The 72089-nt window shown below is 45.3% G+C and overlaps 1 protein-coding gene across 1 annotated transcript; it reads left to right on the top strand.

Annotated features, from left to right (window-relative positions):
• The first annotated feature begins 48999 nt into the window (after window positions 1-48999).
• tent5ba (terminal nucleotidyltransferase 5ba) lies at window positions 49000-67005 on the top strand. Its single transcript, XM_084307266.1, has 2 exons — window positions 49000-49451; window positions 65290-67005. Exons 1-2 carry the CDS (start codon window positions 49284-49286, stop codon window positions 66319-66321), a joined length of 1200 nt encoding a protein of 399 aa, XP_084163392.1. The 5' UTR covers window positions 49000-49283; the 3' UTR covers window positions 66322-67005.
• The last annotated feature ends 5084 nt before the right edge of the window (window positions 67006-72089 follow it).

The following is a 72089-nucleotide window of genomic DNA, read 5'->3' as shown; positions in this document are numbered from 1 at the left end:
AGAGAGTGGCGGAGAGAGCTGAGAGATGATAAAGGGAGGAGTGCAGCGGAAGTCGTTCTCTTCGGCCCGGCCGTGAACTTGACAACGAGAGGACACAGCTAACGGGAGCTCTAGACAGCCCCGTTGCTGACGTTTATGCCGGAGTGCCCCGGGAGAGGACAACGGGTGATAGGAAGTACTGGCTAGTGGATACGATATCCTAGCAGTACCAGTGTTATGATATGAACAATAAGTGCAGAGTCAGGCACTAACAGTCGAGTTATACCTAGTTACAGTGAGCGGTATAGGTAGCGTGCGGCTAAGGATCACAGTAGCATTGCTCGTGTTATACCTAGTTACAGTGACGGTATAGTCTGCGTGCCAGAGACGTGCGGGACCTCCAAGCAGTCTGCCCGGGCGTCCACAGCTGTTTGCACCGGAGAGCAGCAGCACACCTGCTCCAGGCTGCCTGCAGGACACGGGGAGTTCTTTACCACCAGCAGAGGTCGTCATCGCCGGCACCAGCTCAGCCAGCGCTGTCTCTCTGCTAGCTCCGCCTGCTGACATCCTAGCGAGAGCGTTCGACGCCATCTTGCTTCCCGGACAACAGTGGAGTGGCGAGGCGGCCATTTCGGATGAGTACAAACGAGCATTGATGCTCCCGACTCCATATACAGTATACAGTGTGGTGCTGCCCGCGGGCGAAGTTAACGTTGTTAACCACAGTTCAATAGGGGTACCCCAGACAATATATACCGGTATTAGCATAGGACTTTTGCAAGGTATTTTGTGGGCTCACTCTTTTATTTTATTCCTTTTCTTTGAGCGTGATAAGGCGTGTATTTCCTAAATAATTCCCGTTCTGTGAATCCCTTTATTCTCTTCCCTATGCTTCCCCCTTCCTTCCCCATATTCTCAACCGGGGACAGTAAGAGTGTAATTCCTTAAAGAAGGTGAATACTGTGGTCCGCCCAGACGTGGGCAGCGTTTAGTCTGGGTACCTGAGAGCACTTGGTGCCTGTGTGTGATACTGTAATTGACTTATGCTAATAATTCATGTCAGTAATTATTGTATGGATACCCATGGTGCAGTAATCACCAGCCGTAGCTTTGTTGTAACTAGGCTGAGTTACAATACAGTCATCCAGAACGGGAGCACTGTGTGTGTCTTTCATTATTTCTAACCCTAACCCTAACCCTTTGCTACGGGTAATATATGTAATCGTAACCCCTTGCTATTCTACCTTTTCCATTTCCATTGTAAGGGTTCTGGTGTCACTAAGGGAGGGTACTGCTTGCGGGGGGAACCAAGTTATTTCTCTACCATCCGGTCATTAGGTGTGGGAGGGAAAAAGGGGCAACTGTGGAGGGTGAGGGTGTGTTGGGGAGTACTGCTGACTGCTCCAGAGAGAGGGAGGAAGACCAGAGTACCGGACCAGGTTTGTAAACCCTGGGCCTCATCCACCCCCACTGCCAGCCTCCAGTTGACGCTCCGGACCCCAAAGACGGAGGTGCAGCTGGCCAGAGTGCTACTGTGTCTCGCTACCTATTGACCGCACCCCACAGTTCCCACGAAGCAGGGATAATCCACCCTGCTACATTTGGCGTCACGAACAGGATCAACATCCTACTCCACTCCCTTGTAAGTGACGACCCAGAGACCTGAGATGTCGGACAACGACACCCCGAAGCCCGAGGCCAAAGCCGGGCCGTCCCGGGTGACGCAAGGAGGTGACTCGCCGGCCCCGCTCAAAGAGGAAGGGAGGGAAGCCGAGACGGTGCGGACCTTGACGGCCGAAATGGAGTTCCTAAAGGGTCAACTCCAAGACCAGGCGGAAGCCCTAGACCACCAACACGAACAACTGGAGCAGGCCAGGCACCGAGAGTCGCTTGCCTTGGCCCAGGCCATGATCCAACAGCTTCCCCCAGCGCCCCTCCCGGTGGTGTACGTCCAACGAGAGCGGAAGTGCAGCGAATTTGGAGGTGAACAGGAGAGGGGGGAACTGCCTGTAGAGGACTGGATCCAGGCAATGAGGGCCCATCTCCGTGCCAGTCGAGTGCCCGCGGAGGAACAAGCGGAGGTCGTACAGCTCCACCTCAAAGGCGAGGCGAAGCAGACGGTACGCTTCCTGACGGAGGGAACCGTCCCCGACACGGAAGCCTTGTTCAAGATACTCGAAGAAACCTATGGGGACAAGGTCCCGGTCAGCGTCCGCCTGGGGGAGTTCTTCGACCGAAGACAGGCCGCCGGAGAGACCGTACGCCAGTTCGCCTACGACCTGCAGGAGAGGATCCGTCGCCTACGACGTCGGGCGCCCGCGCTGGTCGCCGACGCCACCGCCCTGCTGCAGGAGCGGTTTGTGGTGGGCCTCAGGGACGATGCCCTGAGGAGAGAAATGCGGAAGTACATGAGGGAGGACGGGACGCGGCCATTTCCCCAGGTACTGCAGGCGGCGATCGATTGGACGGAGGACGAGCTAGTCCACCCCGCCGACAAGGGTCCCCCCCGGGGTTTAGTCCACGCCGCGGCTGGAGAGGGACGGGAGACCCCGCCGAGCGTTGACTCACTGCGGGAGACTATTCGGCAGATCCAGGCGGGAATGGAGCAACTAGGCGCGCGCCAGGAACAACTGGCTCAGACCTTCTCACGGGAGTGGGACGCGCCCCCGAGAGGCGCCACCGGACGGCGACGCCGAGACGACGCGACGCGAGAACCCCGCCGAGACGAAGACGGCCGGCTGATCTGCTATGCCTGCAATCAGCCGGGCCACATCAGCAGAGAATGCCCCCGCTCGGCCGGCGAGCCACGCCCCGCCTCTACTCCCAACCCCGAAGCTCCGGGCTCGTCAGGGTACCGACCCGGAGCACGAAGGACAGTCGACGCCGTCGTAACCGGAGTCGCCGGCTCGGCCGCGGAGGGCACCGAGACGCAAGACGCGCAAGGGGAATGCCTCACACTAGACGTCCAGATCGACGGGGTCGAGACCCGCTGCCTCTTCGACACCGGCGCCGAAGTCACCACCATGTACGAGAGCCACTTTCGAAGACACTTCCCGAAGTCGAAGTTGACCCCCGCCAACTGGATCACTCTCATCGCCGCCAACGGGTTGGAGATCCCAGTGGTGGGGTGTCTCTACGCCGAAGTGAAGTGCCTAGATATAACATTCACGGGGAAATGCATATTCATACTAAAAGACGACCCAGGCCGAGGGGACCTAGGAGACGCTGTCCAGGGACTGCTGGGCATGAACGTGCTCGGCGGGGTAGACGGCCTGTTCGCAGGGATCAAGGGGATGCGGCCGGTGAACCGAAGACGTGTCGAAGCTAGAAGCATCGCCATCCGCCGTGTGGTCGCCGTCCTGGCCCAAGAAGGCCGAGAGTGTACCGCCCCGGGAAAGATGGGGTACGTCAAGGTGGCCGGCAGAGAGTCTGTGGTCATTCCCCCGCACAGCAAAATGGTCGTCTCAGGCCGTTGCGCGACGACAGCGGGGATGCGGCGTCCCGTGATGCTGGAGAACACGCCGAGTGCCAACCTGCCTCCCGGACTATTGGTGGCGAACGTGGTGACCTACGCCCGACAGGGGACAGTGCCTGTGCGGGTGTTGAACCCGACCGACGTCGAGATTGTGCTCCGACCCCGGTCCAGACTGGCAGAGATTCACTGCCCCCGTCAGGTACGGCCCCAGGAGAGGGTGACCGTAGAGGAAGTAGACGGAGGCGTCCGAGTGACGGCGATTGAGACTGGAGCCAGCCCGCCAGAGGCAGAGCCGGACGGGAAGACCCACAGGCTCGCCGTGGACGTACAGGCGAACCTGCAGGATCTCACACCGGCCCAAGTGAGCCGGCTGAATCAAGTATTGGAGAAACACAAGGCGGTGTTCTCCGTTGACGACGGGGACTATGGTTACACAACCACGGTCACACACTACGTCCCCACTGGTGACGCACACCCGGTCAAGCAACGGCACCGCCGAATACCGCCCCACGTGTTCCAAGAAGTAAAGAGACACGTGCAAGATCTGGTGAACCTGGGTGTCCTGGTAGAGAGCTGCAGTCCGTGGGCGTCACCAGCCGTGATCGTCATAAAGAAAGACGGCTCCGTGCGGTTCTGCTGCGATTACCGCCGCCTAAATAACGTGACACACCGGGATGCCTACCCCCTACCTCGTATCGAGGAGTCCCTAGACGCCTTGGGGCAAGCCAAGATCTTCTCCTCGCTCGATCTCACCGCCGGCTACTTCCAGGTGGCGGTGAAAGAGGAAGACCAAGAGAAGACGGCTGTCACGACGCCCTTCGGCCTCTACCAGTGGACTCATATGCCCTTCGGACTGTGTAACGCACCAGCGACGTTCCAGCGGTTGATGACCGCCGTGCTGGGGGACCTGGCCTTCGACGTCCTACTCGTCTACCTAGACGACGTCTTGGTGTTCGCCAGCGACTTCGAGAGCCACTGTCAGAAGCTGGACCTGGTGTTTGGACGGCTTCGGGAGCATGGACTCAAGCTCAAGCCCCGGAAGTGCTTCCTTCTGAAGACCGAAGTCAAGTTCCTGGGACACGTTGTCTCCGCGGCCGGCATACAGGTCGACACCGACAAAGTGAAGGCGTTGGAGGACTGGCCGGCGCCACGCTCAGCGAAGGAAGTGAGGCAGGTGATCGGGTTCCTGTCCTATTATCGGCGGTTCGTGCCCCACTTCGCCCAGGTGGCCCAGCCACTGCACGCCCTGATGGGGAAAGAAAAAAAGGGGTTCGCCAGAGGCCGGCCCGAGGCCTTCAAGTGGACGCCGCAGTGTCAGACGGCCTTCGACCATCTGCGGCAGTGCCTCTTGACACCCCCGGTGCTGGCCTACCCCGACCTCCAGCTCCCCTTCATAGTGACCACCGACGGGAGTTACTTGTGACTGGGAGCGGTACTCAGTCAGAAACAGGAGGGCGTAGAGCGAGTCATCGCCTTTGCGAGCCGAGGCCTGCGTGGGTCCGAAAGGAATGACCAAAATTATAGTGCGTTCAAGCTGGAACTCCTCGCCCTGAAGTGGGCGGTAACCGAGAAGTTCAGAGACCTCTTGATGTACGCCCAGTTCACCGTGATCACCGACCACAACCCGTTGAGACACCTCGGCACGGCCAACCTGGGAGCAGTGGAGCAGCGGTGGAACGCTCAGCTCGCGGAGTATGACTTCGTGGTGCACTACAAACCTGGTCGACTCAACCAGAACGCAGACGCTCTGTCTCGCATGCCGATGCGATCAGAACCTGAAGTGGAAGACACTGAGAAAGACTTCCTAATGATAGCCGCGGCTGGCACCCACACCCGTCAGGGTCTCCAGGAACGGGCCGCTCCATTGTCCGTCCCCGCCCCAGTCGCCCGCGAGGGCTACGTCATGGTCCCAGCGGAGGAAGTGCGGGCCCTGCTATGCCCTGGGAGACCGACAGAGACGCGGGAGGTCTCGAGTGTCGGCGCACGACGGATAGCGGCACAGAAGGGGAACAGCGGATATGACTGGGCGGAAATGCGGCAGCTCCAGGCGGACGATCCCGAGTTGGGTCCGGTGTGGCGGGCGGTGACACAGGGGGTCCCCCCCACTAAGGTACAGCTGAAGGAAGGAGACCCGAAACTCCGCAAGTTATACGGGCAGTGGGAACGACTCCGTCTGCATCAGCAAGTGCTGTTTCGGCGCGTAAGCGATCCCCGGGATGGAGAGGAGGTTCTCCAGCTGGTGGTGCCCACAGCCCTGCGAAGGAGGATCTACGAGACCCAGCACGAAGACGCGGGACACTACGGGGGACAAGGGACGGTGGTCCTGATGAGGCGAGGTTACTACTGGATCGGAATGGCAGAAGAGGTGAAGCAATGGGTGAAGCGATGCAAGCGATGTGCATTAGCCCGCGACGTGTTCCCTAAAGCCCAGGCCCAGATGACCTGCACTAACGTGACGGCACCCATGGAGGTCCTGGCCATGGACTTCACCGTGTTGGAGAGGTCGGTGGGTGGCTACGAGAACGTACTGGTGCTGACCGATATGTTTACCAGATTCACTATTGCCGTACCGACCAAAGACCAGACTGCGAAGACCACCGCCGCTGCCATCATCAAGTACTGGTTCGTGTACTACGGTTGCCCTGCCCGACTCCATGCCGATCAAGGGCGAAATTTCGAGTCGAGCGTCATCAAGGAGCTCTGCCGACTGTATGGGATTTCAAAGAGCCGCACCACGCCCTACCATCCCCAGGGGAATGGGCAGTGCGAGAGATTCAATCGGACAATGCACGACATGCTGCGTAGTCTGCCCGCAGAGAAGAAGCGGGACTGGAAGGAGCACCTACCCGAGTTGGTACTTACATACAATTGCCACGAGCACTCCTCCACTGGATACTCTCCCTTCTACCTGCTCTTCGGGAGGGACGCTAGGATGCCCCGAGATGTCCTAGGGGGCAGAGACGTCATTGAGGAGGGGGCGGCGGACCTAGATGAGTGGGTGCAGAGTCACCACGAGCGACTAAAGGCCGCTGAGGCCACGGCGAAGCAGGCATCCCATCGACGCAAGAGAATTTACGACAGGAAGAGCAGAGGTGCACTCCTGCGGGCCGGAGACCGGGTCCTGATACGCGACCACCGAATCCGGGGCCGTAATAAGATACAAGACAAGTGGGAGCCTACGTCATATGTGGTGGTTAAGCAGAGCCACGAAGGGACGCCCGTGTTCACGGTCAGGCCCGAAGCAGGGCCTGACCGTGCTTCTGACCCGGAAGTGCGGGGGAGGGCCCCTCGACAGATCCCGGTGGCACCGCGGAGCTCGTCCGAATCAGACATCGGAGGTGCTTTCGGGCACCGGCGGGAACCGCATCCTAGGGCGTGTAACCACCCCGGTCCCCTGCGGGACGCCCCTGAGGAGGCCGTAAGCGCCGAGTCAGAGGTGGAGTCGACCCCTTCAGGAGAGGAGGGGGAAGGCGGCGGAGACGGAGTCGAAGAGGAGGCCGCGGGCGGTCCACCGATGGCCCCGGAGGGTGAGGCCGTGGTCCGTGACCCGCCGACGGACACTGAGGAATCCGACACGGAGTCGGAGGCGGGGGAGGTGGAACCCCCCAAAGTGGAGGCCGCTCGGCCCCAGAGGAGCACCAGAGGTCGGCTACCCGCTCTGTATCGCCAGGACTACGTGCTCAAGAGCGTGTTCGCGGAACAGTGTGTCCAACTCCTGAGGGAGTGTGTAAAACTGTTGGCATAATGTGTAATTGTCGACCGATGTGTGAAACTGTTGGTCTCAGGACCGTTGTCATACATGCGTGGTTTTGTTGTTAACTTGCAGAGGACTTAGCAAGTTCAAAGTGGGGGGAAATGTAGCAGTCTGGAAAATATGGTATATTATTCAGAACTGCTGACTGTGTTTATATCCCTTTTTGTACACAAAGACATTCTAACTAGTGTCATTGATTCACACGAACAATGACACAAACGTCCCCGTCCAAAGAGCATGTGAATACGGATCATAAATGACAGTATTGATTCATATTTTACAGTGCGTCTCCCCGTGTGACTGGCAGGCGGGACCAGCAGGGGGCAGTAGCAGGCAGAGAGTGGCGGAGAGAGCTGAGAGATGATAAAGGGAGGAGTGCAGCGGAAGTCGTTCTCTTCGGCCGTGAACTTGACAACGAGAGGACACAGCTAACGGGAGCTCTAGACAGCCCCGTTGCTGACGTTTATGCCGGAGTGCCCCGGGAGAGGACAACGGGTGATAGGAAGTACTGGCTAGTGGATACGATATCCTAGCAGTACCAGTGTTATGATATGAACAATAAGTGCAGAGTCAGGCACTAACAGTCGAGTTATACCTAGTTACAGTGAGCGGTATAGGTAGCGTGCGGCTAAGGATCACAGTAGCATTGCTCGTGTTATACCTAGTTACAGTGACGGTATAGTCTGCGTGCCAGAGACGTGCAGGACCTCCAAGCAGTCTGCCCGGGCGTCCACAGCTGTTTGCACCGGAGAGCAGCAGCACACCTGCTCCAGGCTGCCTGCAGGACACGGGGAGTTCTTTACCACCAGCAGAGGTCGTCATCGCCGGCACCAGCTCAGCCAGCGCTGTCTCTCTGCTAGCTCCGCCTGCTGACATCCTAGCGAGAGCGTTCGACGCCATCTTGCTTCCCGGACAACAGTGGAGTGGCGAGGCGGCCATTTCGGATGAGTACAAACGAGCATTGATGCTCCCGACTCCATATACAGTATACAGTGTGGTGCTGCCCGCGGGCGAAGTTAACGTTGTTAACCACAGTTCAATAGGGGTACCCCAGACAATATATACCGGTATTAGCATAGGACTTTTGCAAGGTATTTTGTGGGCTCACTCTTTTATTTTATTCCTTTTCTTTGAGCGTGATAAGGCGTGTATTTCCTAAATAATTCCCGTTCTGTGAATCCCTTTATTCTCTTCCCTATGCTTCCCCCTTCCTTCCCCATATTCTCAACCGGGGACAGTAAGAGTGTAATTCCTTAAAGAAGGTGAATACTGTGGTCCGCCCAGACGTGGGCAGCGTTTAGTCTGGGTACCTGAGAGCACTTGGTGCCTGTGTGTGATACTGTAATTGACTTATGCTAATAATTCATGTCAGTAATTATTGTATGGATACCCATGGTGCAGTAATCACCAGCCGTAGCTTTGTTGTAACTAGGCTGAGTTACAATACAGTCATCCAGAACGGGAGCACTGTGTGTGTCTTTCATTATTTCTAACCCTAACCCTAACCCTTTGCTATGGGTAATATATGTAATCGTAACCCCTTGCTATTCTACCTTTTCCATTTCCATTGTAAGGGTTCTGGTGTCACTAAGGGAGGGTACTGCTTGCGGGGGGAACCAAGTTATTTCTCTACCATCCGGTCATTAGGTGTGGGAGGGAAAAAGGGGCAACTGTGGAGGGTGAGGGTGTGTTGGGGAGTACTGCTGACTGCTCCAGAGAGAGGGAGGAAGACCAGAGTACCGGACCAGGTTTGTAAACCCTGGGCCTCATCCACCCCCACTGCCAGCCTCCAGTTGACGCTCCGGACCCCAAAGACGGAGGTGCAGCTGGCCAGAGTGCTACTGTGTCTCGCTACCTATTGACCGCACCCCACAGTTCCCACGAAGCAGGGATAATCCACCCTGCTACAAGATGCTTGCTTGCCATACCTGGACACATTCAGCCTGGTCTGCCTCATCCTTTAAAGTTTTCTCATGTTTGGTCTCAAAATGACGTTTAACACTCAATGTTCGACAAACAACAACAGACTGACCCTTCTGATTGGCTCTGACCCTGAAATATCACTGGTATATCAGTCAAACTACCATAAATAACAGGCTGTGCAGCCGCCAATGGCTGTGAAAGAGGTTATTATTCTGCATCATGGGGATGAGAGGACACTTCAACATATCCAAAAAGGTTCCTCTCCTACACACTTGCTAGTGTGCCATTGGTTAAGATACCGCGTGCCAATGGTGGCACTCGTGCCTAAGGTTGCTGACCGCTGGTTTATATGTTTCCAGATAAATTAACCATAAAGTTTGCTGATTGTCTGAAAATGTCTGATTGTGCTGTGGGGGGTGCTTAATGTCTGATTAAGCACCCCCCACAGCCCAAATGGAAGGATAAAAACTGCCAGTCGACCATCGACAAATTTTGGCCAATCAAAGTCGACTAAACATCATAAACGGCCCTCATTGCGGTCACAGAGGCACTTCACTTAGCAAAAGCGAAAGGCCTCTCCTCTGTCCTGATTCTCCTAGACCTATCTGCAGCCTTCGACACAGTCAACCATCAGATCATCCTCGCATCCCTTGCAGGAATGGGAGTGGCTGGGTCTGCGCTGACATGGCTGACATCATACCTCAATGACCGCTCCTACCAAGTGTCATGCTGAGGGACCCTGTCGGCCACCCGCCCCCTGCGGACGGGTGTCCCCCAGGGCTCGGTCCTAGGACCCCTTCTCTTCTCCCTCTACACGAAATCTCTGGGTAACATTATCACGTCTCATGCCTTCTCGTATCATTGCTATGCCGATGATACTCAACTCTTCCTCTCCTTCCCTCCCTCAGATATCCACGTCTCTGAGCGAATCTCGGCCTGTCTGTCCGACATCTCCGCCTGGATGATGACCAACCACCTCAAACTGAACCTAAGCAAATCAGAATGGCTCCACCTGCCGGCCAAATCCTCCCCCCTGACCGACCTTTCCATCACAGTCGAGAATGCAGCTGTGACCACGTCCCCGTCCGCCAAGAACTTTGGTGTTGTCCTCGACGACCAGTTGAACTTCTCCGCTCACATCGCAGCGACAACCAGAACCTGCAGATTCCTCCTGAGCAACGTCAGAAGGATCCGCCCCTTCCTGACAAAAGAAGCCACCCAACTCCTCGTCCAATCAACAGTCATCTCCCGCCTTGACTACAGCAATGCACTGCTTGCTGGCCTTCCGACCACTGCCACCAAGCCTCTTCAACTCATTCAGAACGCAGCCGCCCGTCTGATTTCAAACCTACCGAAGTCAGCCCATGTCACCCCACTTCTTAGGGACCTGCACTGGCTCCCCATTACTACACGAATCCGCTTCAAGGCCCTCGACCTGGCATACCGTGCGGCAAAGGGAACCGCTCCCCCCTACCTCCGGTCAATGGTCTCTCAAGACCCCTACGCTCTGCATCTTCTAGCCGTCTCAGACCCACTCCTATCCGAGCTCTGGGAGGGTCATCAAGGAGAAGCCGCCTTTTCTCAGTACTTGCCCCACAAGGGTGGAACGAACTGCCCACCACCACAGTTAGGACAGCCGAACCCGTCCAATCTTTCGCCGTCGACTAAAGACGCACTTCTTCAACCATTATCTGAAAAAATTTATAATAATAAATAAAATAAATCTAACACTAACTAACCTTACTCTCATGCACTTGTCTTAATATACTAACCTACACTGTAGCACTCAATACTTTTATGAACATTGTTACTCAGCTGATAGAGTTGTGCCCTTCCTGATGACTTGTCGTACAGAATTTGTACAGTAAGTCACTTTGGATAAAACGTCAGCTAAATTACTAAATGTAAATGTAACAAATCCTTAGTCAGGGACAGGCCTAGTACAGATATAGATATAGTATCTACTTATTGTGTAAAAGTGCTATGTGCAGGTGCAGACAGTTGTAGGTTAGGCATATATGCTGTGAGAATAAATATATATATATTAGGGATGTCCGATATTATCGGCCGATATTGGCATAAAAATGTGATATCGGAAAATATCTGTATCGGTTAAAAAAAAAATATATAATAACCTTTATTTACCCAGGCAAGCAAGTAAGAACAAATTATTATTTTATTTATTGTCAAAGTATGCATAATGTTGTGTTAATTACACGACAAGAGATATGTAATGTTAATTACCTGAAATGATTCCGTTTTTGGGGGGGGGGGACCCTGCATATATCGGTATCGGTTGATATCGGTATCGGAAATTAAGAGTTGGACAATATCGGTATATCGGTATCGGTAAAAAAGCCAATATCAAACATCCCTAATATATATATATGGTATATACAGCCTTATTGTACATTATTGTGCATGCTATCATACAGATATACTGTAGCAAATAGCAATAAAAGTGTGGATAGTGATGGCATCCCAATCGAGTTTTACCAAACATTTTATAAAAACTAATATATAAAAAAGAATGATTGTAGTATTGTAACGTCTTTGGTTCTCAGGCGACCAAAGTCTATCATTATAAGTCTTCAACTTGTGCAGAACTGAACACAGCTGCCAGGATCGTGACCAAAACCAGAATGTTCCATCACTGCGCCCATTCTGTCCTCCCTGCGTTGGCTCCTGATGCAGGCCAGATCTGACTTTAAAGTGCTTGCTGATCACATGAAATATTGCATGGGTTTTGCACCCCTGTAATTTAGAAGACCTCATCACACGATATTCCCCGGTACGCATCCTCCACTCACAAGAGGCTGATTACCTACCTAGGGTTAAAAAGAAATCAGTGGGCCAAGAGAACCTTCTACTACTCCCCTCTCTGTGGAATAAGCTTCCTGCTGTAATCAGGGAGGCAAACTCCTTAGATGTTGACTCTTCTACCGATCTATTCTCCCTCTCTCTCTCTCTCTTTCTATCTATCTCTCTCTCCCCATCCCTCCCTCTCTCTCTCCCCCTCCCTCTCTCTCTCTCTCTCTCCCCCTCTCTTTCTCTCTCTCTCTCGTGGTCCTAGCCCCGCTGAGTCTGGTATAAACCTTTTAGAGGAGGTTTAGTTGATGTGTTGTTAGTTTAGGGCTGAGCTGATGGGAACACGGTTTAGGGTTGTTCTTGCCTTTCCTGTGAGTGGGTGTGTTTCTGTGAGTGAGTTGTGTTTTTTTTCCTTGTGTGTCTGGTGGTGTGTCTGTAAATGGACTGCATTTATATAGCAGCTTTTATCCAAAGCACTTTACAATTGTGTTCCTCACATTCACCCATTCACACACCGACGGCGGAGCAAGGTGCTGAGAGGCTCATCGGGAGCAGTTGGGGGTTAAGTGTTTTTGCTCACGGACACTTCGACACGCTGCCCGGGAGGAGCAGGACTCAAACCGGGAACCTTCCGATCACCAGACAACCGTTGTACCTCCAGTCCTGAGCCCTGGTGTCTGTGTTTTGGTAGCCTCGTGTAGCCACACCCTCTCTCCACACCAGTGGTTCAGTGTGGGGTGCGGGTGTACTGCAAAGGTGCCAAATTATTAGGCTAATTGTTATTATTTTAATGAAAATAAATCTCCTATCCTACTGTAGGCCTACAACTATTTCTAATTAGGCCTAATTATTTCACAGTGGCACAGGATAATTTGCCATGCTTTTTTTAATTTTCAAATAAATTATAAAACTATAATTGTGTCTTTGTGTCTTGTTATGTTAATCTTGTTTCGTTAGTAGTAGTAGTAGTAGTAGTAGTAGTAGTAGTAGTAGTAGTAGTAGTAGTAGTAGTAGTAGTAGTAGTAGTAGTAGTAGTAGTAGAAGAGGAAATGGCATGTTTGTTGCCTAAAATGTATTCTAGCCTACATCTAGGTGGGGACCAGGTTAGGTGGGGCTCGAAAATATTTTCAACTACCCAAGTAGGGCCTGATTGAAACATCAAATCAAATCAAATTAATTTGTAAAGCCCGAAATCACAAGTTAATGTCCTCATGGGCCAGACAAGTGAAGGATGGGAGATACTACTGCCACGAGGAGAGGAGAAGCAATTAGGCAGCTGATTAGGACTGATAGAACACACATGTGCACCATTAGATCAACCACATCCCACACGCACACACACCAGACACACATAACATAAAACTCTAGGACAGATAGAGAATTGTGGAGAGGAGGTGAAGTAGGAGCGAAGTACGGAGAGAGAGAGATTGTTGGTGATGACGTTTTGTAAGGTGAGAGGTAGTGAGAGGAGAGGTGAAGGCGAGAAGGTGTTCATTGTGTACTGACCCTGGACTGGCTGAGAAACCCCCCTGTGTACTGACCCTGGACCGGAAGACAACTCGGAGTATTGAACAATCCCTTCTTTTGTACGAGAGCCTGATACGTGTTTTGACCCTGGACTGTTATTGGATTACCTTATTGCCCATTGGACTTGTGCTGTTAAACAATAAATATCATTTATTTATTGAAATTGTGCTTGTGTGGACAATAGTTTGTTTTGGTCCGTGTCGAGCTTGAACAACACCAGACTCGTCACAGTATGTACATATACGTGTAATAAAACACAAATATGTACGTGCAATAGCAACTGGGGTACATACGAAATAATTTTGGGAACAAATAACAAAGAACAAAGTTTGGGAACCACTGCTCCACACTATGTTAGCGCTGTGCCAGCGCAGTAGAGAGGTCCGGCTGAACCTATCATCATTCCCCTATAGGGGGAAAGAAAGGCTCTGGCTCTTTTGTGTTTCTTTAAACCAATCACAATCGGCGGCGACGGAGCCCTTGCAAAATAGTGTTTCAGATAGAGGGAAGGGAGGAGAATCCCGTCAGAAGTAGTCGGCCAATGGCGCGCTTATACCCACGCAGTATAACCCAACAACTCTCGGGTTGTTTGAGGTGGTGCCCTGCCCCATGCCCTGCACTCTCTCATGGTCTTGAATAAAAGTCCAATAAACTGGTCCGTTCATCTTCTCCCACATTGACTATGGCAACACTTTACTTCCTGCCAAATCCATCAGCAACTGGTATTGCAACTGGTAAGGCCCTTACTGGTAAGCTACCTCCTTATACTAAAGGTGATCGGTGACTTGAGAAAAGTTATGCTATATTATGAGTTAAAGTCATATAAAGATCTTTTATCTGTTTTGTTCTTATGGACTGATTATGGAATATGTATTTTATCGTTGGAAAATTGTGATATCTGACTTATGAATATTGAGTGAGCTTTGATTTTGTTTGTTTGTTGTGATGTTTTCTTGTGAGTACTTCAATGTTTGTGGTTTTATATTTTAATTTTACTTTTTTTTGTGTTTGTATTTTAAATGTTTGGACCCCAGGAAGAGTAGTCTCACTTTGGTGTAGACTAATGGGGATCCACAATAAAACAATAAAACAATACTACAACATTATTGGTAAGCTACCTCCTTATACTACATCATTATTGGTAAGCTACCTCCTACTACATCATTATTGGTAAGCTACCTCCTTATACTACATCATTATTGGTAAGCTACCTCATTATACTACATCATTATTGGTAAGCTACCTCCGTATACTACATCATTATTGGTAAGCTACCTCCGTATACTACATCATTATTGGTAAGCTACCTCCTTATACTACATCATTATTGGTAAGCTACCTCCTTATACTACATCATTATTGGTAAGCTACCTCCTACTACATCATTATTGGTAAGCTACCTCCTTATACTACATCATTATTGGTAAGCTACCTCCTTATACTACATCATTATTGGTAAGCTACCTCCTTATACTACATCATTATTTGTAAGCTACCTCCGTATACTACATCATTATTGGTAAGCTACCTCCTTATACTACATCATTATTGGTAAGCTACCTCCGTATACTACATCATTATTGGTAAGCTACCTCCGTATACTACATCATTATTGGTAAGCTACCTCCTTATACTACATCATTATTGGTAAGCTACCTCCGTATACTACATCATTATTGGTAAGCTACCTCCTTATACTACATCATTATTGGTAAGCTACCTCCGTATACTACATCATTATTGGTAAGCTACCTCCTTATACTACATCATTATTGGTAAGCTACCTCCGTATACTACATCATTATTGGTAAGCTACCTCCTTATACTACATCATTATTGGTAAGCTACCTCCGTATACTACATCATTATTGGTAAGCTACCTCCGTATACTACATCATTATTGGTAAGCTACCTCCGTATACTACATCATTATTGGTAAGCTACCTCCTTATACTGCATCATTATTGGTAAGCTATCTCCTACTACATCATTATTGGTAAGCTATCTCCTACTACATCATTATTGGTAAGCTACCTCCTTATACTACATCATTATTGGTAAGCTACCTCCTTATACTACATCATTATTGGTAAGCTACCTCCTTATACTACATCATTATTGGTAAGCTACCTCCTTATACTACATCATTATTGGTAAGCTACCTCCTACTACATCATTATTGGTAAGCTATCTCCTACTACATCATTATTGGTAAGCTACCTCCTTATACTACATCATTATTGGTAAGCTACCTCCTTATACTACATCATTATTGGTAAGCTACCTCCTTATACTACATCATTATTGGTAAGCTACCTCCTTATACTACATCATTATTGGTAAGCTACCTCCTTATACTACATCATTATTGGTAAGCTACCTCCTTATACTACATCATTATTGGTAAGCTACCTCCTTATACTACATCATTATTGGTAAGCTACCTCCGTATACTACATCATTATTGGTAAGCTACCTCCGTATACTACATCATTATTGGTAAGCTACCTCCTTATACTACATCATTATTGGTAAGCTACCTCCGTATACTACATCATTATTGGTAAGCTACCTCCGTATACTACATCATTATTGGTAAGCTACCTCCGTATACTACATCATTATTGGTAAGCTACCTCCTTATACTGCATCATTATTGGTAAGCTATCTCCTACTACATCATTATTGGTAAGCTATCTCCTACTACATCATTATTGGTAAGCTACCTCCTTATACTACATCATTATTGGTAAGCTACCTCCTTATACTACATCATTATTGGTAAGCTACCTCCTTATACTACATCATTATTGGTAAGCTACCTCCTTATACTACATCATTATTGGTAAGCTACCTCCTACTACATCATTATTGGTAAGCTATCTCCTACTACATCATTATTGGTAAGCTACCTCCTTATACTACATCATTATTGGTAAGCTACCTCCTTATACTACATCATTATTGGTAAGCTACCTCCTTATACTACATCATTATTGGTAAGCTACCTCCTTATACTACATCATTATTGGTAAGCTACCTCCTTATACTACATCATTATTGGTAAGCTACCTCCTTATACTACATCATTATTGGTAAGCTACCTCCTTATACTACATCATTATTGGTAAGCTACCTCCGTATACTACATCATTATTGGTAAGCTACCTCCGTATACTACATCATTATTGGTAAGCTACCTCCTTATACTACATCATTATTGGTAAGCTACCTCCGTATACTACATCATTATTGGTTAGCTACCTCCGTATACTACATCATTATTGGTAAGCTACCTCCTTATACTACATCATTATTGGTAAGCTACCTCCGTATACTACATCATTATTGGTAAGCTACCTCCGTATACTACATCATTATTGGTAAGCTACCTCCGTATACTGCATCATTATTGGAATGGAACTTTAGAGTCTATGGACCCCGTTCTAGTGACTGGCTGGTCCTTAACACATTCCCTGCCACGCACTTTCAGCATCTTATACCATTCTCTGCCAGCACTGTAAGTCTATGGAGATGTTCACCTTCTTTGCAGGGCTATAACTTTTTAAATTGTATTGCTAAATTGACATTACTATGGCCCATTCAACATCGATTATCTATCATTCAGGATGTAGGAACGTTTAACTTTTTCATTCACACATTCACGAAAATACCGTCTAGAATATAAATATGTTTTTATCGTTTTCTGCAGTAATTCCTAGAACGTGAGATATAGGCATAAATGCATATATAGATTATCAAATGCCGTTTGTTGCTGATCCACGCTATATTAAAAATGTCAACTGTACATGGTCCTAAACGTTATGACTGATCATGCGCGGATGAACGGAGTGGGGGGGGGGGGGGTAATTTATAATTCCGTGATCGTCGTTAAATGCTTTATGCTTTATGTAGTATGGGTGATATATAGATCAGAGCAGTTTGCATGGATAATAATAAACAAACAGGCTGAAAGTCACGGCAGCCTCCTCTTACCGTTGGGCGATGAGACTGGAGCAAAAAGATCCCAGTTATTTGATGGGGATCGAGTCGATCCATTTCCCCAAATCATGTTGATTATTGAGTTATGGCAGCGATCCATGTGTGGCTAGAGTCCCGCGACGATATGCGAGTGGCCGGACGCATTTAGGAGACGCACCGATATCCAACCGGCCATTTCCGGTTTGGCAACTCGCCGATCATCCACCAGGGGGCAGTATTGAAGCGTTGCAGAGTTGTGCCGGCTCACACAGCATCAGACAAGGCTCCGTGAGGGAAATATGAATAACATGGCGAAAAAAATATGAAATATGATCTCAATAACGTCGTACGCCGTGGATTGGCAGAATTCGCATGAACGTGAAACAACGTGATTGGCGGGGAGTTTGCTCTGAACAGGGTAAATCTGCATTTTGCTATGATGCCCCTCTAGCTCATGGAATGAACTCCAACAGTCCTTAAAGCTGGAGATTCTCCCCTCTGTTGCAGAGTTTAAAACCTTGATCTCCAACCTTTGTCGATCAAATTCTACATGTTTTAATTAGGGATGTCCGATATTATCGGCCGATATTGGCATTAAAATGTGATATCGGTATCGATTTAATTATTTTATTTTTTTTACATTTCTATAACCATTATTTACCCAGGCAAGCAAGTAAGAACAAATTCTGATTTTATTTATTGTCAAAAGTATGCATAATGTTGTGTTAATTCCACAACAAGAGATATGTAATGTTAATTACCTGAAATTATTCCGTTTTTGCATATATCGGTATCGGTTGATATCGGTATCGGAAATTAAGAGTTGGACAATATCGGTATATCGGTATCGGTAAAAAAGCCAATATCGAGCATCCCTAGTTTTAATTGATTTGTTATCCTTGCATTTTGCAATCAGCCACATTCACAGAACACACACAGAAGGAGAGAGAGAGAGAGAGAGAGAGAGAGAGAGAGAGAGAGAGAGAGAGAGAGAGAGAGAGAGAGAGAGAGAGAGAGAGAGAGAGAGAGCGAGAGCGAGAGCGAGAGCGAGAGCGAGAGCGAGAGCGAGAGCGAGAGAGAGAGAGAGAGCGAGAGAGAGAGAGAGGTAGAGGGCGTGCTGCAGAGCATTAGATGGCCGCTTCCATGGTAGGGCATTTGATGAAAGTTCCTCAGGAGAAGATGATAGTGGAGGTTTTTAACTACAGATGGAGCTATTAAAAATTGTCACAACGGAGAAGAAAAGGAATACTCTTAACCCTTTGTTTACTTTGGCCGCCAGCTGACATTATTTCTCCTCAACCAAATCCGCTGACTTCCTTTCGATGCTTCTTCCGACAACTCATTCACCGCCTTTCCCCAACTCTCCCAGTAATGACAAAGTACTGTAGATTGTGCTATAAATCCTCTGTGTCCTACTTCTACGGGACAGTTTCTGCTGCCAAATCTGCATATCTAAGCTTTTTCCTTTCATAAGCCTCCTTCACTGAATCCTCCCATGGTTAGGTTCTATAAAATACACTATCTGCTGACTCACAGACCATAACGCCAGTTACGCCGGTTAACCGTCTGTAGTGTGGTAGTGAAAGGGTTAACTGGCTGTTGTGTGGTTGTGAAAGGGTTAACCATTTGCCGTGTGGCAGAGAACGGGTTAACCTTCTGTAGTGTGGTTGTGAAAGGGTTAACTCTTTGTCATGTGGCAGTGAACGGGTTAACCTTCTGTAATGTATCAGTGAAAGGGTTAACCCTTTTGTAGTGTGGTAGTGAAAGGGTTAACCTTCTGTAGTGTGGTAGTGAAAGGGTTAACCGCATGTAGTGTGGCAGCGAAAGGGTTAACCTCTCTAGTGTGGTAGTGAAAGGGTTAACCTCTCTAGTGTGGTAGTGAAAGGTTAACCTTCTGTAGTGTGGTAGTGAAAAGTCAAGCTTCTGTAGTGTAGTAGTGAAAGGCTAACCTTATATAGTGTGGCAGTGAAAGGTTAACCTTCTGTAGTGTGGTAGTGAAAGGTTAACCTTTCACCAGCGAGGGAGGCGTCGGTGAAAAACGTGAAGTGAGACAGCGCCGTAACCGTCCTAGGACGGAACCTCCCGAGCGTGTCGACAACACGCTCTGAGAGGGATGCCCATAGCACTCCAACCGTTGACTGGGAAGAGGAGTACTCTACTTCCAGTCTACAGCAAACCCCAGGCTGGTAGGGACCTGCCTGGTACGAGACCCGACGATCCACCTTGACCGCGAAGGACCAGAACGTCGTCAGGGCAGAATACACTTCGTAACCCCTGACGACGCAGAGGCCCCAGTGCGGCCTCCACGCACTTGGTGAAGATGCGGGGAGCCAGAGAAAACCGAACGGCAGCCTCTGGTACTCATACACTAACCCTGCAAAGGAAGCGTAGGTAAGCCCTAGGATGGAAGATCGGAGATGCGAAAACGCATCCTACAGGTCTATGGAGGAGAACCAGACCCCCACCTGACAGTGTTCAACAGGTAGGAGACGATCCAAAAAATGCTGAACCTTCCCATGGGACAGGTCCAGCATGGGTCTGACACCCCCCCCCCCCCCCCCCCCCCCCCCTCCCGATTTCTCACCAGAGAACACCGGGAGGAGAACGCCACAACGATGGCTTGCTTCGTCCACAGAGATTGGATCTCGTTGACCAGAGCTGTCACTGCTGGTGACCCTGACAATAGGGTCTGTACCAAACCCGAAAACGGGTGGGGTTGTGTAAACACAAGTCCCCGCCTCAGCGTTCTCTCCATCCACCTCGACATATGGTACTGCCGTAGTCATATGTGATGACACTCTCAACGCACCCGCCGCCATGTGGCGCAGGTCCGCCAGGAACTGTAGATAGTTGGCCCGGTCCCACCCGCTGTGCGTAGCCAACCCTGGACCCTTGCGAGCAGAGCGTTCCGTGGAGTCGGGTCGGAACCTGACACTACCCACAAGGCAATCGCACCCAAGGGGGGACCCCGACAGAAAGGGCCGGTTTGATACGGGGGAAGCTGACATCAATCTAGGTGACAAAAGCCCCCCCACTGAACACCCCTCCAGAACATGCTGAGGAGTTGTTCTGCAGCCGGACATGCATGCAGTGATATTACTACCACCTAAATCACGCGCACCTCTTCATTTCAGACCACTGCCGATCTCGCGGGAGTGGGAGGTACCAACATGATACCTGGCCTGGCGAAGGCGAGGCCGGGGAAGCCCGCACTGTGTGCCTCAAAAGGTTTCGAGCCCCCCTGCTGACAACACTTAAAGTTGACAGACGTAACACCAGGCTCAACCAACACAGCTTATGGTGTGGGAGCCGCTTGACAGCACAACATTCTCACGGACAGACCCAGGCTCAGCCATCAACTGGGTGTCAGCCCCTGTTCCCATGAGAAGCGAAAAGTGGGGCCGCCCGCGCTTCAATGAAGGCACGCGGCCCGTAGCCAAAGGAAACAATCAGAGCCCCCTTTTTCCGCTGGTGTTGGGGGAGGGAGTGATCGGAGAGCGGGCTGCTCGCGGCAGGACGGCGACGGCTTGTTGTTCAAGCCGAGCCCATCCAACATGGCCGATCCCTCGGCCGCCAAGGCTGTCGGCCTTGTGGACACCTGTCGATTCAACGCCCAGGATACCTCTGGCGGGGGAAACATGGCCGCCTGTCGAGGGCCTCGTCATCGCCACTGACGAGGCCGTGCTCTCTCTTCTTCTGGCTGCGCGGTGTGAGGCGGTGTGGGGCCTAGGACAATACCGCCCGCGCTCCAGCAGAAGACCAAAATCCCCTGCGGAGAGGGGAACCCTGAGCGGTTATAGCTTGCGGCTAGGTCAAAGCTAATAACGTCAACAACCTCCGATGTGTCGACGTCGGCTGGCCCTCAAGGCCCCGCCACCAGACACCATTTTTTTGATAGAAAAAACAGCAATTCGAACACAGTTACTAATCGCTGCCAATTCCATACCATGGCGGTACAGGCTTTAGCAGCCCACCAGCCACTCGCCTGCAAACAGCAACCTCCACTGTGGTGTGCACCATGAAGGGGTTAAATGAATAAAAGAACTAACACCACAAATACTGTAGAATGAGCAAGCCCATGTACACAACGTTAAGGGTAGGCGGACCAGAGAGAACCAGTCCCGCATTCATTCATAATATTCACAACAGCACACCAGCCCTAGCTTAGCCCATTTACCCAAAAGGTAAACAAAGCCCCCCCCGCACTACTCCCCCCAATAGACACCAATTGACCGTCAGCATGAATGGTTGAGAGGAGAGAAAGCTGTAGCATAGACAGACATTCTCGTAGAAGAGAGACAGAACAAACAGTAGCCCACTACACTACTATAGCATAGCGTTCAATGCTACTATGGACAGAAAACAGTCAGCTGAGCCACAACACGGGCCGCCGCTAAGTCCCGTCCTGCAGTAGTATAGATCTACTGCCACCCGCCGAGCCTCAAGCATCGGCTTCCGGGTGGAAACCCCATTCAAAGCCCCGCCGGGGCACAGGTTTAACGCTACCTGGCTAGGCCTACCTAGTCATGGCACACCCTGTTGACAACCCATTTACCCGTAAAAAGGGTAAAATAGGACTCAGCAAAACCCCCACATTAGCTACCGACTGACCTTCATTGATGAACCGGGCAAGAGGAGGGAAAAGCAGCAAAATCCCACGGCGGAGACATTAGAACAGCGTAGCAGTAGTGTTAGCATATAGCATTAGCATGTAGCGTTAGCATTAGCTGTTTAGCAGCACGCTTCCAGGATAGTTTGGAACCCGTCCACTGCAGTGAACCGTTCACCAAACCATCCCGCCCCTGGCGCCGACACACAACAAAACAAACCAGCATTACTAACACTAACATCAATGCCTCTGATGACACAGGGCCTACCTGTGTACAAGCTGGCCCGATAGCCAAACCTTCCACGCTGATCCTGCCATCAGACGAGGAAACATCAACATAGGCCCGACGTGTCGCTGAAACATGCCCCGAAGATTCCAGGGGTAAGAAAACCTCCGGTAACTTTCAACATTACGCAATTTCTCATAATCTTTTCATAACAACTAGTTTACATAAAGTGCACTGCGACCGTTATGATGGAAACTAAAATAGAGGAAGAGTGTTTGGTGACCATGCCTATTGTCTTATAGGCTACGCCTCCATAGGGGCAGGACCCGGCAGGTGTGGGTGTACTTGTTTTTTTCGTTGATGGAGTACAATAGGTACATGAGATGAGGTATATCTCGATAGGCTTAAGAGCGGGACGCGATGGCCAAGTACGATAATATAACCTTCTGTAGTGTGGTAGCGAAAGGGTTAACCTCTAGTAACCTTCGTGTACGAGGCCACTGTCATGGTCGCCGGCGTCATGTCATCCGTGTGAGCCGTAATTGGTGGGAAGCGCAGCCCGCCCTGCCGTCTCTGCCCACCAACCACCCACTTCGATGCTCTTATAATTACTTCCACTGTCATTGTGAACGCTAGAGTATACTTTAAGAAAGTATACTGTGTACTATTTCGGTAGCCAAAAGTGACCGAAAATACATCAAAAGTATCATTTCAATATAGTCAAGCACATCTCGAGTACAGCTTTTAACACAGCTTTTAACAAGTATACTTAACGTGGTTTCAATTAAACTTTACTTTACTTACCACCACTGTCACATCCTCAAGTACAGAATCCTCAGCTGGGAAAACCTGACAAATTACACAGATGCCTGCCTACTGTTCAAGATTTGAAATGGCATGGCCCCTCCACCTCTCAGTACTTTTGTCAAACAAAAAACATCTCATAATAGGTCCACAAGATCTACCCAGAGAGGGGACTGTACTGTGCCGTTTAGGTCCAGCTCCTTCAGTCAGTCCTGTTTTGCAGTCAGAGCCACTCAGTTTTGGAACATCCTACCAACTGAAATACGATACTGTGTGTTAAAGTTAGAGGTTCTATGTAGGATTGCAAGTAACTGTCTAACTGTATTTAACTGTTTCCACTGACTGTACATAACTGTTTCCACTAGAGGGCGCTATAGGCGGAGCCACTAATGCTACCACCAGGTGGAGAGTATTTAAGGAGATGTCTCCTCCCTCTCTACCTCTTTCCCACCTGCCTCTCACGGAGAGGAGAACTCATGTACTGCTGCCTTACCATGCAAATAATAAACCACGCTGATTAACACTTTCAGAGCCCAAGCTTAATCTTGATTTACCGCTTGAATGCCCACCATCCACTTCAATGTTAGCGTTAATAATGCCTAATCTATGTTTTAAATTATGGCTATGTGTCTAATCTGCCCGTCGCTTATCAATGACTAGTTTTACAGTCAACATTGTCGAAGCGGATTGTTTTTTTATCGGTTCATTTCCGTTTTATAGCATTTTGAAAAGCCCTCGTTTTCAAGGAAAATATAAATATTCCATGATAATCGCCCTTTTCTGGAATATTCTAGAATACACAAAAACGAAAACGTGGAAAACGTTTATTTTGTACATTATCTAACGTTAACACGAACCTAAACTAACTTTAGGTTAGTTGTAACGTTAGTTTAGGTTCGTGTTAACGTTAGATAATGTACAAAATAAACGGTTTCCGCTGCTATAAATGTCGCACTTTTATTTTGAAAACCCCAGAAAGGAAGTCATTATATTTGCTTTACCATCCTGTTCTGTGTTAGCTCCGGTTAGCTCCGAGCGTGCAGTAGTTAGTATTATATTATCAATACCAGCCATTGGATTACTGTTTTCTAAATTGGGGAGGCTTTTAATCGTCAAGGTAAAAGGATTTTAAGTCATGGTATCCATAAACTTCAATCGGTTCGGATCCTTTGAAGGAATGAGAATATCAACAAACACAGCTTCACGTTGAAACCACTGACTGCGCCCAGAGACTCGAGTGGTTAGGCAAAAAATAGTTCAGAGTATATTTGCTTATAAAACGTAATTGTCGAATTCAATTATTTTTTATTTCTCCACGTGGTGAATACACAGGTCACAACATGTTTACAGGAACGTTTTGGAGTTGTATTTGGTGACTGTAAGACCCTGTAGGGAACGTCAGGCTCCGGCCCCCCCCCCCACTTCCAGTGATGAAGCTAAGCTACGCTAACGGAGCGACTGTTCCTAAAGCTAAATGCACGCACAGAGACAAAAAAGGTATGTATCTTCTTGTCTAACTCCAGGGAAGATGTTAAATAAGCTAATTTCCCAAAATGTTGGAGTTTTCCTTTAATTTCCGATACCGATATCAACCGATATCACATTTGAATGCCGATATCGGCCGATAATATCGGTAGGCCGATAATATCAGACATAATTTCTATAGAAATGTAAAAAAATATATAATAATACTTTTTTTTTTTTTGAAAACCGATACCGATATTTTCCGATATCACATTTTAATGCCGATATCGGCCGATAATATCGGTAGGCCGATAATATCGGACATCCCTACTCTTGACCACATTATTGTCGCCCCATAGCCAGACTCTGTCAACACTGTGCTACCTACAGTACCACACCTTTACAAAAAAACTCAAGACCTGGCTAACAAATCAAACATGTGATCACTTTTAATTAGGGATGCTCGATATTGGCTTTTTTACCGATACAGATATTCCGATATTGTCCAACTCTTAATTTCCGATACCGATATCAACCGATACCGATATATGCAGGGTTTCCCCGTCCAAAAAACTGAATAATTTCAGGTAACTAATAATTTCACTGGATATATATATAACAAATATTGTTATTGTTTTTTTTTGTTTTTAAACCGATACCGATATTTTCCGATATCACATTTTACTGCCGATATCGGCCGATAATATCGGTCGGCCGATAATATCGGACATCCCTACTTTTAATCAGTACATTGTGTATTTTGTTATTGCTTTTACTATTATGTTGGATTGTGTTGTAAATATTGTGTTTGACTTTTTATGTATTCAGAAGTAAAGTTTCAGTTTATTTAAAAAGGACAGTACACATTAATCAACATTTCTGTAAATGTGCCAGTTTTAGCCAGCTGGCTAATTCGCAACTGTAGTCCTTTTGGCAAGATGTTATAAAACCATACTACCATAACCACACCTATTTGATTGACTTTGCAACAGGCTTGCTTATCACCAGCTGTGACCAGCCATTGGTCCACACAGGTTCCCCCGCCCTCTGTGACCAGCCATTGGTCCACACAGGTTCCCCCGCCCTCTAGCAGCTACTTAAGTTATCAGCAGCTGTGACCAGACATTGGTCCACACAGGTTCCCCCGCCCTCTGTGACCAGCCATTGGTCCACACAGGTTCCCCCGCCCTCTGTGACCAGCCATTGGTCCACACAGGTTTCCCCGCCCTCTGTGACCAGCCACAGGTTTCCCCGCCCTCTGTGACCAGCCATTGGTCCACACAGGTTTCCCCGCCCTCTGTGACCAGCCATTGGTCCACACAGGTTTCCCCGCCCTCTGTGACCAGCCATTGGTCCACACAGGTTTCCCCGCCCTCTGTGACCAGCCATTGGTCCACACAGGTTTCCCCGCCCTCTGTGACCAGCCACAGGTTTCCCCGCCCTCTGTGACCAGCCATTGGTCCACACAGGTTTCCCCGCCCTCTGTGACCAGCCATTGGTCCACACAGGTTTCCCCGCCCTCTGTGACCAGCCATTGGTCCACACAGGTTTCCCCGTCCTCTGTGACCAGCCACAGGTTTCCCCGCCCTCTAGCAGCCACTGTTTTCAAATTGGGCATGAAAGTCAAGTGTGTGTATGTGAAGGTGTGTGTTCGTGCCAATTGGCTAGAATTTGGGCGCGGCAATGGGGGAGTGACTTATCGGAAAAAGGGTCATAATTTGCTAATTGAATTAAGACTTGCACAAGATTTTGTGGGAAGGTTGGTCATGAGCCAACGGGCAGCTGATTAACTTCACAGGGCGGCTGTGTACAGTTTACCTTTACATGTTAGATCTGCCCCCAAAGCTGTGGAACAGTTTACCTTTACATGTTAGATCTGCCCCAAAGCTGTGGAACAGTTTACCTTTACATGTTAGATCTGCCCCAAAGCTGTGGAACAGTTTACCTTTACATGTTAGATCTGCCCCAAAGCTGTGGAACAGCTCACCTTTACATGTTAGATCTGCCCCAACCCTAGCGATCTTTAAGTCTTTGTTAAAGACTCACCTCTTCTCACTGGCTTTTCATTCAGGTTGAGCCATACATCCGCACTTCTATTCTGACTACTGTGCATTTTATTTGTTATATGTGTAGTACTGTTTGCAGTACTATTTCTGTTTGTGTAAACTGTGCACCTTGTGTTGTATTTTTATTAGTCTTACTTTTTTATTTACATTACTTTTGTACCTTGTATTGTGCAGCACTTTGGTCGACCTCGGTTGTTTTTAAATGTGCTATATCAATAAATCTGACCCTTGACCTTGACCCTTGTTCATGCCAATTGACAAAAAGGGGGTGTGGGGAGTGGCCTATAACAAAAAGGCGTTCTTCTAAATGAATTACTGTAATGTAATAAGTACACACACACACACACACACACACACACACACACACACACACACACACACACACACACACACACACACACACACACACACACACACACACACACACACACACAATAGACACACACACACACACACACACAATAGACACACACACACACACACACACAATAGACACACACACACACACACACACACACACACACACACACACACACACACACACACACACACACACACACACACACACACACACACACATATAGATAGACAGACACACACACACAGCAAATTGCGTTTGATGTTGTACAAAACACACTTGTGCAACTGAAACTTGTTCTTAATTTTGAAAAAACAAAACGTATGGTGTTCTCAAAATCAAGAACAAAGGCACTAAATCCATAAACTATTGTCACTCTTCAGGGTGAGGAGATTGAGATTGTTCCTTCATATCCTTCAAAGTACCTAGGTATTCTTCTTGATGAGTCTCTCTCTTTTAAACCACACATTCAGCATCTTGTGAAGAAACTGAAGCTGACATTGGCATTTTATTTTAGAAATAGAGCTTGTTTCTCATTAGAGGCTAAAAGAAGGCTTGTTATTGCCACTTGTATGCCTGTACTTGATTACGGTGACGTCTGTACATGCAGGCGTCGTCTCAGTGTCTGACTATGATTGATGCCGTCTATCACAGCTCGTTGAGGTTTGTGACTAATTGTAAGGCGCTGACTCATCACTGTACCCTGTATGCCCGGGTTGGCTGGTCTGCACTGGCCACCCGCAGACTTGTGCATTGGTATATATATTGATTTACAAGGCAATTATTGGTCTCCTCCCCTCTTACTTGTGTACTTATATGGTCCAGAAAAGTGTTCAGAGTAATTTTTTCACGTTCTCAAAGTTTGCTCCTATTGTCTGTTCCCAATGTTCGTACTGAAATGGGAAAGGGAGCATTTCGTTATTCTGCTCCCTCGCCTTGGAACATGTTACAGAATGACCTGAAACTCTCTGACTATGTATCACTGGATGCGTTTGAATGCCTCATGAAGGGTCTAGAGGTCCAATCAACGGTCGTTGTTTTGATTTGCCCTAATAGTCTATTGTTGCTGCCTGCCCTGCTAGGTTGCCTCTGGCTCTGATATTGGTTGTTTAGTGTATTTGTGTAATTTCTTTTTTCTTTTTCTTTTTTTTTCTTTATGTGCAACTTTTGTATTCCCTTGCTGAAGTTTGGCCAGGTCTCATTTGAAAAAGAGATTTTTATCTCAATGTGACTACCCTGGTTAAATAAAGGTTAAATAAAAAATATATAGATAGACACATACATACAGTAAATCACAGTACATGGACATTCACAGTAAATCACATTACATGGACATTCGCAGTAAATCACAGTACATGGACATTCACAGTAAATCACTGTACATGGACATTCACAGTAAATCACAGTACACGGACATTCACAATGGTGGGGATACTACAGAGAAAGGGAGACAACTAAAATAAATAAATAATACAGAGAGAAAATAAATAAACAAAAATAAATAGTATATAGGTTTGTACAGATGTGTAAATGTAACTGATGCAGGGGTTGGAGGGGTCAGGATGCAAGCGCATACACGGCTGCAGATATGCGCTTGTTGATTTCAATCCAATCCAATCCAACTTTATTTGTATAGCACATTTAAAAACAACATGGTTGACCAAAGTGCTTCACAGTAAAAACCATATCGTAAAAAAAAACCCACATAAACACAATACAAAGTACACAGAACTACAAACAAAATTACGGCAGCAGACTGTAAATTCTTTTTAAAGCTAGTGTAGCACCCTGAATATTCGACTATTATTCAGAAGTGCTGACTTGCCTTTTATCTCCCCTTTTTGCACAAAGACATGTCAACCAGTTTCCCTTGATATTCTCCTGAACAATGACGCAAGTTTCTCCTTCTCTCACCGGCTGGAATATGGATTATAAACACTAAACTGAATCATATTCAATTCACCCAGTTCTTCCTGTGGGGCTAGTTGGCGGTGCCAGCAGGGGGCGGCGGTGGCAGGCGGAGCGCAAGAGGGAGGCGCCCAAGAGAAGCAAGTCAACTGAAACGGAAGTGGAGAGAACCAGCCTCTTCGACGTTGGACGTGAACCTGAATGGTCGTGTCGTTGGAAGAGCCCCGTAGTGGAACACGCGGGTGAACGTATTGAACTTGAGTATATTACGGGTTATAGTAGAAATATAAGCGTAGTAGCGTGTTGAATATCCCCACGGAATAACCCTAGTGATACAGCGAGTTATCCTAGAAGAAAGCGATAACGTTATCCCCTCCAGCGAGGTGCCCGGCAAGCGTTGCCTGAAGAGAACTGGTGGTTAGAGGCACCGTGCGTTGTTGCATGTTTTGGCTAGCAGGAGGGCTGTCTAGGACGCACAGAGTAGCTTCAGTTAAGGTAGCCACCAGATTATAAAGCGCGTCAACCCAGCACCGGCCGTCAGCAGCCTGTCAGCGCCGGCAGTCAACATCTTCTCAGCACCGGCAGTCGGCAGCCTATAGCACGGGAGTTCGTCCCATCCAGCAGAGGTCGCCATCACCCAGCACGCGCCTCCAGCACGCTACTGCCCCCCTGCCTAACACAGCTTGCTAGCTCCTGGGACGAGAGCGTTCGACGCCATCTTACCATCCGGACTAGTGGTGGTGCGGCGAGGCCGCCATCTTGGTTGAGTACACTGGCACTTCGGTGACCAAGATCCTATCGCACAGTACACAGTGTGTCGCGGCCTACGGGCGAAGCTAATGGTTGCTAACTACAGTTCATAGGGGTACCCCATAAACATTACATGCCGGCATTAGTATAGGACTTTTGTTTGGTAAAGTGGGCCCACCTTTTTCATTTTCTTTGAGTGTGATAACGTGTATGTTCTTTAATATTACTTTCCCATCTACTTAACCATTTCCCTCTTGGAGGTAACCGAAATGTTACTATATAAGTAAAGCCTTAGAGAGGTATTATCACTACTATATAAGTAAAGCCTTAGAGAGGTAGTATAACTGGTACTAACCCAGACGTGGGTGACGAGTCAAGCACATTGAAGTCTATTATATTTGGGTCGGCAATACCTGGTTCTATACGGTGTGGGTGTATTATATAAGTGTTGCAAGATATTGAATTACGACTGAAGTAAACATAGAACCACCCATTGCTATTAAATATTTGTAGCTGAACAGTACAAATAACAGTAAAGAATGTAGATGGGAGTCTTGTGTGCCTATCAATTCCTGAGCCTAATATTAACCCTTTTGGTGCGGGTAACGTTAACACATTTAACCCCTTCCTACCCAACTTCCCCCTTTCAGCTATTAAGGTTTCTAATGTCACCGAGGGAGGGTACTGCTTGCGGGAGGAACTAAGTTACTTATTTACAATTCAGTCACTAGGTGTGGGAGGGTTATCGGAGGTATTGGGGGAAGTGAGAGCGAGTTGGGGAGTACTGCTGACCGCCCCGGAAAGGCGAGGAAGACCAGAGTACCAGACCAGGTTGGTAAATCCCGGGCCCCATCCACTCCCACTGCCGGCCTCCAGTTTGATGCTCCAGGCCCAAAGACGAAGGTGCAGTCAGACGGAGCTCTACTGTGTCTCGCTACCCAGTGACTGTGCACACCCGTTCCCACGAAGCAGGGATAATCCACCCTGCTACACTAGGGAGAACAAATGTGTTTTAAGATGGGACTTAAACACTGGGAGCGTTGGGGCCAGCCTAATGTGGGGTAGAACTATTCATTTGCATTCGATCTGCAAGTCCACTCTGCCTACCCAGCCGAGGATCCCATCGCACGCTACTGCTCTGAGACCAGCCTGGAATGACAAGAATGTTTCAATGGTAGCGTGTGACTGTTGGGAATTGACATCTGCTTTCTTCCCTCCAATGAAATCTTAGAATATTTCCTCACTAAATATTCAAATCTGTTTTCTTATTAACCCTTCGAGGTGGTGGGACTCAGTTATGATGTCAGAGTGTCAGAGTTTCTAAAAGCGTGAAAACAAAGAAAGGGAACCGAGAACAGCCACCCTCAGTCACACCAGCTACCATCAGAGACACCAGCTACCCTCAGTCACACCAGCTACCCTCAGTCACACCAGCTACCCTCAGCAACACCAGCTACCCTCAGCAACACCTGCTACCCTCAGCAACACCAGCTACCCTCAGCAACACCAGCTACCCTCAGCAACACCTGCTACCCTCAGCAACACCAGCTACGCTCAGCAACACCGGCTACCCTCAGCAACACCAGCTACCCTCAGCAACACCAGCTACCCTCAGCAACACCAGCTACCCTCAGCAACACCAGCTACCCTCAGCAACACCAGCTACCCTCAGCAACACCAGTTACCCTCAGTCACACCAGCTACCCTCAGAGACACCAGCTACCCTCAGAGACACCAGCTACCCTCAGCAACACCAGCTACCCTCAGTAACACCAGCTACCCTCAGCAACACCAGCTACCCTTAGAGACACCAGCTACCCTCAGAGACACCAGCTACCCTCAGCAACACCAGCTACCCTCAGCAACACCAGCTACCCTTAGAGACACCAGCTACCCTTAGAGACACCAGCTACCCCCAGTCACACCAGCTACCCTCAGTCATACCAGCTACCCTCAGAGACACCAGCTACCCTCAGCAACACCAGTTACCCTCAGCAACACCAGTTACCCTCAGTCACACCAGCTACCCTCAGCAATACCAGTTACCCTCAGCAACACCGGCTACCCTCAGCAACACCAGCTACCCTCAGCAACACCAGCTACCCTCAGCAACACCAGCTACCCTCAGCAACACCAGCTACCCTCAGCAACACCAGCTACCCTCAGCAACACCAGTTACCCTCAGTCACACCAGCTACCCTCAGAGACACCAGCTACCCTCAGAGACACCAGCTACCCTCAGCAACACCAGCTACCCTCAGTAACACCAGCTACCCTCAGCAACACCAGCTACCCTTAGAGACACCAGCTACCCTCAGAGACACCAGCTACCCTCAGCAACACCAGCTACCCTCAGCAACACCAGCTACCCTTAGAGACACCAGCTACCCTTAGAGACACCAGCTACCCCCAGTCACACCAGCTACCCTCAGTCACACCAGCTACCCTCAGAGACACCAGCTACCCTCAGCAACACCAGTTACCCTCAGCAACACCAGTTACCCTCAGAGACACCAGCTACCCTCAGCAACACCAGTTACCCTCAGCAACACCAGTTACCCTCAGTCACACCAGCTACCCTCAGCAATACCAGTTACCCTCAGCAACACCAGCTACCCTCAGCGACACCAGTTAGCCTCAGTCAAATCAAATCCAATCAAATTTATTTGTAAGGCCCAACAACACACGTTAATGTCCCCATGGGCCGGACACGTCTTCTTTAAACAAGTCAAGAAAAAACATAACAATAAGTCAAGAACAAAACAAGAACACCATATGGTCCAACAAATTTAAAATAAATGCAAATAAATGAATGAATGCAAGCACTCCCAGACAAAAACTCACTAAAACCTAACAATAGGGAAAAAATGCTCCACAAGCAATGTGGAGGAGAGAAACCTTAGAAGGGCCATTCAAGGGGGGATCTCCCTTCTTAGAGCTGATAGCGATAGCAACTGAACATTTTGAAAGATTAAAGATAGAGCTGATAGCAAATCTATTTGAGGCACAGGGGCGACGCAAAGAGGGTCGTGTCCTCCCCGTCTTAGTCACGGGACATTCAACACTCCGGTCATTGCTCAGGGACAGCCGGAGACAGGGAGATAGGGGGCGGCGCAGAGAGGGTCGCAACCTCCCCGACATCATTGCGGGACGTCCAGCACTCCGGTCACCACTACAAGACCGCCGGAGACAGGGAGACAGGAAGGCACGCAGAGAGGGTCGCATCCTCCCGGCCTTCATCGCGGGACGTCCGACACTCCGGTCAGCACTCCGGGACACTCGGGACAGCAACTCACAGGGAAACAGGGAGACGGGACAGGCGTTAGACAGCTCGTGTGATTGTAGTGGGCGGACATAGCAATAGATACAAGTAGTAAGCATATGTGTGAATAAAGTAGATATATGAAGTAAGCCTATTATGTGAATAGAATAGAAGTACTTAACCCAGTGATGAAACCACATTGACAGACCACGGACAGAAGACTGTAAGGAGCTGATCCGTGGCCTCGTGGTGCACGTAGAGCAGTCTCTGCAATCTTGGCCAAGACCCCGAGACATCCATCACCTTGGACAGCAGGCACTTAGAGAGATGGGGGGGGGGGGGGGCAGAGGTTAGAGAGTTCCCATGTTTGTAGTGCTGCGGAAAAGCAGAGATGGGAGAAAGTAGACATCCTAACTAAACTAGACAGATTAATCTAAAGGTCAGTCCCCGACCAGTCACACCAGTTACCCTCAGTGACACCAGCTACCCTCAGTCACACCAGCTACCCTCAGTGACACCAGCTACCTTCACCAACACCAGCTACCCTCAGTCACACCAGCTACCCTCAGTGACACCAGCTACCTTCACCAACACCAGCTACCCTCAGTGACACCAGCTACCCTCAGTGACACCAGCTACCCTCAGTGACACCAGCTACCCTCAGTGACACCAGCTACCCTTAGAGACACTAGCTACCTTCAGCAACACCAGCTACCCTCAGTCACACCAGCTATCCTCAGTCACACCAGCTACCCTCAGTCACACCAGCTACCCTCAGTGACACCAGCTACCCTCAGTGACACCAGCTACCCTCAGCGACACCAGCTACCCTCAGTAACACCAGCTACTCTCAGCGACACCAGCTACCCTCAGTGACACCAGCTACCCTCAGCAACACCAGCTACCCTCAGTCACACCAGCTACCCTCAGTCACACCAGCTACCCTCAGTCACACCAGCTACCCTCAGTCACACCAGCTACCCTCAGTCACACCAGCTACCCTCAGTCACACCAGCTACCCTCAGAGACACCAGCTACCCTCAGTCACACCAGCTACCCTCAGCGACACCAGTTACCCTCAGTGACACCAGCTACCCTCAGCGACACCAGTTACCTTCAGTCACACCAGCTACCCTCAGTGACACCAGTTACCCTCAGTGACACCAGCTACCCTCAGTCACACCAGTTACCCTCAGTGACACCAGCTACCCTCAGCGACACCAGTTACCCTCAGTGACACCAGCTACCCTCAGCGAGACTCAGCAACACTAGCTTCATGGACCAACGATCCTCACCAGGTCTTGTGCTAACTGGTGGACAAACTCTCTCTCAACCTGCCGATCCCAGGCTACCTGGACCTAAGATAAGATGAGATAAGATAACATATTCCTTTATTCAATTGTAATAGTAGATGATAAATATGGGCAATAAAAAGAAACCTATGAAAAATTATTGACGTGCATAAAACAACGGAATATCACTTAAAGGTGCTTAAAACAAGTGGTACATTCTGACAGCCATCACTGTTATCGAGTGTTTGGTCAGTAACATGGGTCTTCCAGTCCCTCCTCTCTGCAGTAAACACAAAATACATGTTCTGTAATCCCTTCCCACTTTATGCAATCAGGAGAGAGAACCCTAGATATGTTTTACTTATTTCAAGAAGTATTGCCAAGCTAAATTAGCTTATTGCACTGGCAGACTATTTTACTTGTTTCAAGGACACATTTGCTTAAAACTAGTTTTTATTTATTATTTTTGTCAGACAATTTTTGCAGTGTGGAGTCCTCTCTCCTGGTTGGATAAAGTGGGAACAGGATACCAAAATAATATATTTTCTGTTTACTGCAGAGCGGAGGGACTGGGAAACCCATGTTACTGACCAAACACTATATATATATCAGTGACGGCTGTCAGAATGTAGAGCTAGTATTTTAACAGGTACTGTAGACGACTTATTTTAACAAAACAAAACACTTTAAGACGGTGAACTAAGCACAGTAGAAAGTGAGAAATCAAGAAAAAGTCACAAAAAATAAGAAAGAAAGTAGTTAAACACAGAAGAGCTGCTAAGACAGACTGTACAGACACCAACCCACTCACGCGGGGATTGACAACAGATTGTACAGACACCAACCCACGGGTTGCAGAGTTGGCAGATTTAAATTTCACAATCAAATATAGGCCAGACAAAGTGAACTCTCTGATGCACACGGCTTATCAAGAATGCCACTGGACTTTGACAGATGCATGGAGTCAGTGCACCCGGCCAGTTTGTCAGGATGCAGTCGGGCCAACAGAGAATGGGCCATTTTAGTTCAAGGAAAAGAACAAAGTCCACTCTTCGGTTCAGTGTCATTTAACGCTCTTTCAAAGAACGGAGAATAACGGAGAATCCGCTCGGCACTGTTCAGCCGCCGTCCAGGGATTTGATACGACCTGATGCACCGTAACAAAAGAGTCTTGAGGTTAACGCTTTCACTACCACACTATAGAAGGTTTACCTTTCACTACCACACTACAGAAGGTTAACCTTTCACTACCACACTACAGAAGGTTTACCTTTCACTACCACACTACAGAAGGTTAACCTTTCACTACCACACTATAGAAGGTTTACCTTTCACTACCACACTATAGAAGGTTTACCTTTCACTACCACAATATAGAAGGTTTACCTTTCACTACCACACTACAGAAGATTAACCTTTCACTACCACACTACATAAGGCTAATCTTTCACTACCACACTACAGAAGGTTAACCTTTCACTACCACACTACAGAAGGCTAACCTTTCACTACCACACTACAGAAGGTTAACCCTTTCACTACCACACTATAGAAGGTTTACCTTTCACTGCCACACTACAGACGGTTAACCCTTTCACTACCACACTATAGAAGGTAACCCTTTCACTACCACACTATAGAAGGTTAACCAGTTCACTACCACACTATATAAGGTTAAACTGTTCACTACCACACTACAGACGGTTAACCCTTTCACTACCACACTACAGACCAGTGGCGGCCGCTGGGTACTTCGCCACTAGGGGCGCTATACCAAATATTTTGCGAACATGTACAGTACAGTACTGTACCACGCAAGACTCATGGCAAGACGTGAGCGATTCGACTCACGCTCACGGCAATGAATCGGCTCTTATGAACGAGTCGCTCAGCTGTTACTACAACAACACACAACCAGTCAAATAAAGTATAGTCTAGACTCTAATTCACAACTTGAAACACAATATAAATAGAAAAGTTAGAAACAAAACTCGCCCGTCTCCAAACACAGGCAGATCTCTCCCTCTCTCCTTCTCTCTCTCACACACAGCGCGACGTGGAATCGATTCGTTACACAATCAGACCTATTATATACCAAGAATAACTTCAGTATGAGTACAGGGCTGTACACATATTTTGCATATTGTTAAACGAGCCAAGGCTAGCTATTAAACTATCGATATGAATCGAAAATCTGGGACCCTGATGTAAACAAGACAAACGTCTTTCTCTGGTCTGCATCCCCTTAACAATTGTGTGTATTGAGCCGTACTGTATTGTACCCATTCTGCAATCTGTTAATAAAGTTCTCATTCATTCATTCATTCAAACTTGGACGATATTGAACAAGCCATAATCCACGTATTTTCAATCCGAGAGAGCTGCAGTAGTTAAATCAATGAGCCATCGATAAATAAACAATCAGCAATGTCTCGCTTCATGAATGGCCAGCAGTAGTACTGCTCCTAAAAAAACTATTTACAACCGTTAACGTTAAGAAGAGAGAGAGAGAGAGAGAGAGAGAGAGAGAGATTTCTTCAACCTCGAACCTAAATTCCTTAGCAACCCGTGTTACCAAGTAAACAAATCACAGAACGATAGCCAGTTAGCCCGCACCAGCCTAGTAGTACTACTAACGTTAGCTCCCAGAACGATAGCCAGTTAGCCCGCACCAGCCTAGTAGTACTACTAACGTTAGCTCCCAGAACGATAGCCAGTTAGCCCGCACCAGCCTAGTAGTACTAACGTTAGAGAGAGAGAGAGAGAGACTCACTGTTTAGTTGAAACGTCTAGGGCAGGAAACGTGTATAATCCGCCATATAGCTTGTTAGCCAAGTGTTAGCTCAGCTGAGCTCGTCGACGTTAGCACAACACTCAACAAGTACATTCCTTTGTCCATTTCCGCTCGAACAGACTGCAAACTACCTGGCGTTCTATCGCCATGCTCTAAGACAAACTCTAACCTTAACCAACTTTGAAAGAGTGCCTAAGCTTAACAGTCTAAAGAACTTGCAGTCACAGCACGGCACGCTCTAAGACAAACAACAGTCCTAGTACCAGGAACCAAGCTAGAAGCTAGAATTGGAACATTAGAAATTGGATTCGGCCAATCAGAGATCGTCTCTGTGAAATTCTGCCATAGAAAAAAATACTGGCGTCGGCCAATCAGAGAGCGTCTCCGCGAAATGCGGCTATGGAAATTCTCACGGAAGTTCACGCTGCTTTCTAGACCGCTTCAAATCGCGCTCGGATTCCAACATAATAGTCATATTTCAACGCACAACGCCGTATGCACTGATTGGCTGTGACGGAGACAGCGATCAAACTGTGACGCGCAGTCAGAGCGCTATCGCTTCTTGCCCGGGCGAGAAATACGAAAAAATAAAAAAAAACGTCACTTCCTGCCCATGAAAACGCTGTTTTTTTTATTTAGATAATAACGTTATATTGTGCATTGGAAATACAAACATACTTAAAATGAGTAAATATTATTCATTTTAAACATGTTTATATTATTTATAGGGCTATAAAACAAAAAACAAAAACGTTTTTTTTTTTTCTTCTTCTCTCATTTAACAGGTGGGTCGGCGCCCTAGCGCCACCAGTGGCGAGCCGCCACTGCTACAGACGGTTAACCCTTTCACTACCACACTACAGACGGTTAACCCTTTCACTAACACATGACAAAGGGTTAACACTTTCACTACCACACTACAGAAGGTTAACCCTTTCACTACCACATGACAAAGGGTTAACACTTTCACTGCCACACTACAGAGTGTTAACGCTTTCACTACCACACTACAGAAGGTTAATGCTTTCACTGCCACACTACAAACGGTTAACCCTTTCACTGCCACACTACAGACTGTTAACCCTTTCACTGCCACACTACAGACGGTTAACCATTTCACTAACACATGACAAAGGGTTAACCCTTTCACTGCCACACTACATATGGTTAACCCTTTCACTGCCACACTACAGACGGTTAACCCTTTCACTACCACACTACACACAGTTAACCCTTTCACTGCCACACTATAGAGGGTTAACGCTTTCACTGCCACACTACAGAAGGTTAACCCTTTCACTAACACATGACACAGGCTTAACCCTTTCACTACCACACTACAGAAGGTTAACGCTTTCACTACCACACTACAGACGGTTAACGTTTTCACTGCCACACTACAGAAGGTTAACCCTTTCACTACCACACTACAGAAGGTTAACTAAACATGTGACTAAACACACACAACACCCTGTGACTAAACACACAACATCATGTGACTAAACACAACGACAACATGTGACTAAACACACAACAACATGTGACTAAACACACAACATCATGTGACTAAACACAACGACAACATGTGACTAAACACACAACAACATGTGACTAAACAACATGTGACTAAACACACACATCATGTGACTAAACACACAACAACATGTGACTAAACAACATGTGACTAAACACACACATCATGTGACTAAACACACAACAACATGTGACTAAACGCACACATCATGTGACTAAACACACAACAACATGTGACTAAACAACATGTGACTAAACACACACATCATGTGAGTAAACACACAACAACATGTGACTAAACACACACCAACATGTGAATAAAAAGCTTAGGGAGAACAGATGTGTTTTAAGATTGGACTAAAACACTGGGAGCGTTGGGGCCAGCCTAATGTGGGGGGGCAACTCGTTCCACAGTTTGGGGGCTGCAACCGCACACGCACGGTCCCCCCTGTTTTTTAGCCTGGATTTAGGGACAACAAGGAGGGACTGGTCAGCAGACCTCTGAGACCGTAAAGGGGTGTAGGGGTGCAGGATCTCTGTGAGGTAGGGTGGGGCCAGACCATTCATTGCTTTATAAGCAAATAGCAGGATCTTAAAATGTACCCTAAACTGCACAGGCAGCCAATGAAGGGAGGCGAGGACAGGAGTGACGTGCTCCCGTTTGCGTGTCCCTGTTGAAGGATTTGGGGTGCTTTTTCAATGTATGTGATGTATAGATTGGGGGGAGATGACCACAGCTAAAACGGTGAGATCGAAATGTGCATGGAAGACGGTGATAGAACGGTGACCAGTGGATTGAATACACTGCCAGCGAGGGTGTTTTGTTTTGAATTCCTTGTAAGAACAAATTGATAAGAGAGAGTGTAGGCCCAGAGCAGGAGGGAGAGAGGTTCATCTTAATGAAACGTGAAATGTGTGTAAAGGTTAAACGCGGTTGTCATGACAGCGCGGCACATGACAACCAGAAGGCGGGGCCGTCGTTGTTACGACGAAGATCTATAAGTCGAACGGTGTTTCCGGGTGTAAGGCAGACCAAGAGCGAGTAGGACTGAGATCACACAGAAGACACTCTCTCCTCTCATCGAGAGGGGAGGGGGGAGGGAGAATGCCACATCATCATTAGCTTCGGCTAACGCAAGGAGGGTTAGGCTGACGACCAGGCCTGAACACTATTGGACTGAATAACAAAAGGACGATAGACGAACACACCGAAAGATCATTAGAATAGACTTTTCAAGGACAATAACATCTGTTAACATCTGAGCTGAGGTTTCTGTTTATCAAATAAACCACGCTTTTCCTTGTAAGGCATTTCACGTTGTCGAAGTGTCGGATTCTTATGGAGGTGGAGAATTATTATGGTTTGCGGATTGTACTAACGGGGTGAGATAAGGATTTAATCAACCGGTATCGGAGACGTCAGGACCATTAAAATGACACAACGCAGAGGAATTGGATGGAGAGCCAAACAGACGAAGACGTGATACTGGCCAGTTTGATCAGGATCTAACACTGTCAACAGCCGAGCAGCAGCGTTTTGGACCAGCTGAAGACGCGACAGTGAGGCCTGGCAAACGCCAATGTAGAGCGCATTACAGTAATCCAGCCGTGTTGTCACAAAGGCATGCATAACTCTCTCAAAAGTCCTTAAAAGAGAGAAAAGGCTTGACCTTGGAGAGTTGCTTCAGCTGGAAGAAGCTGGACCTATAACCACAGAGTTAATTTGTTTGTCCATTTTTAAATCATTGTCTATTTTCACCCCCAGGTTGGTGACTATGGGTTTGACACATGAGTCAAGGGGCCCTATGTCTGGAGGTGCGGTGCCAGGCCCGCTTGGTCCAAACAGACCTCGGTTTTTTTTCATAACGTTTTTAAAAGTTCAGACCCAGCCAAGCTTTAATGTCACTGAGACAGTCTAACAGGAGTTTTAGAGTGTTGGGCTCGTCACACATTAAAGGCAGGTATAATTGTAGGTCATCTGCATAAAAATGGAATGAGATGCCATGGTTCTTGATAATAGACCCTAAGGGGAGCAGATACAGAAAGATGTTACTGCCAAAGCCTTTCACCTTGTAGAAGAAATTTTTTTTTCTTTTTTTTTTTCTTTCAGAGAAATATTTTATTAGCATATTTGTATCATCAGAAGCATGAATAGTCTCTCCACTACAATAAAAAATAAAGATAAATAAATAAACATCTAGACATGATTTTTGAACGTTAACAGTAGGCTACCGGGTAGCCGCTAAAACGCAAATCAGTTGACTGTATCACTTTCCGTAGCTAGCCTAGCACGCTAGTTAACTTTCTCGGCTCGTCTGCAGTCAGCCGCCAGAGGCGAAAATGTGTGACAAACGAAAAGGAGATGACGGCAGCTCATCTGCAAAAAAAGTTAGGACCTACAGCAATCGCGAAAATTACATCACCATGGGCTTCACTGAGGGACCAGACAAACGACCTGAGTGTGTGATTTGTGGAGAAAAGTTGGCAAACTCGAGCCTGAAGCCCAGCAAGCTGAAGAGACATCAGGCGTCTAAGCACCCAGAAACCGTTGGGAAGGATCCAGACTTTTTTCGGAGGAAAGAACAGTCTCTCAAGGCGAACAAGCCCGTTGATGTTAGAGTAGCGTGGAGCAGGGGTGGCAGTGATTTACAGAAGGCTACCGAAGCCTCCTTTGAGTGTTCGCTTTTAATTGCAAAAGCAAAGAAACCGCACAATATTGGCGAGCAGCTCATCAAACCAGCCTGCATCAAAATGGTTTAGAAACTGTGCGGCCCACAGGTGGCGGATAAACTAAAATCAGTACCACTCTCGAACAATGTAGTGAAAGACCGAATTGATAAGATGTCAAGTGATTGCGAGCAGCAGCTGTCAGAAAAGCTTAGAAAGGGTCCATTTGCCATATAACTTGATGAAACTACAACTGTCGCAGACGAGGCTGTGCTCATCGTTTATGTGCAGTATATCGAAAATGAGTATCTGAAGCAGGACATTCTCATGTCAGTCAACCTTAAACCACTCGAGGTGAGGATATTTTTACTGCAGTGGATTCTTACTTCATTCAACATAAATGCAAACCGTTCACCATTAGGGCCTGATTTGAGAGGATGAATACAGGCTTTGAATATTGGCCAACATTTTTAAATACATATGGTGCAAGATGAGATTTGTTGATTGAAGGCACAAGTCAAAGAAGCATAGTGGGTCTAATTATGATGCATATGCCTGTGTATAAGCAGTTTGTTATTAAAATGACAAAAAAAGTATTAAAATGACCAAAAAAAAGTATTTTATGGTATTTTATTAGGAGGGGGGTCCAGGAATTTCATCAGAGATGTTTGGGGGTCCCTGGGGGAAAAAAGGTTGGGAACCCCTGCTCTAGGCGAGAGATCAGGATGGAGTGGTCTACTGTATCAAAAGCAGCTGTGAGATCCAATAAAACAAGGAAGATGGAGTTCCTAGAGTCAGCTGCTAACAAAAGATAATTTAACACTCTCAGTAGAGCTGACTCTGTGCTGTATGAGTATGGGCAGGATAATAGAAGAAAGACATACATACTGTATAGGCATTAAAATTAGATCTGAATATAAAAATACGAGACAAATAAACAGTGTAAACATAGGTGCAGATGAGGGCCTGTATGCCCTATCAGTTATATTATACGTTACAGTAAATATAGGCAATAAAAATCTGAATGTATACTATGAGTAAAAGTCAAAGTAAACAGTATACACAAGGTGCAGTACACACAAGGTACCCTAACTGGCACGACATATGGCGTACGCTGTGGTCCGTGCAGGTTTTGGTGGTTAAGAGTCAGACGCACTTGTAGTACAGTAGTACGGTGTGTAGCACGTCAATACCTAAGCTCACATCAAAGTCTTGCAACGCTGGTCGGGCTTCCATTATGGGTCACGTAACGCATGCTGTAATTCCATAGTACAAGTGTCAATAGGCATGTCAGACTTTCCTTCTGGGTCGGGTTTCGTCACTGAGCACTTATCCTTATCATTAGCATCACAAGTATCTTGTGTTTGATAAATGTTTGATAAATAACGTCGGGAACAGAGAGACTGTTGGCCGACTTCTGTGTTTTGTGTGGGTTGGGGTATCAGTCGTGGGAAAGTGTAATATGACCGGTCCGGAGTGTATGAAATCATGTCACTGCCCACCTCCGCCTATAGTTTCAAGTTTCAAGTTTGTTTTTAATTTGTCACGTATAAGGTACACGTACTGTACATTAGAGTGAAGTGCTTGGTTCTGTATGAGCCCCTGAGAATGTGCTTCATACAGTAAAAAAGTAAGTAAAAGAGGAATACCACTATACAATATACAATATACAATACAATATGCAAACTAAAGTACAACCTAAGTACAATGAAGTAGAAATGCAGACAATGAGGTACAAAATGCAGACAATGAGGTACAAACACTTTTTGAAGGCAAGGTGCAAATGCAAATTAGGTATGAATGTAGTGCAAATCTCTTAAATAGATACATATAATGCAGCATATTCAGAGCCGACCGGATATGACCAAATTAGGGCTTGTAGGCCAGCGCTTTAATCAATGGGAGGACAGGGATATTTGCGAACGCTTAAACTATATCTTAAATGATGGCTATGGGTCTAATACACCCGTCGCTTATCAATGACTTGCTTGCAGTCAACATGTACGAAACGGATTGTTTTTTCATCAGTACATTTCCATTTTATACCGGTTTGAATACGAGTATAGTTTTGGAGATTTCTAGTAATTCCAGAGAAAGACGCAATAATTACCCTGAATACACAAAACACGTTTTTCGGCTGATTTATTAATCGTTTTCAAATAAACGCTAGATTATCGATAGTATATGTGTCCTTATGCACGCTAGAGAAGCGGGCTGAAAAATTGCTTATCCGTGCATTGCTCCGTGTCAACGGCACGCACGCACGCACACACACACACACACACACACACACACACACACACACACACACACGTTGTCACCGCTGTGAAAAAAACATCTGATTAACCCAATACTGGTAACATAGATTCCTTACCTCACATCTGATGTTCTGCAAACAGATTAATCCAATTCCTGATCAACATTCCAAATATTGATCGCGTTTATTTATCCAACGTTATAGTCCAAAACACATAATCGACGCTGCTCCCAGCCTCCCCAGTCAATGTGGTAACACGATACTGCTTGCCCGAGAAGGCTGTGCAACGATGTGCAATACCATCCGGGAGACGATAGGCGCGGTATTTGCCCTTTTGCGAGCTCAGACCCATTCCCAACGATAACATCAGGTTGGATGGATGAAAATGAATGGATATCGCTAATAAAAGAAATAACGATTAAAACCTGACTATACTCGTGATTGGCACTCAAGCGATGGCGAGTTAACCCGACTATACTCGTGGTTGGCACTGAATGGGTTTTAATTAAAGGTGCTGTAAGTGGTATTTAATTAAAGGTGCTGTAAGATGTATTTTCTTTGTTGAAATAAGTGTGAAATACTTACAGCCATCACTGATATAGAGTGTTTGGTCAGTAACATGGGTCTCCCAGTCCCTCTGCTCTGCAGTAAACCCAAAATAAATGTTCCGGTATCCCGTTCCCAACTGTATCTAATCAGGAGAAAGAACCCAAGATATTTTCTTACAAAGTGAATTTCACTATTTTTTTTACTGTAAAAGGTACTGAATGACGTGACAATAAAATGAATCAGAATCTCATATCATATTTATGCTTCAGATACTCAATACATCATGTAAATGGCTGCCAAATGCTCACCGGAGGAATTCCTTCTAATCGGTATCGAAGCAAGTTATGTACCACAGATAAGGAGCCAGAGTGGAAAGAAGTGTTGATAATGTATCTGTGTTTTAGAACAGGTAGGTGGAAGGTTCAAGGGCCGACGCATGCAGCACACCCACTGACGCGTACTAGGTTTACACAAGCCACGGTTCAAAGACAACAGCTCTCTGTATCACACATAGCCATGTATTAACCCTTTCACTACCACACGACAGAAGGTTAACCTTTCACTACCACACTACAGACGGTTAACTAGTCTGTAGTGTGGTAGTGAAAGGGTTAACCTTCTGTCGTGGGGCAGTGAAAGGGTTAACTTTCTGTATTGTCGCAGTGAAAGTGTAGCAGTACTGTCTATCGGTATGTCATGTATGTCATATATGTTATGATGAATTGAAAATGGGGGACCTTTTTCTGGTCTGCATCCCCTTAACAATTGTGTGTATTGAGCTGTACTGTATTGTACCCATTCTGCAATCTGTTAATACAATTTTCAATCAATCAATCAATCAATCAATCAATCAATCAATCAATCAATCAATCAATCAATCAATCAATCAATCAATCAATCAAAGGGTTAACCCTTTGGTTGTGTGGTAGTGAAAGGGTTTAAAAACTATAAGCAGCCCAGCCGTACAAATAATATGATTAGGAATCGACATTTTTCATTATCTACATTGCACTACTTTTATTGTCTTTTCATACCTATTCTTATGTCTGCACTTTATGCATGGCTTTTATTCTGTCAACTGCTAGTTTTATGCCTATGTTCATTTTATGATATTTGCACTTTGAGCTGCAATCAATGTATGAAAGGTGCTATATAAATAAAATTATTATTATTATTATTATTATTATTATTATTATTATTATTATTATTATTATTATTATTATTATTATTATTATTATTATTATTATTATTATTATTATTATTATTATTATTATTATTATTATTATTATTATTATTATTATTATTATTATTATATTATTATTATTATTATTATTATTATTATTATTATTATTATTATTATTATTATATCTAAAGCATAGTATATGCTCAAATGTATGCTAAGTTGTGTGCGGTGACTGCGGTCTGATAAAGAACTGTATGTTATGTCAACATAGGCAGCCTTAAGGTTCAGGTGACCTGTTTCTGTCATAATCACGGCGAGAGCCTTCCTCACCCCTCCTCCTTCCACACCCTTATATGGGCAGCATCTGACCCCAGCATTCCCACGCTACCAGAGGGACATCAATCAGCGCGGCTGTGAGGGATTCCCTCATCAACAACCCCTATATCAACCCACGGATCCTGTTCTCCCTCGTCGCAGTGTTATCCTACCAACCTATAGGTACGAGGACGCACACTAGCCTTGCTGCTCTATCCTTGTTTCAAGTTTCTTTAATAGTTGTCATACAGAAGTACAGAATACTTTTATACAAAATGCTTCTTACTGTTACGCTCCAGAGACTGTGCTAGACAAGATAGTATGAAATAAAATAGTATAGCATGTAAAATAGAAGTACAAAAGGTCACAGTGTTCAGTATAGACATATGTACAATGTTCGATGCAGAATAGAAGTAACTGAGTTACCATACAATATACAATATTCTATGCAGTGTACTAATGTACAGTACTATATAGTGCAGAGCAGAAATGGGATGAGGTACAATTTAGGTACAATTTACAGTAAGGTGTATGAGTTGTAGTGCAAATCCTTTATCAATAAATATAAAGTGTAAAGTGTGTTAGGTGTCTAAAGTGTGGAGAGTGGGTGCTGCAGTGTGTTGTTTGTTTGAGTGTGTGCGTGTGGGTGTGTGTGCTGTGTGCATTTGATGGTTGTTGCATAGTGTTTATTGTTCGTTGAGCAGCCTGATGGCCTGGGGATAGAAGCTTCTTCTGAGTCTTTCTGTGCTCGCCTTAAGACTCCGGTATCGCTTGCCTGCCTTGTCCTAATCTTTCTTCTCCCTGTGCCCAGGACCACCGCTCCCGAGCTACGCCGTCTCCCGAGACACCACCACTGCTGCCCTAACAGTTTCAAGATCAAATATGGGGCCCTTATCTTATATGAACTTATTCAAACAATAAACAGTAACAAAAAACGTATTTTCTGCTTACTTTTCAACCCTAAAATCATACAGCATGATGCTAGAGTGACATGTCATCGAATGAAACAGCAAATTCTGAGGTTTCCGAAGATATTATATTCTACCTCACCCAGAATGACAATAGGAAGCCAATGGAATTAATAATGTTTTATATTTGCACATAAGGTGGGAAGCTACTGTAGCCACTGTGCCAAACTCACCACGACGCAGCTCAACTACACCTTGGAGATTTACATGACTTGGTTTATGTCAGGAGCAAAGTTTCTTCTACAAGGTGAAAGGCTTTGGCAGTAAACATCTTTCTGTGTTGGTGATGTGCCTTTTCAAAAGCATTTCCACCGCGCATCAGTGATCCACATTGGCACAGTGTGCGCATTTCATCTGTCTGACTCCAGAACCTGCACGGACTACAACGTAAGACGTACTGTATATCATGCCGGTTAGGGTACCTTGTGTATATTGCACCTTGTGTATACGGTTTACTTTTACTTTTACTCATAGTATACGTATATTCAGATTCAAATTCTTTATTTGAGTTAATTATATTGTTTACACTGTTTATTAATCTCATATTTTTATATTCAAATCTAATTGTATTGCCTATGTATTTCTACTATTACCCTGCCCATACCTGTACCTCCCCTCCCCCACGCTGCTATGACGCCCGAATTTCCCCAAGGGGATCAATAAAGGAATATGTTATCTTATCTTATCTTATCCTGAAAAGTATGGGAGTCGTGAAAATAATAGTAGCCTACTTGCACTTGTAATATAAGTATTTTATTTATTTATTTATTTATTTATTTATTTATTTATTTATTTATTTATTTATTTATTTATTTATTTATTTATTTATTTATTTATTTATTTATTTATTTATTTATTTATTTATTTATTTATTTATTTATTCATTCATTCATTCATTTATTTATTTATTTATTTATTTATTTATTTATTTATTTATTTATTTATTTATTTATTTATTTATTTATTTATTTATTTATTTATTTATTTATTTATTTATTTATTTATTTATTTATTTATTTATTTATTTATTTATTTATTTATTTATTTATTTATTTATTTATTTATTTATTTATTTATTTATTTATTTATTTATTTATTTATTTATTTATTCATTCATTCATTCATTTATTTATTTATTTATTTATTTATTTATTTATTTATTTATTTATTTATTTATTTATTTATTTATTTATTTATTTATTTATTTATTTATTTATTTATTTATTTATTTATTTATTTATTTATTTATTTATTTATTTATTTATTTATTCATTCATTCATTCATTCATTCATTCATTCATTCATTCATTCATTCATTCATTCATTCATTTATTTATTTATTTATTTATTTATTTATTTATTTATTTATTTATTTATTTATTTATTTATTTATTTATTTATTTATTTATTTATTTATTTATTTATTTATTTATTTATTTATTTATTTATTTATTTATTTATTTATTTATTTATTTATTTATTTATTTATTTATATTTTACTCTACTCTTATCCTATAGGTAACTTGATTTGATTTGTGTTATTATTCTAATTCGTGACCTGTCCTGTCTAAATGTCTAAATGTTTAAATGTTGAGCAATTTGCAGTGTCAAATTTCCCACGGGATAATAAAAGTATTTCTATTCTATTCTATTCTAAGTTGCTTCCTTCCTTGCGACCACGGGAGGCGTGTTGCTTTCTAACAGCGGAGGAGTGCAAGAATGTGACAATTTGACCATGTGACCGCGGCAGCGCGAGAGAGCGGCAGTGCGGAAATAGGCTGTCTATTGCCATTCTCTCTACTGCCGTTCTAACCTTAACCAACTCCGAAACAATGCCTAACCTTAACCTTAACCTTAACCATGCCTAACCTTAACCTTAACCATAGAAAGAATATTGCCATTCTCCAAGACAAACTCTAACCTTAACCAGCTCCTTAACAGCGCCTAAACTTAACCGTTCTAACCTTAACCAACTCCGAAACAATGCCTAACCTTAACCTTAACCTTAACCATGCCTAACCTTAACCGGCGAAAGAATACACGTTAAAAAAAAATTTATGGGATTCGAACCTGTCAACAACGGACCGCAGGACCGCAGGACCGCAGGACCGCTGTGCTGCCAGGTGAACTGAGCTTCGAATGAAAATCATGGCGGATTAGGGCTACATAATGCCGCAAGCTCTGCCGCTCCGCGGGGCTCTGCCGCTCCGCGGGGCGTGTCGCAGCCAATCAGGGAAAATGCGGAAGCAACGGCAGCACTGCTCCGCTGTTAATAAGCAATAGGCCCACGGGAGCATATTATATCTATGCACGGGAGTACCAGTAAGCAGGGCAGACAGAGGGGGCGGGGCCAATACACTTGCGTCACCGAAAGGGCGTTCCCTGGAGGTTGTTCCTTCGCACTAATTGGTGGCATTCGACAAGGCGGGGCCTCCATAATCAATGAACAAAACAGGCCAGCCAATCAGACGGCTTATGCTAATGAGGAGGCTTTAAACTCTTTGGACGAACCTTATGCAAGCTGCTCAGATCAAGGGACACATTTCTGGGACACAGTCTATCCACTTCCACCCCAAAGTAGATTTCTGGACAGTTATTGTTATATTATTTATATAGTGATCTCCTTTTCATGTCAGGAGGAGGAGAATCCTTGTAGTTTGTGGGGAAGTTTGCAAGACTTGGGACGCGGCTGATAATCACCGGAATATATTCTACTTGCGTTTTTTCCAAAGAAGGTCTTCTTACCGAGATACCGCTGTGTGCCCGTAACTAAGGAAGTGTTGATTCAGATTCTGAGTTTATTTTTTATTCTGAGTGTTCACTACATCGCCATGTCTTGCGGTGATGACGCTGCAGCACCGGAGGACCAGAGTCGGAGGTTCTGCGTGCTGTCCTGGGAGCAGGTGCAGCGCCTGGACTCGATCCTGGGAGAAGCGATCCCGATCCACGGCCGCGGAAACTTCCCCACTCTCTCCGTGCAACCCCGACAGATCGTCCAGGTACACAGTACACATAATATAATACACCCCGACAGATCGTTCAGGTACACTGTCCACATAATATAATATAATACACCCCGACAGATCGTTCAGGTACACTGTCCACATAATATAATATAATACACCCCGACAGATCGTTCAGGTACACAGTACACATAATATAATATAATACACCCCCCCCTCTTGTCTCTGTCTGTCTGTCTGTCTGTCTGTCTGTCTGTCTGTCTGTCTGTCTGTCTGTCTGTGTTTCTCTCTCTCTATCTGTCTGTCTGTGTGTCTCTCTATCTCTGTCTGTCTGTCTTTCTCTCTCTCTATCTGTCTGTGTGTCTCTCTATCTCTGTCTGTCTGTCTGTCTGTGTGTCTCTCTATCTCTGTCTGTCTGTCTGTCTGTGTGTCTCTCTATCTCTATCTGTCTGTGTGTCCTCTCTCTCTCTCTCTCAATCTATCTGCCTCTCTCTCTCTCTCTCTCTCTCTCTCTCTCTCTCTCTCTCTGTCTTTTCTCTCTCTCTCTCTCTCTCTTCTCTCTCTCTCTCTCTCTCTCTCTCTCTCTCTCTCTCTCTCTCTCTCTCTCGTCGCCTGCCTATATACCAATATCGGCAACGATTATGTAACGCAGTACTGTGTGTCTTGTGAGTCCCCCGCCCTGGAAGTCCGGGTGTATGAGATGAGTCACTGGCATGCCGCCGTCCATCATAGTCTCTCCACCAGCCTCGAGTCTATTTCTGCTGGATCACATTCTGCCAGGCTTATGCATTGCTATGCAAAGAGGAGGATCGTTTTTATGCTTAAAGGAACACTCCAACATTTTGGGAAATTTGCTTATTTGCCATCTACCCTGGAGTTAGACAAGAAGATGCATACCTTTTTCTTCTCTGTGCATGCAGTAGGAGTAGGAAGACGTTGGGAACTAGGCTAATGGAGGAACCTAATTCCAGTGACTGACGCTAAGCTAGGCTAACGGTGTGTGTCTTCCTACTCCTACTGCATGCACAGAGAAGAAAAAAGGTATGTATCTTCTTGTCTAACTCCAGGGTAGATGGCAAATAAGCTAATTTCCCAAAATGTTGGAGTTTTCCTTAAGTCGTGATCCGTTGATCTCCGCTCATTCGGAACGAACTCCAAATGAGATGACTTAGGGCTGGGCGATATAACGATAACGATAAATATCGCGATATATTTTAATAATCGATATCGAAGGGAAAAAATGATTTTTTTTGTGACCTGCAACAGGGCAGTTTTAAAACCAGAGACGGTGGACAGACTTGTCTTTCTTGCCTGCAACTTAAAGTAATGGCTTTGCTTGTCCAAATGACAATACTGACCAAATTGAGATTTATTTTTCTCTTGTCCATTTATTTTCTTTGCTTTCTAATTTAAAATACAGTTTGAAACAGTCTATACACAGTAGGCTATGTGTGCTAGCAGAGCTAGACTCCAGTCACTGTGCACATGTGCGGTGATTTGTCCACCAAAAAAGCGCCAAAAGATAGAAAATAAACTAGCAGAGCCAGAACTGTTCAACTCCCCTGGAGCCACAGCCAGCAGAGAAGCCGGTTTACTTTCGTTTTTAAACCAGCTGCAGCCTGAGAACTGTGTGAGGGGATGTAACACTAAAGATGGCGGCAACGACAAAGAATTGCTGCAAAATAAACATACATATGTTGTTTAAAAAACTTATAACAATTTCGATAATTAGCGATATCGAGTGATATGATAACATTATCATATCGTTATCGTGATATGATTTTTTGCCATATCGCCCAGCCCTAAGATGACTTCACTGGGATGTTGGTGGATTACTGGATTCTACAGCACATGCTTGTGGTTCTGGAACAGAGATGACTGCTCCATAGAGAAGCCACACAGTGGTAGACGGTCGACTCCAAAATCATATTTCAAATTGCATGTGTCCGGATGGCAGAATTCAGTACTGTATCTACAAAACCTTCTGTTTAATCATCTTCCATCTATTAATTTGCTTAGATTTTTCAGGTCTGGTCAATTTGAGCATGGTGTTGTTCAGTCAAAGATAAAAAAAAAAAAATGTATTGATATTCTCATTTGGTTCATTAGAATTTACTCAAAATAAAATGTTCAATCAATCACCGCGCAGATTGATTGAATGAAAATGTTATCAACAGATTGCAGAATGGGTACAATACAGTACGACTCAATACACACAATTGTTAAGGGGATGCAGACCAGAGAAAGACTTTCGTCTTGTTTACATGAGGGTCCCCCATTTTCAATTCATCATGAATTGTAAGTAAGAACATGCAAATGGACCATATTAAAAAAAAAGTCTGTAAATGTGTATTCTACATTGTTATGGAATGAATGAGAAAAAAAATTACATAAAATCTTTTTTTTTTTTGTAATTTTCATAACGCGATAATTTGCTGTGTAATTAATCTAATTAACGTGATAAACTGACAGCCCTAATATATATATATATATATATATATATAGTATCTACAGGTATGTAAAATGGATTATATGCAGGTATGTAGTGTACAGTACAGATGGATGTGGATAGATGTGTGCACAACAGTTTTGTGCACATTCATTTAGTTTGCCAGTTATTGAGAGTAAATTAGTTTGAATATGGCCACCTGGGGGACATGTGAATCCTTGTGTTCAGTACAGCTCAATGAAATGACGAGGTAGCAGTCCCTATATACGACAGGGTATTGCTATTTTTCCATCTACATCATTTTATGGAGCACAAGGATTCAATGTCCCCGATGACATTACTGGTGGCCATAATATCCAAACAAATTTACTCTCAATAACTGTCAAACTAAATGAATGTGCGCAAAACTGTTTACCATTTATGGATGCATGTTTAGATTATGTGCCAAATAAATCACAATTAATGCAGCTCTGTTACCAGAATGGCCGACATGTGGCAAATTCTGAACGCTGGAGTCTTAACACATTGAGTGCCACGCCCCTTCCGGGAAGTGACCTGGCCTTGCCGTCCATTAACCCCATGTAAACGTAGTTGTAGTTTGTAGAGCTAAACCTATATTTTATATTATAGCTATGGGTCTAATAACACTGTCGAGTGTCAGTTCGTTGCTTCCAGTCAACGTGCAAAAAGCAGATTATTGTTTCATCTGTACATTTCCGTTTTATACCGTTTTGAATATGAATATAGTTTGGGTGCTTCGGAGTAATTCCAGGAAAAAGATGCGAAAACAGCGTTTTTGTGTAATTCAATAAACGCGTTGTAATTTTTCGCCTGATTATCGAATCTTCCTGAAATCGATGCTAAATTATCATTATTATATATCGTCGTGCATACATGAAATGTGCCCTGGAGCGCGGCGCCCGACAGAAACGTAGTTGAGAGTCGACTCTGTTTGACCCCCGGTGGTGAGAGTTGGGAGTCGGGGGGTGGCGGCGTTCAATAAATACCAGACTCACGCACCACTACCACACGCACACACGTGTGCTGTGCCGTGTTCCCCCACAGTTTCAAAACCTGTGTCATTTTCTTCAGTTCCATAACAACCCATCTGCCCTATAGATCGAGTTATCAGTTTACTGTGTTCACACACACAAACATCAGCTATATCCTCCTCCTGTCAGCAGCATCATAGTCAGCTGTTAAACTCGTAGGGATCTCACTCAAACTCCTGCGAGGGGGACGACGGGATCGGAGCGAGTGTCGAGAGGAAGAGGCCCCCCCGACGAGAGAGCCTCAGCCCCGCGGATCCTTGAGAACCCAACAAATGGCCTGCAATTGTACATCTAGGATGAGAAACTACCCAATCTTTCTTCCTCTCTCTGTCTGTCGCTCTTTGTCTCTGTCTCTCTCTCTCACGCATGCTCTGTCTGTATCTCTGTCTCTCTCTGTGTCTGTCTCTCCCTTGCTCTCTCTCTCTTGCGCATGCTCTGTCCTTATCTGTCTGTCTCTCCCTCGCTCTCTGTCTCTCTCTCTTGCGCATGCTCTGTCTATCTCTCTCTGTCTCTCCCTTGCTCTCTCCGTCTGTCCTTAATTGCTTCACAATTCGGAGCTAGGGCTTCATTATGGCATCTTTATTGGTGTGCCACTCTAAATTGCACGACTCCTAACCACAGAGGGAGGGGAAGGTCTTCCAAGTGTGTAGGCCTAGCCCTCGTCTTTGGCTCGGGACTAGGGGGCGGGCTGGCGGGAGTGCACACACACACACACACACACGCTTCTCTCGCAGGGCCACACGTGACGGTAACACTGGTCCAGATTGGAATTTAGACCCAATCGGGGCTCCTTTATGCCTGAATGGATGCATCCACCTTGGAATGCTGGCTGCCGCACGCTGCCCGCTGAGCTGCGGTGTCGCAGGGTCTCGTTCTCCCACACTGCGTTTGTCGAGGTGTTGAGTTTGAGTCGGTCAGCCTGACTGAGCCAGTATGTATAAATAGGGCCAGCTTATGATCTGATCAGCATGAGAGAGAGAGAGAGAGTGGGAGAGAGTTACTAACCTCGGCTTGGACTGACACTAATCTGGTAGGGTCAGTATCGGTAGGTAGGATTCGTATGGGAGGCGTGGTCCCATATCCCCCCCCCCCCCCCCCCCCCCCAGGGAGAAATTGTGTTCCAGGTTTTGTTGTTTATGTATTCTATCCGGTTTTCCAGGCATTTACCCGTTTGCTGCGCATGACAAGAGTATCGACTCGTGTTCCCTTTGATCACTGGAGAAATACCAGCTTCTTCATTATTTTATATCGCCATCATCTCTTCAGCCCTCTCTGAATAATCCCCTTTGTGTTGGCTTTGCGCTACACGATTGTAAATCTCGTTGTAAAAATGTGTCAACTGAATGTAAGTGTAGCTGTAAAACGTAAGCCTAAATGTAATAAAAGCCGCCACTGTAAATCTCCTGAGCCTCGAGAGAACAAGCCTTAAATTCATAACGCAGAGTCCGACGCTGCACTTTGAGCCGAAGCCATTCATCGCATCACACCGCTCAGTCGTGAGGTCTCTGACCGTTCCGGTCGTCTCAAAAGCCAGCGCATGTTTAACAACGTCTGCCTTCCGCCTCAGGCCTGCGAGAGAGCACTTGGACGTGTTCCATCTTTGATGGCTTTCCTGGGGGGTTATTATCCCTCTGTGGTGGTCCTGTAGGTTTGCACGGATCACCTTGTAGATCAGTGGATCCCAAAGTATTGTCCAATGCCCCCCCACCCCCCCCACAGGAGTCCTTGAGGGATTTCCAGGAAGGCCCCCCCCCCCCCCCCCCCCCCCCCCATTGTTTTTACGATTTTTAAGAAATTATCTCAGTGAGAGAATGTCGAAGATTGACTATTCTGATCATAGGTTCCATGTCTCTAGTGTGATCTCCATCCAAACCTGCGGTGGGAAATTCTGGAAATCTGGTTTAAATCATAACGTGTAACTGAAATCATCTCAGATTGAGACAAAAATCGTAATAAATGTAGATCCATGGCTCTATGTGGATTTCATTGTGATTTGGACATTGAAGGGGAACAAAAAAAGCTTGCACTGAGTCTGTACTCATGCCTGCGCATTCACGGAGAACGCACTTCCTCATCACACAGCCTTATTGCCAGGCAGCTCGACGGAATGAATACACCTCGAATACTGATTCAATAACAAATACTTGTAAGCTAGCCCTAGGACCGGTATAACTTGCATTTCTGAGTTTGGTCGTTTCCCGTAGCCACTGATTACGACGAGCACTGAAAGGATTTCCTCATTGAGCTGCCAGGTGAGATTACTTTTGATGACACTCTCCCCAAAAGGTTTTGAAGTGCGTTCTCGATGAATGCACGGTCATGAGTGCAGTGTTGTGTTCAAAGTGGGGTCCGGGGACACCCTAGGGTCCTTCAAGGGGAATCCTGGGGGTCCACACCCAAAATGAGGAGTAGTAGTAATTTCACTATTTGACAAACTAGAAGTCGGTCCAATGAGAGAATATAATGTGTAACTATTCTGATAATTGGTTTAACTTCCTCTATTGCTATCTCCTGAATTGCGGAGAAGATGGCTATGGAATTATGGACTAAAACAAGTTGTCTGCTCAGAGGGAGATTAACCTTTTATCAAATGGTCTGCAGTATCAGGTTGGGGGTCTGCAGTCTAGTGTGCATCAGTTTGGGGGTCTACAGTCTAGTGTGTGTGTCAGTTTGGGAGTCTACAGTCTAGTGCAGGGGTCAGCAACCTTTACTATCAAAAGAGCCATCCCCCCCCCCCCTCCCGCAAAACCAATTTACCCTTAAAATGAAGATAACAGTGTATAACATTTTATATATAGTTATCCCCAAGCATACCCCACATTTAGCATAAAACGCCTGACAATTGCATACCCAAAGTAATTTGCGATTTATTATACTTTATACTTATAGCACACAGTTTGTTGCATTAATCGAATTATAAAGCAACAAAAATATATTTCTTTTAATTTTTATTGCTGTTTTTACCTGTTATAACAAAGGAAAACCTCAAACTCTTATGAAGAGGAGAAAAAAGACTGGCTGTGTAGACCCACTTTGAAATAAAACAGGAGAAAAAACACTGGCACCTGTAGACCTACTTTGAAATAAAACCCTTATTTGTGGAACATTTATAAAATAAAAAGTAGTCCACTTTGAAAAAAGACTACCATGTGTAGACCTACTTTGAAATAAAACCCTGAACTATGCAGCTCTATTTGAGTCCTTCCCTTATTTGTGGAAAATCTATAAAATAAAAAGTACATTTTTTGTTGTTCGCAAATTTCACATACACACACAGACGGAGAGGCATGTTTGTTATGCTTGGAGGAGAGCGTGAGAGAAGTGAAGAGAGTTTAGCGAGTTCAAACCTTAGCCCTACTGTGTTTTCAGAAACGGCAATGGAATATGGAGGTGCCGAGGCGGTTGAACTGGTTCCAAAGAATTATTAATTAATGCAGACGTATGTCGCAGGGACTATTATAATCATCATGTATCCATCAAAGGGTTAAATCAAGCATCTTTAGAGGAATTGTCAAAATATCGTGATATATATTGTGTATCGTGACATAGCCAAACAATATCGTGATATCATTTAGAGGCCATATCGCCTAGCCCTAGTTTGGAGGTCTACAGTCTAGTGTGCATCACTTTGGGGGTCTGCATCAGTTTGGGGGTCCTTGACAAGAAAGGGTTTTCAGAACTACTGCCCTAAACAATATTTTTTAATGGCCCTAGTTCTCCCTTTTTAAAGGGTTTGGGGACCAGAACCACTGATAAATAATCATGGAGGTTAAAAACACAATAAAGCCTTATTTCCATTGTGGACCTCTGGGGGTAGGGGGTGGGGTGACCGTGACTGGTATGGTGGGCAGTTGGCTGGCAGAAACGGTATAGACGGTGAGCTACTCTGAAGCCCAAATACAAAACACACCACACAATCCTTACTGTATTTTTACTATTGTGTACCTTACTACTAAGCTACTATACGTATATTACTACCAGCATGCTAATATGATGATACTACTATGCTATAACACTCAAGTTCGACACTATTTGACAAACAATGCTACTGACCCTTAGCTGCCAGAGACGTGCCCCTCCTGCTGACTTGTTCACAATCTGTAAATCGCTTTGGATAAAGCGTCGGATTTAAAAAAAAAACTAAATGTAAATGAAAATACTACGTTGTACTAACGCCAAAAATAACCTCCTATAAAAACAATTTGTCTCATGTGGGTGCATACTAGTGGGCGACAGTGGATCGGGAGATGGAGCAGTCGTCTGGTAATCCGGAGGTTCCCGGTTCTATTCCCGGGCAGCATGTCAAAGTGTCCTTGAGCAAGACACTCTGGCCGCCTCAGACCCACTCCTATCTGAGCTCCGGGAGGGTCGGCAAAGAGAAGCTGCCTATTCTAGGCCCTTCAATGCTCCACAATGGTGGAACCAACTTCCCACCACAGTTGGGACATCCGAAACACGACGATCTTTCGTCGTCTGCTAAATATGCACTTTTTCAATCGATATCTGAAAGAAAATAAATCGAACATTCTTACCGTCATGCACTCTTCTTAATATACTAAAATACACTTGACCCTGCAGCACTCAAGTTTGAACACTTTTATGAACATTCAGGGTTCGTACGGGTGCTGGAAATCCTTGAAAATGCTTGTATTTCAATGTGGTGTTTTCAAGGTTTGAAATGTGCTTGAATTGTGTATAAAGTGCTGGAAAGTTATTGAACTTGTAATTGCACTGTATACTTTCATAATAAATCGCTATCTGACTTAATAGTTAGGTTTTTAGATAAACAAATAAAATTCAGGGAGCGCCTTATTGCTTTCGCCTTTCACGCAAAATGAAGAGGAGTCCTCTCTCGAGCCACTCGCGTGCCCACCCCGCCAACGGCACCCCCCGCCCCTCCTGAAAGCTTGCTTTAATCCCAGTAACGTTTTTTTTTTTTTTTTATCGTTAACAAGCAAGTGAGCTAGCGTTGCCACAGACGGCTATGTTTATTGTTCATGTTGGCAACGACAAGCGGCACTGTAAGGTGAGTTAATAAATTCACTCTGAAAATCTGCTCCTCTCTGATAAACTGACTCTTCGGTCAGAGCGTCCAGTCTGCACAACTTTAGTGCGCTCGCTCTGACACACTGAAAGCCAATTTACCTTAAAACAAGTTTCGTTTAGCTAACGCCATTATGCATCGGAGCTGTGGTTTCGCTGTGATCAACATGACTAACAAGCAAATAAATAAATAATAAATAATAATAATAAATTTTATATAAAAATTCTAGGTTGATTTGATTTTGTATACATTTTAAGGCTCAAGGAGCTGATTGACTGCCTACCTCAAAGACTGCACTTATTTAGCAAATTTTCAGTAAATATTTGATTGAAATTTAAGTTTTATCTGGTGATTATTTGAGTGATTGTTTCATATTGGCTCAGCCAGGTTATATAGGATGTCATGTCTACATCATTTTGGTTGTTTATAGCACAATCACATCTGATTTAATGTGATGGAAGAGTGACATTATCATTTGTGTAAATATTTAATTTACCACAGCCGTGTAAGATGCTGGAAAAGCTTGAAAAGGCACCTTGAAAAAGCTTGAAAAGTGCTTGAATTTTGCTTTGGAAAAGGTGTAAGAACCCTGAACATTGTTACTCAGCTGACGGGAGTCGTACCCTTCCTGCTGACATGTCGTACAAAACGTCGCTTTGGATAAAAGCGTTCAGCTGCTAAATGACTAAATGTGAGACACTTAACCCCTAATTACTCCAGATGAGCAGGTCGGCACCTCCGTCGTCGGTGTGTGTGAGTGAATGGGTCAAATGTGAGGAACAAATTGTAAAGCACTCTGGATAAAAGCTGTTTACCATTCATACTGTACATAGTGGCGTTGGACCTCTTTCCCTACCCAGCCAACATGGCACTGGGACGGGGGGAAGGAGAGGCGGCTGACCCCCAGGGGTCGTTGGGATTAAAGAAGGGATAGGGTACCATCACTGTGGCAGACTTGGGGTGGAGGGGGCGCTTGTGCACCACAGTGCAGAGGCGTAATTCCCGCCATGGCCTCTGGTGTCTGGTTGGACGAGCCTGACCCCGCCAAGTACAGTACCTCTGCTGCTCTTCATCTGGGCCCCTTTAGCTTTCATTCAGACAGGCTGACGGTCAGGACGTACCTACAGTACAGACGCACGCTACCCCTGCTGTTCTTTCAGGAGGTACCTACAGTACAGACTAGGGATGGGTACCGAATTCGGTACTTTTGAGGTACCGAACCGAAACACGTCGGTACTACCGAGTATCGAATCAAGTAAGATACAGAATTTCTTTTATTTTTTTTTTAACTTTTTTTATTTTCATGTCAACGTTCACACGCACAATATATGCTTACCTAGGATTTGACTTGATTCAACAACAAAGCAGTCAGAGCAATGACAAGCCGAAATTGTAGTTATTTGAAGTTTGGATTTTTTTTTTACGACTGAGGTAGGTAAATAAAATTTCTTGAGACTAAAGTACCGAAAAAGGTACCGTTGGGTACCGGTACCGGTTCAAATGTGAAAGGTACCCATCCCTAGTACAGACGCACGCTACCTCTGCTGTTCTTCATCTGGACCCCTTTAGCTTTCATTCAGACAGGCTGATGGTGATGAAGTGGACTTTGGCGAGCGGCCGTATTGATCTCGCCGACGCAAACTATTGATTTCCCCCGAGGCCCATGTGGAGTTTATTGGAAATGAGGTTGAGTCGAGCGGTTGCATGTTTCAGTGGTTTTTTTGTTTTGTTTGTCTAATTATAAGGTCCAAGGTTGATTGCGGAACTCTTTTGGATTTAGTGAAGTATTAATTTGTTCAGTCTGTTTTTTTTTAATACAATAAAAAAAAGAAATTAAGTCATTTAATTTCAAACCTTTTATCTAAACTCGAAAGGCAACTGAGGTTTCCCTCATTTACAGTCACATTGAGCATACATACAGAGTTAAGCAAAAAAGGCATATAAAATCACAACAATAAGACCAGTAAGGATAACTATCAATTAAAACACATACAACTTGATTGACAAAGGTTTTATACTCTGCAACAGAGGGGAGAATCTCGAGCTTTAAGGACTGTTGGAGTTAATTCTTTGAGCTAGAGGCATCATAGCGAAATGCAGATTTACCTTGTTCAGAGCAAACTTTGAGGATCTTAACACTTTCCGTGCCAGTCCTATATACCCTGTCGCGTGCCACCGCTCTATTCAATGACGGAGCACTCACATTTGTGAACGCATAAACTATATCTTAAATTATGGCTATGTGTCTAATACGACCGTCGCTTATCAATGACTTGTTTGCAGTCAACATTGTCGATTAGCATTTCCAGACTTTAAATATTATTTTCAAGCTTTCTCTCTGAGACCTTTGATCACTTGGTTTGACGCTCAAGCAGCTGTATCTTGGCGACCATTGGAGGAGAAGTTGGTGTCCCCATATAGACTTCAGGATATTGTGTATACCAACATATCAAATCAATTAAACAATGTCAATTACGATTTGGCCCTCTTATCACACATGTGATCCAGACTTGGCGTGACACTCAGAAAGGGGGTAAAAAATGCCAACAATGGCACACGCATTCCCATATATTTAATAACAATCTTCTCCTTATTGGACAACAACCTATTAGATACCCTAGATGGGAAAAGAAAAACATACACACATTGGGGGATATCTTCGACAACTCTGGTCTCCGCTCTTTTCAGGATATATCCAACGGATATGATCTCCCCGGAACCTCCTTTTTCTTTTATTTACAAATAAGAGCAGCTCATGGAGTGCCATGTGACGCTCCACTAGTGCATCACCGCTTTCACAAATTCTTTTATGACAAAGAGACATCGAGAGGCTTCGTTTCTGACTTTTATCGCCATTTACTCATGTCCTCGTATAAAGACCTTCCTCTGGATACGATTTGGTGAAAGGATGTCCCGGAGTTGGATGTAGATTTTGATTGGGATGCAGTCTGGGAAAATGTTCAGTTATCCTCACACAACCCAGATCACCAACAGATTCACCTAAATTTTATTCACAGGAATTATTTAACCCCTAGACCTAGACGATTGAATTCAATGGGTCTCAGACCTGACTCTTTATGTACCTTGTGTCCAAACGGCGCCACAGGTACATTTATGCATATGTACTGGGAATGCCCCCCTGTTGTGAGTTTCTGGGAAAATGTTACATATCAGCTCTCTGACGGGGCGGCTAGGTGGTGTAGTGGGCAAGGCACTCGCCACCAGTGTGGAGACGCTAGGATTCGCGTGTTCGAATCCAGCTCTCCACATTGTTTTCAGTTTAGCTGGTCGTCCGCAGTAATACACATTGGCCGTATTACGGGGAGGGAAACTGAAGGGTGGGGATCGGACGTTGTGAACAAGCGACTCCTACAAGTCGGTTGGTGCGCCTGCGCAGTAGAATCAGGAAGTGTCGGGGGCAGCGTGAGCCTCCCACGCGTTACTCCTCGACACTGAGAGATCGAGCTGCGCAGGTGAAAAGATGCGACTGCTGTTACCTCAAGTACCGGAGGGGACTTGTGCTATGTATGACTTAGTCCACATTGCAGCCGGCTTGTGGGAGGCAAGAAACAGCGTTCGTGACAGGGGAGGGTTGAATTGAAATTGGGATGGGAGAAAATATAGAAAAATGGGAGAAAAAGTGGATCAAAAAAAAAAACATATCAGCTCTCTGACATTTTCTCTTTAACCATACCTGTATCTCCTTCTGTATTGTTATTGAATGATCTCTCTCAATTACCGACCTCTATACAGGTGAAAAGACTCATTTTGGCCGGCCAAAAAAATGTATTGCCTCACGTTGGTTTCACCCAGACAAACTCTGCCCGAAGGTATGGTTTCTCACCTACCTTGATGTGATCTATTTGGAAATATCCACGGCACGTGTTGTAGGGGTTAAGGAATCTAATATCGCAATTTGGTTGGCTGCAGTGGCAAAGTTAAAATAACGCATATAAGTTTGGGGATTTGTTTTGATTTGTTTTGATTTTAGTTTTCTTTTTCTTTTACTGAATAATGTAATGTGAGTGTGACTCATGTTGAGGTCCCTGGGTGAGCGGGGGGGGAGAACGAGCGAGTGTCCATGTAGGATGATCACTGTGCAGTCTATCAGTTATTGTCTTGTCATGTGGTGTTAAGTTAGTCTTGGGAAGTCTTTTTATGTATTATTATTGTTTGTGATATATGTTTTGTTTCATGTTGAAAAAAAAAATTTAAATATTTGATAAAAAAAAAAACATTGTCGAAACGGATTGTTTTTTAATCTGTTCATTTCCGTTTTATACCATTTTGAAAAACGCTTGTTTTTTGAAACTTTCCAAAAAAAATCAAAGATTCTGCAGGAATCGCACTTTACTGTAATACTCAAAACACGTTTGTAATTTTTCGGCCTATTTATGAATCGTTTTCAAATAAACGCTAGATTATCGATAGTATATGTGTACTTATGCACGCTATAGAAGCGGGCTGAAAAATCCATTATCTTATTTCCTGATCAGCTACACACACTCACAGCCACGCTCACACATATGGGACACGTTGACATATAGGTGAAAAACGGCTCTGATTATCCCAATACTGGTAAAATAGATTCCTTACCTCAGATCAGATGTTCTCCAAAAAGATGATTCCAATTCCTGATCGTCATTCCAAATATCGATCGCGTTTATTGATCCAACGCTGGGTGGTCGAAAGACATATTCCACGCTGTTCTGATTAGGGGTGCACCGATATGAAGATTGGCCACCGATACCGATACCGATTGTTCAAGTAACACAATCGGCCGATACCGATACCGATATTTGTGTATTATTTGTATAGTATTTGTAATTTTTTTTAATATTTTTTTTAATATTTTTTTTTTAATGAAACTACTGTATATTTGTATGTTTGTATTTGTAGGCCTCTTTACTTACTTAAAAAAAGGAAACATCAAGAAATATGTTTATGGTATTAATTCCACCATGCCATGTAGCACTATCCCTCTCCCAGTAGCCTGTATCAGTTCAAGTATCGTCTGGCGGCCTGCAGATGGATACTGTTCTCTCAACCAGAGCTCTCAGCCAATGCAATATAACCATTTTGATTGACAAGTCGATTCGGCCAATTACGCCACACCGCTAGCACCCACCTCCTGCTGTCCTTGCTGTCCTTACCACCAATCGGCAAGCGTTTATTCATTTTCTACTTTCGGGCATGCCGCCATTGTTCTGTTTGCGAGAGCACAACAAACTTAACGTAGCTAATACGTTAGCTGCCCGGCCCGCCGACCAGCGCTCCACAGCATGACCAAATGAGACATAATGATTTTACTGCAACAAATGTTATAATAAAACAAAGCCTTTCTATACATTTGTCTGGTTGAAAACTTTATTAACAGATTGCAGAATGGGTAGTTGGGTACGGAATGGAACTGAGCTATGAACGGACTAACGGAGTAATGCCTTGTTTACTGCTATCTTCGGGTAAATAATATGCTTGTTATTGAACGTGTAACACTAACTATATAACGTTAATGCCACAAAACGAATGTTTGTGTCATTTTAACAGCAGATACTTTCTTAAATGCCATCTTCCCGAGAGAGGGTGTTGACGGAGAGTTGTGTTATTAATAGCATTGAACAGCTAACCGAAAGCTAGCGTTAACTATTGTTAAAGGTTTAGCCATAACGTTACCTTGGCTAAAGTTGGGGCTATTCATAATCTAGCAATAATGGCTGCAGACTTGCAAGCAAAGTACAGCAAGTTGGCAAAGGAGTATTCCAACGCAAATCACATTTTCACCAGTAACGTTAGTCTTGCATCTCCCGGTAGCTAATGAACGGACTCTGAGTAATGCCTTGTTGCTATGGGTAATAATAATATGCTGATGTTATTGTCCGTGTAACACTAACTATATAACGTTAATGCCACAAAACGAATGCCTTGTTAATCATAAGTAGTAACTTTGATGCAGTAGCTTGTGTGTGTGGGGGACGGCGGGCGTTGTGCAGGTAGGTCGCGAGTGAACTTTTTTTCTTTTTTGCCTTTTGACGCTATTTGATGGTTATTTATCGGCGACTGCTATCGGCACATTTGAGCTTATAGGCCGATAGCAGTCAACAAGGCACTTATCGGCCGATACCGATACCCGACCGATATATCGGTGCACCCCTAGTTCTGATGGTGGGCAATGACTGGGATCGTCTCCGGTTACTTGCCTGACAAGTAAAATGTCGAATCCGGACTTTTCCCCCCCCCCCCATGCGTTTCATTCAATCCAATCCAATGGGGTGCAGTACCATCCTGAGAGACGATATGGGGGCGGTATTTTCCCTGTTCGAGCTCAGACCGATCCCCACTGGTAACGTGAGGCTATATTGATGAAAAAATAACGATAAAAACAAGAAATCTCGTCGCTGCCACTCAAAGTGTTAAGGACCAGCCAGTCACTAGAATCGATCCCATAGGTTTCAAAATTCCATTCCAATAATGATGTAGTATAAGGAGGTAGCTTACCAATAATGATGTAGTATAAGGAGGTAGCTTACCAATAATGATGTAGTATAAGGAGGTAGCTTACCAATAATGATGTAGTATAAGGAGGTAGCTTACCAATAATGATGTAGTATACGGAGGTAGCTTACCAATAATGATGTAGTATAAGGAGGTAGCTTACCAATAATGATGTAGTATAAGGAGGTAGCTTACCAATAATGATGTAGTATAAGGAGGTAGCTTACCAATAATGATGTAGTATACGGAGGTAGCTTACCAATAATGATGTAGTATAAGGAGGTAGCTTACCAATAATGATGTAGTATAAGGAGGTAGCTTACCAATAATGATGTAGTATAAGGAGGTAGCTTACCAATAATGATGTAGTATACGGAGGTAGCTTACCAATAATGATGTAGTATAAGGAGGTAGCTTACCAATAATGATGTAGTATACGGAGGTAGCTTACCAATAATGATGTAGTATAAGGAGGTAGCTTACCAATAATGTAGTATAAGGAGATAACTTACCAATAATGATGTAGTATAAGGAGGTAGCTTACCAATAATGATGTAGTATAAGGAGGTAGCTTACCTATAATGATGTAGTATAAGGAGGTAGCTTACCAATAATGATGTAGTATAAGGAGGTAGCTTACCAATAATGATTTAGTATAAGGAGGTAGCTTAAAAAAAGGCCTTAAAAATTTACAAATACCAGTGTTGCCAACCAACCTTCTCCTAAAAGACACAGTGATGAGTGTTGTGTCTTATCATTAGTGATGAATCTAAACAATATGCAGGGCATTCGTGTACCGGCTTGTGTCTCTGTCTCATGCTGTGTCTCTCCGTCCAGGTGGTGCGGGCGAGGTTGGAGTCGAAGGGGGTGTGCGTCCGCGACGTGAGGCTCAACGGCTCCGCCGCCAGCCACGTCCTCCACCAGGACACGGGCCTCGGCTACAAGGACCTGGACCTGATCTTCGGCGTGTCGCTCCGGGACGACCAGGCCTTCCGGCTGGTGAAGGACGTGGTGCTCGACTGCCTGCTGGACTTCCTGCCGGCCGGCGTCTCCAAGGGGCGCATCACGCCGCTCACCCTCGAGGAGGCCTACGTGCAGAAGCTGGTGAAGGTGCGCACCGACACGGACCGCTGGAGCCTCATCTCGCTCTCCAACAACACGGGCAAGAACGTGGAGCTGAAGTTCGTCGACTCCCTGCGGCGCCAGTTCGAGTTCAGCGTGGACTCCTTCCAGATCTGCCTGGACTCCCTGCTCCTGTTCGACCGCTGCTCCGAGACGCCCATGTCCGAGAGCTTCCACCCCACGGTGCTCGGCGAGAGCGTCTACGGCGACTTCCAGGAGGCCATGGGACACCTGTGCCGGCGGCACATCGCCACGCGGAGCCCCGAGGAGATCCGCGGCGGCGGCCTGCTCAAGTACTGCCACCTGCTGGCGCGCGGCTTCCGGCCGGCCTCGGCGGCGGACATGAAGCGCGCGCAGCGGTACATGTGCTCGCGCTTCTTCATCGACTTCCCGGACATACGCGAGCAGCGGCGGAAGCTGGCCGCCTACCTCCGGAGCCACTTCGCCGGCATGGAGCACAAGCGCTACGAGTGCCTGATGACCCTGCACCGCGTGGTGGACGAGAGCACCGTGTGCCTGATGGGCCACGAGCGGCGGCAGACCCTCAGCCTCATCTCCATGCTGGCGCTCCAGGTGCTGGCGGAGCAGAACGCCATCCCCACCGTGACCAACGTCACGTGCTGCTACTACCAGCCGGCGGCGTACGTGCGGGACATCAACTTCAGCAACTACTACGTGGCGCACGTGCAGCCGCCCCTGGTGCCGTGCGGCGGCGGCGCCTACCGCACGTGGCTGCCCTGTAGCTGAACGGTGTAGCTGCTCGACTGTTTAGCTGAACTGTTTAGCATCATGTGTGCATCCGGGTGCAGCGGCGGACGTGCTCTCTCTCTTTCTGTCTCTCTGTCTCTCTGTCTCTCTTTCTGTCTGTCTCTCTCTTTCTCTTGTGCGATGGTGAGAGGAGGAGGCTTGGCTTAATGGCAGCGTTGATCTTCTCTCACAGGAACTGGACTGGGAAGAACTGAGGGGGAGAAAAATCAAAGATGGCCGCCCACGCAAAAGAAATGGAAATGTATAATTTTGCCAAATGTGACTTGACTGAAACAATCCTGTACTGCTGTATATCTGATTTGAGCCATTATTTTTCTCACCTTTTTCTTTTTTCTTTCTTTCTTTCTCTCCTCTCGCGAAACATTTAGGACCGCTGGTCCTTTCTCTGACGTTGGCGAGAATATTGTTTTCTTCCCCCTTATTTAAGTAAAAGAAAGTCGTTACGAAGCTTTCTACATGTTAAATCAGAGGGAGAGGGAGGAAAAATCTTTTTTGAGGAGACGAACATTGAAGCTCTTATTTTCATACTTCGGCTTGACTTACTTTTTTTTTTTTGTATGACATACAGGACCAAAGATGTATTTTGTCGTTCAGAAGGGAATGTTGTTATGATTCCAAGTGCCTAAAACAAAACCATGAAATGTTCTAGAACACCTCTGTAATGTGAGAGAGCTGTGCTTCTTAAAGATATCTTGTTTTCTAGATTACTTCAAATCTCTTTTCAGGAACAGAGGCGTTCGTTTTTAGTACATTTTTTTTGTGAGATTAAAAAGAAGAAAAAAAGGAAACAAAAATCGTAGTTCTTGTGTTCTGGTTATTTATGTCCCACTAGTGCAAATCATCAAGATGTTACATGCAGAAGAACTTATGATTAACATCACCTGTTCAGCATGATTACCATCAAGCTATATATTCTCATGCTAATATTCTAAACCATATTCAAGATATTTATTAATTTATCGTATGCACAGTTAAACAGACACTGTTACACAGTACAATGAAAATTGTACTTTGCTAGTCCACTCTTCACACAGAATCATAGCCTCTTTCGTGACTGCGATGCAAGCCAGGGGCTCGAATACGCAGTCACTTATTCCACCGTAGTAGCCAGGTTAATGTGCACCATCAAGCACTGCTTAAAAGCGAGCGGTGGGTCCAAAATATATCCGATATAAATTTCAAAGGTACCCACCGTTGCATTAGGGTTTCACACACACACACACACACACGGCAGGGTTTGAAAGCTCGGCGATGCTAATAAACATTTAAAATAATTTTTATAAACTGGTCAACACTGCTCAAAATGGCTGTATTTCCGTATTTGGCTGCCTGGTGCATCATGCACCCAACGCCGGAAATAATGCAGTGTTGATCAGTTTATAAAAATTATTAAAAATGTTTATTAGCAACGCCGAGCTTTCAAACCCCGCCGTGTGTGTGTGTGAAACCCTAATGCAACGGTGGGTACCTAAATGTATATCGGATATATTTTCGACCCACCGCTCGCTTTTAAGCAGTGCTTGATGGTGCATATTAACCTGGCTACTACGGTCGAATAAGTGCGTATTCGAGCCCCTGGCTTGCATCGCAGTCACGAAAGGGGCTAACAGAATCACAAAATATATACTTGAACTAGTAAATAAGGCTTGAGTGTTCTTAGTATTGCACATTCAGTTCACAGTGCAGTGTAAAGGATGTAAAGTGCACTATGCATTGTTGCAAATAATAGGAGAGGTGACAGTGAAGTCACAGCAGCAGTCAGTGTGTAGTGTTCACAGTTCAGTCTGTGTAGCATTCACAGTTCAGTCTGTGTAGTGTTCACAGTTCAGTCTGTAGTGTTCACAGTTCAGTCTGTAGTGTTCACAGTTCAGTCAGTGTGTCTAGCGTTCAGTCAGTGATGTGAGGTCGGAGCTGCAGTCGGGAATATTAAGATGGCATTCACAAGTTCAATCGGTCGGTGATGTGGGGGGACCTGCGAGTGTCTTATCTACTCTAAGTAGCAGAAGTGAATTAGCGTGAGAATACAGCAAAATTAGTTGACTCTTTCAACCAGGGTTATAGCATTGGTTATCCTGATTTGCCGATGACAACCAAAGACGGCTCTTATTTCCAGCAACTGGCCCATGGAAATGCATATAATGTCAGTAGGGGTGAGTTCCATTTGTTAAACTGGGACTGGGGATCCATTACAATCTGAGGACACGAACCATAAGGAGGCTTTTCCAGAAGCACAATGGCTTCTCTCTCCTCTGTGATGCTAAAGCCTCTAACAAAGACTGGCCTGTTCTCCCAACCATGTTGCCAGGGGGATCCCAATCCCCGAGATCCCAAAATCCCGTTTGCTTGAATGATACTATATCCATGTAATTTCGCTCGTGTCAATATAAAGAAATGTCTTTCCGAGGCAACGGCATGACCGGAATGGTCAAATGTTAGTTAAAAGGCCCGGGGCGGGAGATAACGGCTGCCCGGTGCATCTCGGTTGAGGCTCGCTTCTCGGCCCGTTCTCTCTGCAGCATGTTGGTGGGAGCAAGAACAGACTGTTGGAGGTGAACTGCATCCCCTCAACTCCCTTCACCATATATAAAAGCATTCCTCCCAACAAGGAAATGTAGTATAAGAATACTATTGTTATTATTTAGCAGTCGTATTTCCCCCCCCAAATGTATTCAAACTTTATGAGATTAAGTGCTGGTTACATTTACATTTAGTCGTTTAGCTAACGCTTTTATCCAAAGTGACTTGCACATTTTGAACAAGTCAGCAGGAAGGGTACAACTCTGGCAGCTAAGGGTCAGATGTTCGTCAAATAGTATTGAACTTGAGTGTTACACTCTTGAGTGCATAGTAGTATAGACATACTAACATGATAGGTAGTACAAGTATAGTAGAAGTCCTTTACTGATCCCGAGTAGTAAGGGACAGGCTAATAGTAAAAAGATGGTAAGAGGGTTGGTTTTTATTTATATTTTTTATATTTTTTTAGTCATCGGTGGAGAATTGGCTGGATTTCAGCTGTCCTGACTGTGGTGGCTAAGCATAGTAGTAAGACATTACTACAGTACACATACTTTACAGATAAAAAACATTTCTGCCTTTGGACCCGAACTTGAGTAGTGGTATTTCAAGTACTTCATTTACAGCACATTGTTACTAAGCTAGCACTCGGCTTCTTAAACTAAATAGAATAAATGTTAGCTTTCTAGCTAACGTTACTATTGTTTCATAACGTTGCTAACATTAGCTTGCTAGCTAATGGGTGGACTGTAATGCATATTCAGCGCTATTGGCTACTGTAAACACCAATAAATATCGGAATCTGAAAGGTTTTTATTGCCAAGTAGTTTGCACATACAAGGAATTTGTTTTGGTCATTTGGTGCAACATTAACACAGCCAATTAAGGTCGAATAAATATAAATAGGCTATCCACGACAAGTCCCTCCCTAGCTTCCTGTTTTTACAGGAAATGCATAAATATGTGTAGTCAAATAGCATTCTGCTAGCCGTTTCACAAGGACTTCACGAGAACTGAAGCTGATTCAGATAAACTACATGATGGTTATTAATTAATTAGAATAGTCTGGTATTGTCATGGGAGGTTGTGTCACTGTCAATGGAGCCACTACTTAGTGATTATGCACTATTATTATATAGTATTATTATTATTATATAGTCATAGCGATTGAGCTATGGGGTTAGAGGGTTAGAGATGTGCAGGGTTTTACAAGTGTCTGGAGCAAATAGCAACTGACTGCTGTGCAGTACGCCATATGTTCATTTTCAAGATCATAGTTTAAATTTAGTCCCAGCAGTTTGTCATTATGGCAACTGCCAAGCACTGTACTAATTGGTCTATTCTTTTGCACAACACCCGCCCCCGTCCACCAGATGAACTCATCCACTATGCTGTAAGAATGACCTACAGTGCTCCAGCATCTCAATGGTCGGTGAACAGTAATCCCCTCGTCCTCTTGGACCGTGACTCTCGTGATTCTCTTTCACCACACAATCGGTCCCTTCAAACGGCAAGTGAACCGTTAGGAACCTTAAGTGTGCGTGAAGTGAAGGATTCTTTTTTCGGGATGTACATTTTTAGGGAGGAACATATACCGGGGAATGTCTTGATGCCCGTCAAACACATTAAGATCTACTCCCCATGATTTCAGAATCCCAGAAGTGTTGTGGTGGTCTATGCTTGTCTTGGCACGACGTCCGGAGTGTCGCTCTGGGCAGCTGAGCTCAGAGGAGGTGATCCCTCCCAGGGGTTCTGGAGAAGTCGAACAGCGTAGGAGGATGCGCTTTCGCTTCTCTGAATGCTCTACTCTGCAGAGGTTGCACACTAAAGTACACAGAGCAATACCTTAACGGGTTCATCGGGAATGTGTGTCGTTTCCTTTGGGACAGTTACGTTCAGTACATGTGAGGAGTCATACTGTTTACACAGGAGGCATGTTGATTGTCCCATTCAAACTGTACAAAGACGAGCAGAGAATCACAGAAACGTTCCGGCCCATGGTGTTGTTGCCAACTTTGGACCTGTACTAGATAAGACTTCAGGCGCTATGGCCCCATTGTGTTTCCCAGCTAATACCTCTCAGCTGGAACCTGTAAGAGGCATCTGTTTGCAAAATAATTCTGACGGAAATAAAAAAAAATATATATATATATATTATTTCAGTGTCATCAAACCTCTATAACTCTATATGACAGGTAGCCTTCGGGAGAGGTGTTAGTTGGACAATGCCTAGGCTACCCGTCACTGTAGCCTAGCCTGGAAGTGTCTCTCAGTGTCTCTCTCAGTGTGTCTCTCAGTGTCTCTCTCAGTGTCTCTCTCAGAGTGTCTCTCTGTCTCTCCCTGTGTCTCTCAGTGTCTCTCTGTGTCTCTCAGTGTCTCTCTCAGTGTCTCTCTCAGTGTCTCTCAGTGTCTCTCAGTGTCTCTCTCAGTGTCTCTCTCAGTGTCTCTCTCAGTGTCTCTCAGTGTCTCTCAGTGTCTCTCTCAGTGTCTCTCTGTGTCTCTCAGTGTCTCTCTGTGTCTCTCTCAGTGTCTCTCTCAGTGTCTCTCTCAGTGTCTCTCTCAGTGTCTCTCTGTCTCTCCCTGTTTCTCTCAGTGTCTCTCTGTGTCTCTCTCTGTGTCTCTCTCAGTGTCTCTCAGTGTCTCTCTCAGTGTCTCTCTCAGTGTCTCTCAGTGTCTCTCTCAGTGTCTCTCTCAGTGTCTCTCTGTGTCTCTCTGTGTCTCTCTGTGTCTCTATCTGTGTCTCTCAGTCTCTCTCAGTGTCTCTCTCTGTGTCTCTCTCAGTGTGTCTCTCTGTGTCTCTCTCAGTGTCTCTCTCAGTGTGTCTCTCAGTGTCTCTCTCAGTGTCTCTCTCTGTGTCTCTCTCAGTGTGTCTCTCTGTGTCTCTCTCAGTGTCTCTCTCTGTGTCTCTCTGTGTCTCTCTGTGTCTCTATCAGTGTCTCTCTGTCTCTCTCAGTGTCTCTCTCTGTGTCTCTCTGTGTCTCTATGTGTCTCTATCAGTGTCTCTCTGTCTCTCTCTGTGTCTCTCTGTGTCTCTATCAGTGTCTCTCTGTGTCTCTCTGTGTCTCTATCTGTGTCTCTATCTGTGTGTCTCTGTGTCTCTCTGTGTCTCTCTGTGTCTCTCAGTGTCTCTCAGTGTCTCTCAGTGTCTCTCAGTGTCTCTCTGTGTCTCTCTGTGTCTCTCTGTGTCTCTCAGTGTCTCTCTGTGTCTCTCTCTGTGTCTCTCAGTGTCT

Source organism: Notolepis coatsorum, assembly GCF_963971535.1.
Source record: "Notolepis coatsorum genome assembly, chromosome: 2".
NCBI classification, from domain to species: Eukaryota; Metazoa; Chordata; class Actinopteri; order Aulopiformes; family Paralepididae; genus Notolepis; species Notolepis coatsorum.
This window is presented reverse-complemented; position numbering and strand designations above follow the sequence as displayed.

Excerpts from the sequence above, each read along its gene's own strand:
- tent5ba (XM_084307266.1), top strand. The coding sequence starts at position 49,284 with ATGTCTTGCGGTGATGACGCTGCAGCACCGGAGGACCAGAGTCGGAGG. Across the intron at positions 49,452-65,289 it reads AACCCCGACAGATCGTCCAG|GTGGTGCGGGCGAGGTTGGA; the intron begins GTACACAGTACA and ends CTCTCCGTCCAG.